The sequence below is a fragment of the Pseudophryne corroboree genome, chromosome 5 (assembly GCF_028390025.1).
Source record: "Pseudophryne corroboree isolate aPseCor3 chromosome 5, aPseCor3.hap2, whole genome shotgun sequence".
Classification (NCBI taxonomy): domain Eukaryota; kingdom Metazoa; phylum Chordata; class Amphibia; order Anura; family Myobatrachidae; genus Pseudophryne; species Pseudophryne corroboree.
The window spans coordinates 842,610,824-842,682,912 of NC_086448.1; the positions used below are offsets into that span (position 1 = coordinate 842,610,824).

Below are 72,089 nucleotides of genomic sequence, written 5' to 3' on the forward strand. Positions count from 1 at the left end.
ACAAATTATACCTCGCACTACTTGCACACATTATACCTCGCACTACTCGCACACATTTTACCTCGCACTACCCGCACGCATTATACCTCGCACTACTCGCACGCATCATACTCGCACTACTTGCACACATTATACCTCGCACTACTCGCACACATTATACCTCGCACTACTCAGGACCGGTCCCTAGAGTTTCAGAACATAACACAAATCATTCTGCACCTTCTAATACATCAGATAACACCGTACCCAAAACAGCCGAATGCTGGTGCTACAACCTCTCCGGGAGAACAGCTGGAACTGTGATACATCTGATTTGTCTACATCACCGTGTGACTCTGCGGACGTGAGGAAACCAGTGCCGGGATATGGACGCGGTTGCAATTCTACTTATAGCATTATAACCGGTGTGGCCAAAATGGTGGCTGCGGCACTGAAGGGGTTAACGCTTGTGCTGTGGCGCCATTTTGTAAACAGACACGCTAGGCACCAATTGCAAAAAAAAAAAATTCCAGACGCTGTGTATTGAATCTCTTTGTGCCGCAGCCCGGACATCCACCGACGGCTGTATCACGGTAGTGGTTAAAGCCCGGGGCACTGAGGGAAGTCTGCGAGGCACCTGTACATGCGAGGCACCAGTATAGAACATGTTCTTGTACTGTATGCGCTGCAGCCCTGGAGTAGTCACAGGCTCGGGGACCAGGAGCGCCGGCTCCCAGTACAGGGAGGGTGGCCAGGTCTAGTGCATGCCGTAGTGCCACCACCACTGATGTTCCCTTGAGATCGGGGCTGCCATCGATGGGGGAAAACAACACCACATGCCATTGGACAAGATCCGTTTAATTTGGCAGCTGTTGGGTTCCCGGCGGTCAGGATATCGACACCGGAATCCGGATAGCCGGCAGTGCCACCAGCTGGAATACCGGCGCTCCCACTGTGGCCAACACAGCAAGCCACCGAGCTCGCAAGGGGACTCTTTGTGCTCGCCCTAGTGTCGGAATACTGGTGGCTGAAGTGCTGCTGTTGGTATATTGACAGCCGGGATCCCAGCCACCGATAAATCATTCTGAATCCCATTGGACATAGACCATCGCTACTTGTAAAACTATTAGTGGTCAGTGTCCATCCCTGGAATATTGTGCGGGATACAGTATTTGTCACTCCCTAATCACAGGCCCCATACTGATGGTCACAATTATCCATGAACTCCACAATAATACCAATAATAACAGAATAAAAACGGAAATGAAACAGTTTGGTTTGTGTAAGTGGGGTGTAAGGAACGCGTGTGCACAGCGCTGCAACCAGGAATATGTTGTAATAAATATAGCAGATGTTATATAAGCACTGATTCAGAGTTGTATACCGATGTGAGTTATATCGGCTGACTGCGCATTTGCTGCGATCGCACCGCACATGTGTCAAGGTGTCGCTGCGATCCCGCTTGCAATGAGGATTTCATGGCAAAGTGATTGACAGGAAGTGGCCTGCGTTACTGCTAACAGGGAGTGGCAGGCCCGCCATCAAGTGCAGCCGCCGGATGGGAGGTACCATCACACTGCCTGATCACTGTGGCCCTTGGTGATCAGGACACAAAGGGGCGAACTGTGGGTGCAGAGGGGTCGGGAGATCCCTCAGAGAGTGGCAGCTGCTGGAAGATTCTCTTCCGGCAGCCGCTCAGTGGGTGTTTCTGACTGGTGGCATCAGAGGTGACCATGTGGGGAATGCCCGGCCTGGTGTGGTCACATCCAGACAGCTGGGTAATAGGGACACATAGGAATTACACAGATTCTGCAGCTGGATGACTCCAGGTCTCCATTGCGGATTATGGGGGTCATTCCGAGTTGTTCGCTCGTTATTTTTTTTTCCGCAACGGAGCGATTAGCCGCTAATGCGCATGCGCAATGTCCGCAGTGCGACTGCGCCAAGTAAATTTGCTATGCAGTTAGGAATTTTACTCACGGCATTACGAGGTTTTATCTTCGTTCTGGTGATTGGAGTGTGATTGACAGGAAGTGGGTGTTTCTGGGCGGAAACAGGCCGTTTTATGGGTGTGTGCGAAAAAACGCTACCGTTTCTGGGAAAAACGCGGGAGTGGCTGGAGAAACGGAGGAGTGTCTGGGCGAACGCTGGGTGTGTTTGTGACGTCAAACCAGGAACGACAAGCACTGAACTGATCGCAGATGCCGAGTAAGTCTGGAGCTACTCAGAAACTGCTAAGAAATGTCTATTCGCAATTCTGCTAATCTTTCGTTCGCAAGTCTGCAAAGCTAAGATTCACTCCCAGTAGGCGGCAGCTTAGCGTGTGCAATGCTGCTAAAAGCAGCTTGCGAGCGAACAACTCGGAATGACCCCCTATAATCAGTCACAGAACTCCCTAGTAGGAGGTACAACGGGGGCTCACGGACAAGGGGTGATGTGAGGGGTGATGGGAAGGAGGGGTGAGAGGTGATGGGAGGGGGGATGGGAGGGGTGATGTGAGGGGGGATGGGAGGGATGATAGGAGGGGTGATGTGAGGGGGGATGGGAGGGGGTGTGAGGGGGATGGGGGATGACAGGCAGGGCTGGCAACAAAAATCTTGGGGCCCGGTATAGTGATATCTCTGGCGTCCCCTCGGACTATCTATCTATCTATCTATCTATCTATCTATCTATCTATCTATCTATCTATCTATCTATCTATCTATCTTAAAGCGCAACAGGATATATATATATATATATATATATATATATATATATAAATATATATATACTAAACAGTCTGTCTCTCCCCAATGACTCCATGCTGCATCCCCAGCTCCCCCACCCTATCCCAAAGCCCTGTATCCCCTCACCACTGCACTCTTACCCTGGGGAGAGACTGACCTGCGCTGCACTCTCCCAAAAACCACACAGCAGGTACCATGCGGCCCTTTCACCCAACCAGAAAAGGCCGGCGCAGGGCACGGGAATCCTGGCCAGCAGAGCTGCCGCCATGTCCCATAACCGCCTGCAGCAGAGCTGGACTCAGAAGAGCGAGTGCTCACTCATGCCGCTCAGTCACTGTGTGTGAGAGGCTCCGGTCACTCTGAGGCTGCGCCCACACCGCCTACAGCCCGCTGCCAGATTTGGACAAGACAGCTCACACATCCCTGCTAGGCAATAAGTGGCATATCCCTGGGGCCCCTCTGATCCCTGGGGCCCCTCTGATCCCTGGGGCCTGGGAAAGGTCTCCCCTTTGACCCCCCTGTTGCTGGCCCTAGTGACAGGGTGTGTGAGGTGTGATGTGAGGGGGAGGTGAGGGGGGAAGTGAGGGGGGGTGAGGGGGGATGTGAGGGGGGGGTGAGGGGGGAGGTGAGGGGGTATGTGAGGGGTGATGGGAGGGGGGATGTGAGGGGGGGTGAGGGGTGATGGGAGGTGGGGGGTGAGGGGTGATGGGAGGGGGGGGGGTGAGGGGGGATGTAAGGGGGAGGTGAGGGGGTATGTGAGGGGGAGGTGAGGGGGAGGATGAATGTGAGGGGGAATGTGAGGGGGAGGATGAATGTGAGGGGGGATGTGAGGGGGGGTGAGGGGTGATGGGAGGGGGGGGGGGGTGAGGGGGGATGTAAGGGGGAGGTGAGGGGGTATGTGAGGGGGAGGTGAGGGGGAGGATGAATGTGAGGGGGAATGTGAGGGGGATGGGAGGTGGATGTGAGGGGGGAGGTGAGGGGGAGGATGAATGTGAGGGGGGGGTGAGGGGGTATGTGAGGGGGTATGTGAGGGGGAGGATGAATGTGAGGGGGAATGTGAGGGGGGATGTGGGGGGGGGGGGTGAGGGGGGATGTGAGGGAGGGGGGATGTGAGGCATATGTTTGAAATAAAATATTTTAAATTACTTTTAAACATATTTTAACTTAATTCAATTTTGAAACAACAACATCTGAGGCCCATGTGGTGAAAAGAAATTGTCATTTACGTGGTTACTAAACGTCTCTTAGTGACTACAGGCGGCATGTCCCCTGGTTACACTCAGCCGCAGTCCCGGTTACCGGGACATTACAGCTGCTGCAGAACACTGTATATGGACAACCCCCTCCCCCCACAGTGCTGCACTCCACAGCCGGGCAGGGAAGGGTTACTCTCAGGACTGCACCAGTGCTCCCAGCAGTGGGGGGAGGAGAGGGAGAACTCTCCCAGTGTGATGGCTGCTAGTGACTGCGTCACCCCTCCTCTGTCTGTGATGGCGTGACCTGCCTGGGGGAGGAGCCTGAGGAGCTGAGAATAATGGCTGCTGCTGCTGCTGGGACCCGAGAGGTAAAGTCACTCAGTGCTGACAGTGTAGAAACATAACTGACCGGTGATAATGTAACAATATAGTGTAATAATGTATCAGAGTACTGACTGGTGATAATGTAACAATATACTGTAATAATGTATCAGAGTACTGACTGGTGATAATGTAACACTATACTGTAATAATGTATCAGAGTACTGACTGGTGATAATGTAACAATATACTGTAATAATGTATCAGAGTACTGACTGGTGATAATGTAACACTATACTGTAATAATGTATCAGAGTACTGACTGGTGATAATGTAACACTATACTGTTATAATGTATCAGAGTACTGACTGGTGATAATGTAACAATATACTGTAATAATGTATCAGAGTACTGACTGGTGATAATGTAACACTATACTGTAATAATGTATCAGAGTACTGACTGGTGATAATGTAACAATATACTGTAATAATGTATCTGAGTGCTGACTGGTGATAATGTAACAATATACTGTAATAATGTATCAGAGTACTGACTGGTGATAATGTAACAATATACTGTAATAATGTATCAGAGTACTGACTGGTGATAATGTAACACTATACTGTAATAATGTATCAGAGTGCTGACTGGTGATAATGTAACACTATACTGTAATAATGTATCAGAGTACTGACTGGTGATAATGTAACACTATACTGTAATAATGTATCAGAGTACTGACTGGTGATAATGTAACACTATACTGTTATAATGTATCAGAGTACTGACTGGTGATAATGTAACAATATACTGTAATAATGTATCAGAGTACTGACTGGTGATAATGTAACACTATACTGTAATAATGTATCAGAGTACTGACTGGTGATAATGTAACACTATACTGTAATAATGTATCAGAGTACTGACTGGTGATAATGTAACACTATACTGTAATAATGTATCAGAGTACTGACTGGTGATAATGTAACACTATACTGTTATAATGTATCAGAGTACTGACTGGTGATAATGTAACAATATACTGTAATAATGTATCAGAGTACTGACTGGTGATAATGTAACACTATACTGTTATAATGTATCAGAGTACTGACTGGTGATAATGTAACAATATACTGTAATAATGTATCAGAGTGCTGACTGGTGATAATGTAACAATATACTGTAATAATGTATCAGAGTACTGACTGGTGATAATGTAACAATATACTGTAATAATGTATCAGAGTACTGACTGGTGATAATGTAACAATATACTGTAATAATGTATCAGAGTACTGACTGGTGATAATGTAATAATATACTGTAATAATGTATCAGAGTACTGACTGGTGATAATGTAACAATATACTGTAATAATGTATCAGAGTACTGACTGGTGATAATGTAACAATATACTGTAATAATGTATCAGAGTACTGACTGGTGATAATGTAACAATATACTGTAATAATGTATCAGAGTACTGACTGGTGATAATGTAACAATATACTGTAATAATGTATCAGAGTGCTGACTGGTGATAATGTAACAATATACTGTAATAATGTATCAGAGTACTGACTGGTGATAATGTAACACTATACTGTAATAATGTATCAGAGTACTGACTGGTGATAATGTAACAATATACTGTAATAATGTATCAGAGTACTGACTGGTGATAATGTAACACTATACTGTAATAATGTATCAGAGTACTGACTGGTGATAATGTAATAATATACTGTAATAATGTATCAGAGTACTGACTGGTGATAATGTAACAATATAGTATAATAATGTATCAGAGTACTGACTGGTGATAATGTAATAATATACTGTAATAATGTATCAGAGTACTGACTGGTGATAATGTAACAATATACTGTAATAATGTATCAGAGTACTGACTGGTGATAATGTAATAATATACTGTAATAATGTATCAGAGTACTGACTGGTGATAATGTAACAATATACTGTAATAATGTATCAGAGTACTGACTGGTGATAATGTAACAATATACTGTAATAATGTATCAGAGTGCTGACTGGTGATAATGTAACAATATACTGTAATAATGTATCAGAGTACTGACTGGTGATAATGTAACAATATAGTGTAATAATGTATCAGAGTACTGACTGGTGATAATGTAACACTATACTGTAATAATGTATCAGAGTACTGACTGGTGATAATGTAACACTATACTCTAATAATGTATCAGAGTACTGACTGGTGATAATGTAACAATATAGTGTAATAATGTATCAGAGTACTGACTGGTGATAATGTAACAATATAGTGTAATAATGTATCAGAGTAATGACTGGTGATAATGTAACACTATACTGTAATAATGTATCAGAGTACTGACTGGTGATAATGTAACAATATAGTATAATAATGTATCAGAGTGCTGACTGGTGATAATGTAACACTATACTCTAATAATGTATCAGAGTACTGACTGGTGATAATGTAACAATATAGTGTAATAATGTATCAGAGTACTGACTGGTGATAATGTAACACTATACTGTAATAATGTATCAGAGTACTGACTGGTGATAATGTAACAATATAGTATAATAATGTATCAGAGTGCTGACTGGTGATAATGTAACACTATACTCTAATAATGTATCAGAGTACTGACTGGTGATAATGTAACAATATAGTATAATAATGTATCAGAGTAATGACTGGTGATAATGTAACACTATACTGTAATAATGTATCAGAGTACTGACTGGTGATAATGTAACAATATAGTATAATAATGTATCAGAGTACTGACTGGTGATAATGTAACAATATACTGTAATAATGTATCAGAGTACTGACTGGTGATAATGTAACAATATACTGTAATAATGTATCAGAGTACTGACTGGTGATAATGTAACAATATACTGTAATAATGTATCAGAGTGCTGACTGGTGATAATGTAACAATATACTGTAATAATGTATCAGAGTACTGACTGGTGATAATGTAACAATATAGTATAATAATGTATCAGAGTAATGACTGGTGATAATGTAACACTATACTGTAATAATGTATCAGAGTACTGACTGGTGATAATGTAACAATATACTGTAATAATGTATCAGTGTACTGACTGGTGATAATGTAACAATATAGTATAATAATGTATCAGAGTATTGACTGGTGATAATGTAACAATATACTGTAATAATGTATCAGAGCACTGACTGGTGATAATGTAACAATATACTGTAATAATGTATCAGAGTGCTGACTGGTGATAATGTAACAATATACTGTAATAATGTATCAGAGTACTGACTGGTGATAATGTAACAATATAGTGTAATAATGTATCAGAGTACTGACTGGTGATAATGTAACACTATACTGTAATAATGTATCAGAGTACTGACTGGTGATAATGTAACAATATAGTATAATAATGTATCAGAGTGCTGACTGGTGATAATGTAACACTATACTCTAATAATGTATCAGAGTACTGACTGGTGATAATATAACACTATACTGTAATAATGTATCAGAGTACTGACTGGTGATAATGTAACACTATAGTGTAATAATGTATCAGAGTAATGACTGGTGATAATGTAACACTATACTGTAATAATGTATCAGAGTACTGACTGGTGATAATGTAACAATATAATGTAATAATGTATCAGAGTACTGACTGGTGATAATGTAACACTATACTGTAATAATGTATCAGAGTAATGACTGGTGATAATGTAACAATATAATGTAATAATGTATCAGAGTACTGACTGGTGATAATGTAACACTATACTGTAATAATGTATCAGAGTACTGACTGGTGATAACGTAACAATATAGTATAATAATGTATCAGAGTGCTGACTGGTGATAATGTAACAATATACTGTAATAATGTATCAGAGTACTGACTGGTGATAATGTAACAATATAGTATAATAATGTATCAGAGTGCTGACTGGTGATAATGTAACACTATACTGTAATAATGTATCAGAGTACTGACTGGTGATAATGTAACACTATAGTATAATAATGTATCAGAGTGCTGACTGGTGATAATGTAACACTATACTCTAATAATGTATCAGAGTACTGACTGGTGATAATGTAAAAATATAGTATAATAATGTATCAGAGTACTGACTGGTGATAATGTAACACTATACTGTAATAATGTATCAGAGTACTGACTGGTGATAATGTAACACTATACTGTAATAATGTATCAGAGTACTGACTGGTGATAATGTAACACTATAGTGTAATAATGTATCAGAGTAATGACTGGTGATAATGTAACACTATACTGTAATAATGTATCTGAGTGCTGACTGGTGATAATGTAACACTATACTGTAATAATGTATCAGAGTGCTGACTGGTGATAATGTAACACTATACTGTAATAATGTATCAGAGTACTGACTGGTGATAATGTAACACTATACTGTAATAATGTATCAGAGTACTGACTGGTGATAATGTAACACTATAGTGTATTAATGTATCAGAGTAATGACTGGTGATAATGTAACACTATACTGTAATAATGTATCAGAGTACCGACTGGTGATAATGTAACACTATACTGTAATAATGTATCAGAGTACTGACTGGTGATAATGTAACAATATAGTATAATAATGTATCAGAGTGCTGACTGGTGATAATGTAACAATATAGTATAATAATGTATCAGAGTGCTGACTGGTGATAATGTAACAATATAGTATAATAATGTATCAGAGTGCTGACTGGTGATAATGTAACAATATACTGTAATAATGTATCGGAGTACTGACTGGTGATAATGTAACAATATACTGTAATAATGTATCAGAGTACTGACTGGTGATAATGTAACAATATACTGTAATAATGTATCAGAGTAATGACTGGTGATAATGTAACAATATACTGTAATAATGTATCAGAGTACTGACTGGTGATAATGTAACAATATACTGTAATAATGTATCAGAGTACTGACTGGTGATAATGTAACAATATACTGTAATAATGTATCAGAGTACTGACTGGTGATAATGTAACAATATACTGTTATAATGTATCAGAGTACTGACTGGTGATAATGTAATAATATAGTATAATAATGTATCAGAGTGACTGGTGATAATGTAACAATATACTGTAATAATGTATCAGTGTACTAACTGGTGATAATGTAACAATATAGTATAATAATGTATCAGAGTACTGACTGGTGATAATGTAACAATATAGTATAATAATGTATCAGAGTACTGACCGGTGATAATGTAACACTATACTGCACGCCGTCTCTCCTGTCTTCTGATTACTTCCTCCCACTCCTATCTCCAAGATTTTTCACGTGCTGCTCCATTTCTCTGGAATTCTTTACCTCTCCCCCTCAGACTCTCCACCTCTCTACAAAACTTCAAACGGGCTCTTAAGACCCATTTCTTTACCAAACCTAGCCAAATCTCAACATAACCCTCTGTTCCACGCTCTCTATGTACCCCATCTGTGTCATCCCTGTCTGTCTACCCCTCCCCTTAGAATGTAAGCTCTCACGAGTAGGGCCCTCTTCCCTCATGTGCTTATACTTTTCTTACTTTAATAATCCTCAACTGCCCAGATCCCACAGTTTTTTGACCACCTGGAACTTATCTCTATGTTTACTGGTGTAGTTATGCTTAGTTGCCCTGTACTTGTCCTATATTGTATTCAACTGTAAGTCACTGTTTTCCTATTTTTTATGTGCATTTGTACTCTGTAATCGGGCGCTGCGGAACCCTTGTGGCGCCATATAAATAAAGGATAATAATAATAATAATAATAATAATACTGTAATAATGTATCAGAGTAATGACTGGTGATAATGTAACAGTATACTGTTATAATGTATCAGAGTACTGACTGGTGATAGTGTAATAATATAGTATAATAATGTATCAGAGTACTGACCGGTGATAATGTAACAATATAGTGTAATAATGTATCAGAGTACTGACTGGTGATCATGTAACAATATACTATAATAATGTATCAGAGTACTGACTGGTGATAATGTAACACTATACTGTAATAATGTATCAGCGTACTGACTGGTGATAATGTAACAATATAGTATAATAATGTATCAGTGTACTGACTGGTGATAATGTAACAATATAGTATAATAATGTATCAGAGTACTGACCGGTGATAATGTAACACTATACTGTTATAATGTATCAGTGTACTGACTGGTGATAATGTAACAATATAGTATAATAATGTATCAGAGTGCTGACTGGTGATAATGTAACACTATACTGTAATAATGTATCAGAGTACTGACTGGTGATAATGTAACACTATACTGTTATAATGTATCAGTGTACTGACTGGTGATAATGTAACACTATACTGTTATAATGTATCAGTGTACTGACTGGCGATAATGTAACACTATACTGTTATAATGTATCCGAGTACTGACTGGTGATAATGTAATATTATAGTATAATAATGTATCAGAGTGACTGGTGATAATGTAACAATATACTGTAATAATGTATCAGTGTACTGACTGGTGATAATGTGACAATATAGTATAATAATGTATCAGAGTACTGACTGGTGATAATGTAACAATATAGTATAATAATGTATCAGAGTACTGACCGGTGATAATGTAACACTATACTGTAATAATGTATCAGAGTAATGACTGGTGATAATGTAACAGTATACTGTAATAATGTATCAGAGTACTGACTGGTGATAGTGTAATAATATAGTATAATAATGTATCAGAGTACTGACCGGTGATAATGTAACAATATAGTGTAATAATGTATCAGAGTACTGACTGGTGATAATGTAACACTATACTGTAATAATGTATCAGAGTACTGACTGGTGATAATGTAACAATATACTGTAATAATGTATCAGAGTACTGACTGGTGATAATGTAACACTATACTGTAATAATGTATCAGCGTACTGACTGGTGATAATGTAACAATATAGTATAATAATGTATCAGTGTACTGACTGGTGATAATGTAACACTATACTGTTATAATGTATCAGAGTACTGACTGGTGATAATGTAACACTATACTGTTATAATGTATCAGAGTACTGACTGGTGATAATGTAACACTATACTGTAATAATGTATCAGAGTACTGACTGGTGATAATGTAACAATATAGTGTAATAATGTATCAGAGTACTGACTGGTGATAATGTAACACTATACTGTAATAATGTATCAGAGTACTGACTGGTGATAATGTAACAATATACTGTAATAATGTATCAGAGTACTGACTGGTGATAATGTAACACTATACTGTAATAATGTATCAGCGTACTGACTGGTGATAATGTAACAATATAGTATAATAATGTATCAGTGTACTGACTGGTGATAATGTAACACTATACTGTTATAATGTATCAGAGTACTGACTGGTGATAATGTAACACTATACTGTTATAATGTATCAGAGTACTGACTGGTGATAATGTAACACTATACTGTTATAATGTATCAGTGTACTGACTGGTGATAATGTAACAATATACTGTAATAATGTATCAGAGCACTGACTGGTGATAATGTAACAATATACTGTAATAATGTATCAGAGTACTGACTGGTGATAATGTAACACTATACTGTAATAATGTATCAGTGTACTGACTGGTGATAATGTAACAATATAGTATAATAATGTATCAGAGTACTGACTGGTGATAATGGAACACTATACTGTAATAATGTATCAGAGTACTGCCTGGTGATAATGTAACAATATACTGTAATAATATATCAGTGTACTGACTGGTGATAATGTAACACTATACTGTTATAATGTATCAGAGTGCTGACTGGTGATAATGTAACAATATAGTATAATAATGTATCAGAGTGCTGACTGGTGATAATGTAACAATATAGTATAATAATGTATCAGAGTGCTGACTGGTGATAATGTAACAATATAGTATAATAATGTATCAGAGTGCTGACTGGTGATAATGTAACAATATACTGTAATAATGTATCAGAGTACTGACTGGTGATAATGTAACACTATACTGTAATAATGTATCAGAGTACTGACTGGTGATAATGTAACACTATACTGTAATAATGTATCAGAGTACTGACTGGTGATAATGTAACACTATAGTGTATTAATGTATCAGAGTAATGACTGGTGATAATGTAACACTATACTGTAATAATGTATCTGAGTGCTGACTGGTGATAATGTAACACTATACTGTAATAATGTATCAGAGTGCTGACTGGTGATAATGTAACACTATACTGTAATAATGTATCAGAGTACTGACTGGTGATAATGTAACACTATACTGTAATAATGTATCAGAGTACTGACTGGTGATAATGTAACACTATAGTGTATTAATGTATCAGAGTAATGACTGGTGATAATGTAACACTATACTGTAATAATGTATCAGAGTACCGACTGGTGATAATGTAACACTATACTGTAATAATGTATCAGAGTACTGACTGGTGATAATGTAACAATATAGTATAATAATGTATCAGAGTGCTGACTGGTGATAATGTAACAATATAGTATAATAATGTATCAGAGTGCTGACTGGTGATAATGTAACAATATAGTATAATAATGTATCAGAGTGCTGACTGGTGATAATGTAACAATATACTGTAATAATGTATCAGAGTACTGACTGGTGATAATGTAACAATATACTGTAATAATGTATCAGAGTACTGACTGGTGATAATGTAACAATATACTGTAATAATGTATCAGAGTAATGACTGGTGATAATGTAACAATATACTGTAATAATGTATCAGAGTACTGACTGGTGATAATGTAACAATATACTGTAATAATGTATCAGAGTAATGACTGGTGATAATGTAACAATATACTGTAATAATGTATCAGAGTACTGACTGGTGATAATGTAACAATATACTGTAATAATGTATCAGAGTACTGACTGGTGATAATGTAACAATATACTGTAATAATGTATCAGAGTACTGACTGGTGATAATGTAACAATATACTGTTATAATGTATCAGAGTACTGACTGGTGATAATGTAATAATATAGTATAATAATGTATCAGAGTGACTGGTGATAATGTAACAATATACTGTAATAATGTATCAGTGTACTAACTGGTGATAATGTAACAATATAGTATAATAATGTATCAGAGTACTGACTGGTGATAATGTAACAATATAGTATAATAATGTATCAGAGTACTGACCGGTGATAATGTAACACTATACTGCACGCCGTCTCTCCTGTCTTCTGATTACTTCCTCCCACTCCTATCTCCAAGATTTTTCACGTGCTGCTCCATTTCTCTGGAATTCTTTACCTCTCCCCCTCAGACTCTCCACCTCTCTACAAAACTTCAAACGGGCTCTTAAGACCCATTTCTTTACCAAACCTAGCCAAATCTCAACATAACCCTCTGTTCCACGCTCTCTATGTACCCCATCTGTGTCATCCCTGTCTGTCTACCCCTCCCCTTAGAATGTAAGCTCTCACGAGTAGGGCCCTCTTCCCTCATGTGCTTATACTTTTCTTACTTTAATAATCCTCAACTGCCCAGATCCCACAGTTTTTTGACCACCTGGAACTTATCTCTATGTTTACTGGTGTAGTTATGCTTAGTTGCCCTGTACTTGTCCTATATTGTATTCAACTGTAAGTCACTGTTTTCCTATTTTTTATGTGCATTTGTACTCTGTAATCGGGCGCTGCGGAACCCTTGTGGCGCCATATAAATAAAGGATAATAATAATAATAATAATAATAATACTGTATCAGAGTAATGACTGGTGATAATGATAATAATGATAATGATAATGATAATGATAATGTAACGTAACAGTATACTGTTATAATGTATCAGAGTACTGACTGGTGATAGTGTAATAATATAGTATAATAATGTATCAGAGTACTGACCGGTGATAATGTAACAATATAGTGTAATAATGTATCAGAGTACTGACTGGTGATCATGTAACAATATACTATAATAATGTATCAGAGTACTGACTGGTGATAATGTAACACTATACTGTAATAATGTATCAGCGTACTGACTGGTGATAATGTAACAATATAGTATAATAATGTATCAGTGTACTGACTGGTGATAATGTAACAATATAGTATAATAATGTATCAGAGTACTGACTGGTGATAATGTAACAATATAGTATAATAATGTATCAGAGTACTGACCGGTGATAATGTAACACTATACTGTTATAATGTATCAGTGTACTGACTGGTGATAATGTAACAATATAGTATAATAATGTATCAGAGTGCTGACTGGTGATAATGTAACACTATACTGTAATAATGTATCAGAGTACTGACTGGTGATAATGTAACACTATACTGTAATAATGTATCAGTGTACTGACTGGTGATAATGTAACACTATACTGTTATAATGTATCAGTGTACTGACTGGCGATAATGTAACACTATACTGTTATAATGTATCAGAGTACTGACTGGTGATAATGTAATATTATTGTATAATAATGTATCAGAGTGACTGGTGATAATGTAACAATATACTGTAATAATGTATCAGTGTACTGACTGGTGATAATGTGACAATATAGTATAATAATGTATCAGAGTACTGACTGGTGATAATGTAACAATATAGTATAATAATGTATCAGAGTACTGACCGGTGATAATGTAACACTATACTGTAATAATGTATCAGAGTAATGACTGGTGATAATGTAACAGTATACTGTAATAATGTATCAGAGTACTGACTGGTGATAGTGTAATAATATAGTATAATAATGTATCAGAGTACTGACCGGTGATAATGTAACAATATAGTGTAATAATGTATCAGAGTACTGACTGGTGATAATGTAACACTATACTGTAATAATGTATCAGAGTACTGACTGGTGATAATGTAACAATATACTGTAATAATGTATCAGAGTACTGACTGGTGATAATGTAACACTATACTGTAATAATGTATCAGCGTACTGACTGGTGATAATGTAACAATATAGTATAATAATGTATCAGTGTACTGACTGGTGATAATGTAACACTATACTGTTATAATGTATCAGAGTACTGACTGGTGATAATGTAACACTATACTGTTATAATGTATCAGAGTACTGACTGGTGATAATGTAACACTATACTGTAATAATGTATCAGAGTACTGACTGGTGATAATGTAACAATATAGTGTAATAATGTATCAGAGTACTGACTGGTGATAATGTAACACTATACTGTAATAATGTATCAGAGTACTGACTGGTGATAATGTAACAATATACTGTAATAATGTATCAGAGTACTGACTGGTGATAATGTAACACTATACTGTAATAATGTATCAGCGTACTGACTGGTGATAATGTAACAATATAGTATAATAATGTATCAGTGTACTGACTGGTGATAATGTAACACTATACTGTTATAATGTATCAGAGTACTGACTGGTGATAATGTAACACTATACTGTTATAATGTATCAGAGTACTGACTGGTGATAATGTAACACTATACTGTTATAATGTATCAGTGTACTGACTGGTGATAATGTAACAATATACTGTAATAATGTATCAGAGCACTGACTGGTGATAATGTAACAATATACTGTAATAATGTATCAGAGTACTGACTGGTGATAATGTAACACTATACTGTAATAATGTATCAGTGTACTGACTGGTGATAATGTAACAATATAGTATAATAATGTATCAGAGTACTGACTGGTGATAATGGAACACTATACTGTAATAATGTATCAGAGTACTGCCTGGTGATAATGTAACAATATACTGTAATAATATATCAGTGTACTGACTGGTGATAATGTAACACTATACTGTTATAATGTATCAGAGTGCTGACTGGTGATAATGTAACACTATACTGTTATAATGTATCAGTGTACTGACTGGTGATAATGTAACAATATACTGTAATAATGTATCAGAGCACCGACTGGTGATAATGTAACAATATACTGTAATAATGTATCAGAGTACTGACTGGTGATAATGTAACACTATACTGTAATAATGTATCAGTGTACTGACTGGTGATAATGTAACAATATAGTGTAATAATGTATCAGAGTACTGACTGGTGATAATGTAACAATATACTGTAATAATGTATCAGAGCACCGACTGGTGATAATGTAACAATATACTGTAATAATGTATCAGAGTACTGACTGGTGATAATGTAACACTATACTGTAATAATGTATCAGTGTACTGACTGGTGATAATGTAACAATATAGTGTAATAATGTATCAGAGTACTGACTGGTGATAATGTAACACTATACTGTAATAATGTATCAGAGTACTGACTGGTGATAATGTAACAATATAGTATAATAATGTATCAGAGTAATGACCGGTGGTAATGTAACAATGTACTGTAATAATGTATCAGAGTATTGACTGGTGATAATGTAACACTATACTGTTATAATGTATCAGAGTACTGACTGGTGATAATGCAACACTATACTGTTATAATGTATCAGAGTACTGTCTGGTGTTAATGTAATAATATACTGTTATAATGTATCAGAGTGCTGACTGGTGATAATGTAACACTATACTGTTATAATGTATCAGAGTACTGACTGGTGATTATGTAACAATATAGTATAATAATGTATCAGAGTACTGTCTGGTGATAATGTAATAATATACTGTTATAATGTATCAGAGTACTGTCTGGTGTTAATGTAATAATATACTGTTATAATGTATCAGAGTACTGACTGGTGATAATGTAACACTATACTGTAATAATGTATCAGAGTACTGACTGGTGATAATGTAACAATATAGTATAATAATGTATCAGAGTGCTGACTGGTGATAATGTAACACTATACTCTAATAATGTATCAGAGTACTGACTGGTGATAATATAACACTATACTGTAATAATGTATCAGAGTACTGACTGGTGATAATGTAACACTATAGTGTAATAATGTATCAGAGTAATGACTGGTGATAATGTAACACTATACCGTAATAATGTATCAGAGTACTGACTGGTGATAATGTAACAATATAATGTAATAATGTATCAGAGTACTGACTGGTGATAATGTAAACTATACTGTAATAATGTATCAGAGTAATGACTGGTGATAATGTAACAATATAATGTAATAATGTATCAGAGTACTGACTGGTGATAATGTAACACTATACTGTAATAATGTATCAGAGTACTGACTGGTGATAACGTAACAATATAGTATAATAATGTATCAGAGTGCTGACTGGTGATAATGTAACAATATACTGTAATAATGTATCAGAGTACTGACTGGTGATAATGTAACAATATAGTATAATAATGTATCAGAGTGCTGACTGGTGATAATGTAACACTATACTGTAATAATGTATCAGAGTACTGACTGGTGATAATGTAACACTATAGTATAATAATGTATCAGAGTGCTGACTGGTGATAATGTAACACTATACTCTAATAATGTATCAGAGTACTGACTGGTGATAATGTAAAAATATAGTATAATAATGTATCAGAGTACTGACTGGTGATAATGTAACACTATACTGTAATAATGTATCAGAGTACTGACTGGTGATAATGTAACACTATACTGTAATAATGTATCAGAGTACTGACTGGTGATAATGTAACACTATAGTGTAATAATGTATCAGAGTAATGACTGGTGATAATGTAACACTATACTGTAATAATGTATCTGAGTGCTGACTGGTGATAATGTAACACTATACTGTAATAATGTATCAGAGTGCTGACTGGTGATAATGTAACACTATACTGTAATAATGTATCAGAGTACTGACTGGTGATAATGTAACACTATACTGTAATAATGTATCAGAGTACTGACTGGTGATAATGTAACACTATAGTGTATTAATGTATCAGAGTAATGACTGGTGATAATGTAACACTATACTGTAATAATGTATCAGAGTACCGACTGGTGATAATGTAACACTATACTGTAATAATGTATCAGAGTACTGACTGGTGATAATGTAACAATATAGTATAATAATGTATCAGAGTGCTGACTGGTGATAATGTAACAATATAGTATAATAATGTATCAGAGTGCTGACTGGTGATAATGTAACAATATAGTATAATAATGTATCAGAGTGCTGACTGGTGATAATGTAACAATATACTGTAATAATGTATCAGAGTACTGACTGGTGATAATGTAACACTATAGTGTAATAATGTATCAGAGTAATGACTGGTGATAATGTAACACTATACTGTAATAATGTATCTGAGTGCTGACTGGTGATAATGTAACACTATACTGTAATAATGTATCAGAGTGCTGACTGGTGATAATGTAACACTATACTGTAATAATGTATCAGAGTACTGACTGGTGATAATGTAACACTATACTGTAATAATGTATCAGAGTACTGACTGGTGATAATGTAACACTATAGTGTATTAATGTATCAGAGTAATGACTGGTGATAATGTAACACTATACTGTAATAATGTATCAGAGTACCGACTGGTGATAATGTAACACTATACTGTAATAATGTATCAGAGTACTGACTGGTGATAATGTAACAATATAGTATAATAATGTATCAGAGTGCTGACTGGTGATAATGTAACAATATAGTATAATAATGTATCAGAGTGCTGACTGGTGATAATGTAACAATATAGTATAATAATGTATCAGAGTGCTGACTGGTGATAATGTAACAATATACTGTAATAATGTATCAGAGTACTGACTGGTGATAATGTAACAATATACTGTAATAATGTATCAGAGTACTGACTGGTGATAATGTAACAATATACTGTAATAATGTATCAGAGTAATGACTGGTGATAATGTAACAATATACTGTAATAATGTATCAGAGTACTGACTGGTGATAATGTAACAATATACTGTAATAATGTATCAGAGTACTGACTGGTGATAATGTAACAATATACTGTAATAATGTATCAGAGTACTGACTGGTGATAATGTAACAATATACTGTTATAATGTATCAGAGTACTGACTGGTGATAATGTAATAATATAGTATAATAATGTATCAGAGTGACTGGTGATAATGTAACAATATACTGTAATAATGTATCAGTGTACTAACTGGTGATAATGTAACAATATAGTATAATAATGTATCAGAGTACTGACTGGTGATAATGTAACAATATAGTATAATAATGTATCAGAGTACTGACCGGTGATAATGTAACACTATACTGCACGCCGTCTCTCCTGTCTTCTGATTACTTCCTCCCACTCCTATCTCCAAGATTTTTCACGTGCTGCTCCATTTCTCTGGAATTCTTTACCTCTCCCCCTCAGACTCTCCACCTCTCTACAAAACTTCAAACGGGCTCTTTAGACCCATTTCTTTACCAAACCTAGCCAAATCTCAACATAACCCTCTGTTCCACGCTCTCTATGTACCCCATCTGTGTCATCCCTGTCTGTCTACCCCTCCCCTTAGAATGTAAGCTCTCACGAGTAGGGCCCTCTTCCCTCATGTGCTTATACTTTTCTTACTTTAATAATCCTCAACTGCCCAGATCCCACAGTTTTTTGACCACCTGGAACTTATCTCTATGTTTACTGGTGTAGTTATGCTTAGTTGCCCTGTACTTGTCCTATATTGTATTCAACTGTAAGTCACTGTTTTCCTATTTTTTATGTGCATTTGTACTCTGTAATCGGGCGCTGCGGAACCCTTGTGGCGCCATATAAATAAAGGATAATAATAATAATAATAATAATAATAATAATAATACTGTAATAATGTATCAGAGTAATGACTGGTGATAATGTAACAGTATACTGTTATAATGTATCAGAGTACTGACTGGTGATAGTGTAATAATATAGTATAATAATGTATCAGAGTACTGACCGGTGATAATGTAACAATATAGTGTAATAATGTATCAGAGTACTGACTGGTGATCATGTAACAATATACTATAATAATGTATCAGAGTACTGACTGGTGATAATGTAACACTATACTGTAATAATGTATCAGCGTACTGACTGGTGATAATGTAACAATATAGTATAATAATGTATCAGTGTACTGACTGGTGATAATGTAACAATATAGTATAATAATGTATCAGAGTACTGACTGGTGATAATGTAACAATATAGTATAATAATGTATCAGAGTACTGACCGGTGATAATGTAACACTATACTGTTATAATGTATCAGTGTACTGACTGGTGATAATGTAACAATATAGTATAATAATGTATCAGAGTGCTGACTGGTGATAATGTAACACTATACTGTAATAATGTATCAGAGTACTGACTGGTGATAATGTAACACTATACTGTTATAATGTATCAGTGTACTGACTGGTGATAATGTAACACTATACTGTTATAATGTATCAGTGTACTGACTGGCGATAATGTAACACTATACTGTTATAATGTATCAGAGTACTGACTGGTGATAATGTAATATTATAGTATAATAATGTATCAGAGTGACTGGTGATAATGTAACAATATACTGTAATAATGTATCAGTGTACTGACTGGTGATAATGTGACAATATAGTATAATAATGTATCAGAGTACTGACTGGTGATAATGTAACAATATAGTATAATAATGTATCAGAGTACTGACCGGTGATAATGTAACACTATACTGTAATAATGTATCAGAGTAATGACTGGTGATAATGTAACAGTATACTGTAATAATGTATCAGAGTACTGACTGGTGATAGTGTAATAATATAGTATAATAATGTATCAGAGTACTGACCGGTGATAATGTAACAATATAGTGTAATAATGTATCAGAGTACTGACTGGTGATAATGTAACACTATACTGTAATAATGTATCAGAGTACTGACTGGTGATAATGTAACAATATACTGTAATAATGTATCAGAGTACTGACTGGTGATAATGTAACACTATACTGTAATAATGTATCAGCGTACTGACTGGTGATAATGTAACAATATAGTATAATAATGTATCAGTGTACTGACTGGTGATAATGTAACACTATACTGTTATAATGTATCAGAGTACTGACTGGTGATAATGTAACACTATACTGTTATAATGTATCAGAGTACTGACTGGTGATAATGTAACACTATACTGTAATAATGTATCAGAGTACTGACTGGTGATAATGTAACAATATAGTGTAATAATGTATCAGAGTACTGACTGGTGATAATGTAACACTATACTGTAATAATGTATCAGAGTACTGACTGGTGATAATGTAACAATATACTGTAATAATGTATCAGAGTACTGACTGGTGATAATGTAACACTATACTGTAATAATGTATCAGCGTACTGACTGGTGATAATGTAACAATATAGTATAATAATGTATCAGTGTACTGACTGGTGATAATGTAACACTATACTGTTATAATGTATCAGAGTACTGACTGGTGATAATGTAACACTATACTGTTATAATGTATCAGAGTACTGACTGGTGATAATGTAACACTATACTGTTATAATGTATCAGTGTACTGACTGGTGATAATGTAACAATATACTGTAATAATGTATCAGAGCACTGACTGGTGATAATGTAACAATATACTGTAATAATGTATCAGAGTACTGACTGGTGATAATGTAACACTATACTGTAATAATGTATCAGTGTACTGACTGGTGATAATGTAACAATATAGTATAATAATGTATCAGAGTACTGACTGGTGATAATGGAACACTATACTGTAATAATGTATCAGAGTACTGCCTGGTGATAATGTAACAATATACTGTAATAATATATCAGTGTACTGACTGGTGATAATGTAACACTATACTGTTATAATGTATCAGAGTGCTGACTGGTGATAATGTAACACTATACTGTTATAATGTATCAGTGTACTGACTGGTGATAATGTAACAATATACTGTAATAATGTATCAGAGCACCGACTGGTGATAATGTAACAATATACTGTAATAATGTATCAGAGTACTGACTGGTGATAATGTAACACTATACTGTAATAATGTATCAGTGTACTGACTGGTGATAATGTAACAATATAGTGTAATAATGTATCAGAGTACTGACTGGTGATAATGTAACAATATACTGTAATAATGTATCAGAGCACCGACTGGTGATAATGTAACAATATACTGTAATAATGTATCAGAGTACTGACTGGTGATAATGTAACACTATACTGTAATAATGTATCAGTGTACTGACTGGTGATAATGTAACAATATAGTGTAATAATGTATCAGAGTACTGACTGGTGATAATGTAACACTATACTGTAATAATGTATCAGAGTACTGACTGGTGATAATGTAACAATATAGTATAATAATGTATCAGAGTAATGACCGGTGGTAATGTAACAATGTACTGTAATAATGTATCAGAGTACTGACTGGTGATAATGTAACACTATACTGTTATAATGTATCAGAGTATTGACTGGTGATAATGTAACACTATGCTGTTATAATGTATCAGAGTACTGACTGGTGATAATGCAACACTATACTGTTATAATGTATCAGAGTACTGTCTGGTGTTAATGTAATAATATACTGTTATAATGTATCAGAGTGCTGACTGGTGATAATGTAACACTATACTGTTATAATGTATCAGAGTACTGACTGGTGATTATGTAACAATATAGTATAATAATGTATCAGAGTACTGTCTGGTGATAATGTAATAATATACTGTTATAATGTATCAGAGTACTGTCTGGTGATAATGTAATAATATACTGTTATACTGTATCAGAGTACTGACTGGTGATAATGTAACACTATACTGTAATAATGTATCAGAGTACTGACTGGTGATAATGTAACACTATACTGTAATAATGTATCAGAGTACTGACTGGTGATAATGTAACACTATACTGTTATAATGTATCAGAGCACTGACTGGTGATTATGTAACAATATAGTATAATAATGTATCAGAGTACTGTCTGGTGCTAATGTAATAATATACTGTTATAATGTATCAGAGTACTGTCTGGTGATAATGTTACACTATACTGTAATAATGTATCAGAGTACTGACTGGTGATAATGTAACACTATACTGTAATAATGTATCAGAGTAATGACTGGTGATAATGTAACATTATACTGTAATAATGTATCAGAGCACTGACTGGTGATAATGTAACAATATAGTGTAATAATGTATCAGAGTACTGACTGGTGATAATGTAACACTATACTGTAATAATGTATCAGAGTACTGACTGGTGATAATGTAACTCTATACTGTAATAATGTATCCGAGTAATGACTGGTGATAATGTAACATTATACTGTAATAATGTATCAGAGCACTGACTGGTGCTAATGTAACAATATAGTATAATAATGTATCAGAGTACTGACTGGTGATAATGTAACAATATAGTGTAATAATGTATCAGAGTACTGAATGGTGATAATGTACCAATATACTGTAATAATGTATCAGTGTACTGACCAGTGATAATGTAACAATATAGTATAATAATGTATCAGAGTACTGACTGGTGATAATGTAACACTATACTGTTATAATGTATCAGAGTATTGACTGGTGATAATGTAACACTATGCTGTTATACTGTATCAGAGTACTGACTGGTGATAATGTAACACTATACTGTAATAATGTATCAGAGTACTGACTGGTGATAATGTAACACTATACTGTAATAATGTATCAGAGTACTGACTGGTGATAATGTAACACTATACTGTAATAATGTATCAGAGTAATGACTGGTGATAATGTAACATTATACTGTAATAATGTATCAGTGTACTGACCAGTGATAATGTAACAATATAGTATAATAATGTATCAGAGTACTGACTGGTGATAATGTAACACTATACTGTTATAATGTATCAGAGTACTGACTGGTGATTATGTAACAATATAGTATAATAATGTATCAGAGTACTGTCTGGTGATAATGTAATAATATACTGTTATAATGTATCAGAGTACTGTCTGGTGATAATGTAATAATATACTGTTATAATGTATCAGAGTACTGACTGGTGATAATGTAACACAATACTGCTATAATGTATTAGAGTACTGACTGGTGATTATGTAACAATATAGTATAATAATGTATCAGAGTACTGTCTGGTGATAATGTAATAATATACTGTTATAATGTATCAGAGTACTGTCTGGTGATAATGTAATAATATACTGTTATAATGTATCAGAGTACTGACTGGTGATAATGTAACACTATACTGTTATAATGTATCAGAGTACTGACTGGTGATAATGTAACACTATACTGTTATACTGTTTCAGAGTACTGACTGGTGATAATGTAACACTATACTGTTATAATGTATCAGAGTACTGACTGGTGATAATGTAACACTATACTGTTATAATGTATCAGAGTAATGACTGGTGCTAATGTAACACTATACTGTTATAATGTTTCAGAGTACTGACTGGAGATAATGTAACAATATACTGTTATAATGTATCAGAATACTGACTGGTGATAATGTAACACTATACTGTTATAATGTTTCAGAGTACTGACTGGAGATAATGTAACAATATACTATTATAATGTATCAGAATACTGACTGGTGAAAATGTAACAATACAATACACAGTAACATAGTAGCAGTACAGAAGTGATAATTTGTAACAATACAAAAATAAAATTAGTAACAGCACAGAAGTGATAATTAGTAACAATACACAGTAACATAGTAACTGTACAAAAGTGATAATTAGTAACAGTACAGAAGTGATAAGTAACAGTGCAGGAGGTATACTTAGTAACAAAACATAGTAACAGTACAGAAGTGATAATTAGTAACAATGCACATTCACATAGTAACAGTACAGAAATGATAAGTAACAATACACAGTAACAGTACAGAAATGATAAATATTAGCAATACACAGTAACATACAGGTCGATTCAATTCGGCAACTTATGAATAGCTCCCGACGCTATTCAATTCAGCTCCAGTTAAGTCGGCGATGGCCCGTTCTCGCCGACTTAACAGGTAGTTTTGTCGGGAGAATGGGCATTCTCCGACTTAACTATCCGCGGCGATGCTGATTCCCGACAGAATCAGCCTAGTGCCGGCCGCGCGGCAGCACTTTTGTCGGTTTTCTTCTCTCACCCCCCGGGATGAGAGAAGAATTCCCGACAATTGCGGGTAACTAGCAGCTGAATTGAATAGCGTCGGGAGCTAATTCCCAGCGCTATTCATAAGTTGCTGAATTGAATTGACCCCATAGTATCAGTACAGAAATGATAATAAGTAACAATACACAGTAACACAGTAACAGTACAGAAGTTATAATTATTAACAATACACAGTCGCATAGTAACAGTACAGAAGTAATAATAAGTAACAATACACAGTAACATAGTAACAGTACAGAAATGATAATAAGTAACAATACACAGTAACATGGTAACAGTACAGAAGTGATAATTAGTAACAATACACAGTCACATAGTAACAGTACAGAAATAATAATAAGTAACAGTACAGAAATGATAATTAGTAACAATACGCAGTCACATAGTAACAGTACAGAAGTGATAATTAATAACAATACACAGTCACATAGTAACAGTACAGAAATGATAATAAGTAACAATACACAGTAACATATTAACAGTACAGAAATGATAATAAGTAACAATACGCAGTCACATAGTAACAGTACAGAAATAATAATAAGTAACAGTACAGAAATGATAATAAGTAACAATACACAGTCACATAGTAACAGTACAGAAATAATAATAAGTAACAGTACAGAAATGATAATAAGTAACAATACACAGTCACATAGTAACAGTACAGAAATAATAATAAGTAACAGTACAGAAGTGATAATTAATAACAATACACAGTCACATAGTAACAGTACAGAAATGATAATAAGTAACAATACACAATAACATAGTAACAGTACATAAATGATTATTAGTAACAATACACAGTAACATAGTAACAGTACAGAAATGATAATAAGTAACAATACACAGTCACATAGTAACAGTACAGAAATAATAATAAGTAACAGTACAGAAATGATAATAAGTAACAATACACAGTCACATAGTAACAGTACAGAAGTGATAATTAATAACAATACACAGTAACATATTAACAGTACAGAAATGATAATAAGTAACAATACACAATAACATAGTAACAGTACATAAATGATTATTAGTAACAATACACAGTAACATAGTAACAGTACAGAAATGATAATAAGTAACAATACACAGTCACATAGTAACAGTACAGAAGTGATAATTAATAACAATACACAGTCACATAGTAACAGTACAGAAATGATAATAAGTAACAATACACAGTAACATATTAACAGTACAGAAATGATAATAAGTAACAATACACAGTCACATAGTAACAGTACAGAAATAATAATAAGTAACAGTACAGAAATGATAATAAGTAACAATACGCAGTCACATAGTAACAGTACAGAAGTGATAATTAATAACAATACACAGTCACATAGTAACAGTACAGAAATGATAATAAGTAACAATACACAGTAACATATTAACAGTACAGAAATGATAATAAGTAACAATACGCAGTCACATAGTAACAGTACAGAAGTGATAATTAATAACAATACACAGTCACATAGTAACAGTACAGAAATGATAATAAGTAACAATACACAGTAACATATTAACAGTACAGAAATGATAATAAGTAACAATACACAATAACATAGTAACAGTACATAAATGATTATTAGTAACAATACACAGTAACATAGTAACAGTACAGAAGTGATAATTAATAACAATACACAGTCACATAGTAACAGTACAGAAATGATAATAAGTAACAATACACAGTAACATATTAACAGTACAGAAATGATAATAAGTAACAATACACAGTCACATAGTAACAGTACAGAAATAATAATAAGTAACAGTACAGAAATGATAATAAGTAACAATACGCAGTCACATAGTAACAGTACAGAAGTGATAATTAGTAACAATACACAGTCACATAGTAACAGTACAGAAATAATAATAAGTAACAGTACAGAAATGATAATTAGTAACAATACGCAGTCACATAGTAACAGTACAGAAGTGATAATAACAATACACAGTCACATAGTAACAGTACAGAAATGATAATAAGTAACAATACACAGTAACATATTAACAGTACAGAAATGATAATAAGTAACAATACACAGTCACATAGTAACAGTACAGAAATAATAATAAGTAACAGTACAGAAATGATAATAAGTAACAATACGCAGTCACATAGTAACAGTACAGAAGTGATAATTAATAACAATACACAGTCACATAGTAACAGTACAGAAATGATAATAAGTAACAATACACAGTAACATATTAACAGTACAGAAATGATAATAAGTAACAATACACAATAACATAGTAACAGTACATAAATGATTATTAGTAACAATACACAGTAACATAGTAACAGTACAGAAATGATTTAGTGTTCATTCTAGCACCCTGCACCTTTAAAAATCCATGCAGTTCTTCTTTCCTGCCTGGGGTGTCGCTCTCTGCTCTGGTGCTTCTCAGAACACTCTGGTCTGTATCTCAGCACTGAAATACAGACCAGAGTGTGCTGAGAAGCACCAGAGCAGAGAGTGACACCCCAGGCAGGAAAGAGGGACTGCACATGTTTTGAAAGGTGCAGGGTGCTAGAATGAACACTATGATTATTATTAACAATACACAGTAACATAGTAACAGTACAGAAATTATTATTAGTAACAATACACAGTAACATAGTAACAGTACAGAAGTGATAATAAGTAACAATACATAGTAACATAGTAACAGTACTGAAATGATTATTAGTAACAATACACAGTCACATAGTAAAAGTACAGAAGTGATTATTAGTAACAATACATAGTAACAGTACAGAAGAGATTATTAGTAACAATACATAGTAACAGTACATAAGTGGTTATTAGTAACAATACACAGTAACATAGTAACAGTACAGAAGTGATTATTAGTAACAATACATAGTCACATAGTAACAGTACAGAAATTATAATACGTAACAATACACAGTAACATAGTAACAGTACAGAAATGATAATAAGTAACAATATGCAGTAACATAGTAACAGTACAGAAATGATTATTAGTAACAATACACAGTAACATAGTAACAGTACAGAAATGATTATTAGTAACAATACACAGTAACATAGTAACAGTACAGAAGTGATAATAAGTAACAATACATAGTAACAGTACAGAAATTATTATTAGTAACAATACACAGTCACATAGTAACAGTACAGAAGTGATTATTAGTAACAATACACAGTCACATAGTAACAGTACAGAAGTGATTATTAATAACAATACACAGTAACATAGTAACAGTACAGAAGTGATAATAAGTAACAATACATATTACTTGCCCCCGCTGTACTGAGGAAGAGAAAACAGAACATACTTACCAAGCCCCTTTCCCGCATCCAGACCGCTGCAGTCCTCCTCCTGGCGTCCTCTCCTCAGCACTATGAGAGAGACGTCATGACTGACATCTCTCCCAAAGCACACGCCGCACAGTGACAGCACTGGAGGCAGGAGCTCAGTACTGAGCTCCTGCCTCCGGCTGCCGCTGTGCAGGGAGATGGGCGCCCGCTGGTAACACAATCTCAGCGGGCGCCCGTCATCTCCCTGTGCGGCGCCGGGGATGGACGGACGGATGGAGGGATGGGGGACGGAGGGACTGGGGACGGAGGCCACAAACGACAGGGGGGGGCACGGGCCCGAGTGCCCCCCCTGGATCCGCCACTGCACAGTAACATAGTAAAAGTACAGAAGTGATAATTTGTAACAATACACTGTAACATAATAACAGTACAGAAATGATAATTAGTAACAAAACACAGTAACAGTACAGAAGTGATAATTACTAACAATACATAGTAACATAGTAAAAGTATAGAAATGATAATTAGTAACAATACACAGTAACATAATAACATAAATGTAATTAGTAACAATACACAGTAACATAGTAACAGTACAGAAGTGATAATTAGTAACAATACACAGTACATTAGTAACAGTACAGAAATTATAATTAGTAACAGTACAGAAGTGATAATAGGTAACAATACATAGTAACAGTACAGAAGTGATAATGTAGTAACAATACATAGTAACTTAGTAACAATACAGAAATGATAATGTAGTAACAATACACAGCAACATAGTAATAGTACAGAAGTTATCATTAGTAACAATACACAGTAACATAATAACAGTACATAAATTATAATTAGTAACTGTGGCCGGAGAGCCCCCAGCCACGAGGCAAATGGCCGCCCTGGCACTGAAGGGGTTAATCCTTAGTGCCCGGCGCCATTCGCCAAGACAAAGGGGCTCTTGGCGCCAAATTTGAATTGCATTGCGGGCGCTAGGCGCCGTGTTTTATAAATGTATAAAATGTATTTTTATGTATTTTTAAATGTGCCGTGGTCCCGGACCCCTCCGGAGACCACGGCAGGGAGGACAGCCCCCGGCGCGCTCAGCAGAGTGTGCGCGCCGGGGGAGAGGAGGCAGCCTCTGACCGCCGGAGTCCGGGAGCTCCGCTCCCGGCAGCGGTCAGTGTAGCCCCGGGCGCCCTGGAGTGTGCGCGCCGGGGAGAAGGGTGAGCGCTGCGGCTGGGAGCTCGGCTCCCGCTGCAGTGCTCTATGTGAGAGCCGCCGCTGGGGGCCGGGAGCTCTGCTCCCAGCGCCTCAGCACAGCACGGGTGGCCAGCCGCAGCAGCCGGGACGGACGTCCCGGGCTGCTAGGCGGCGAGGGGGGTGCGCTGCAGCCCGGCTCCCCGCCGGACGCTGCAGCGAGGCCAACAGACAGGCGCCGCTCATGGGGGACCGGGCTAGCCGGCTCCCTAGCGGCGTGGGCACATTAGGCGGGCCAGCAGGATGGTGAGCGCTGGGGTCCGGGAGCTACGCTCCCGGCGCCTCAGCGCTGAAACAAGCCAGGGTCACGGCGGCCGGGACAAGTGTCCCGGTCCGCCGGGCTTATGGTACAGGGGGGTGCGCCGCTGCGTGCGGCGAGGCCACTGATTAGTGCCACCCCGGGGGGACAGGGAGAACCAGCTCCCTGGAACCCCAGAGGCAGAAAAGCAGGCTGGAGGATGGGGGAAGCCAGCCCCATACCTCCAGCACACAGAGAGCCCTCGCAGCCAGGCTGCAGGGCTAGGGAAGGCACTGCAGTGCCTGAGTATGTAGAGCCTGTGCAGGGCACAGGCTCAGTGTATATTTAACAAAGGGAAATGTACAGTGTGATTCAAAAATGTAATGTATTTAAAGATAAAATGCACTTACTTGATTGTGTGTCCCAGGAGGGGGGAATCCATAGCTGTGCAGGCTGATGGATTCTCCCAGACCTTTTCCCTAAAAACGGAATGCATTCCCATCCAGCCTCACAGTTCCAATAGGGACAGGGAGAAAGAGAAGCAGCTCAGCTATAGAACAAGCTGAGGGGTTTCTTGGAGCTCCATGGAGATCAGCCGTAGTGAACCAGAGACCTGGACCGGGGAGCCAGGCTGCCCAGCTCTGGAGCCCAAATCCAGGCTGCAGGCAGTGAGAGGGGTCCCGGGCAGGTTTCTGGAAGTCAGTTTAGGAGGGAAAAACTTCCCCCCAGCCAGACTGAACGGCACCGTGGGAGTAGCCTGCTCTCCCAGATGGGAGAGACAAAGGAGACCGGCCACTCCCCACTGTCCATTGGGGACAATGTTAGGTGTGCATGAGTCCAGAGCATGCACAGCTCATGGGTAAACATTGATTGGTTGTACACCACAGGGCGGGCTTACCCCCTGTGGTAGAGGGTCTTGGAGAGGGATAAAAGGAGGGCAGTTGGCCCATAGGATTGTGTATTGTAACATCTTCTTCTGCTGAAACATCTTAATTGTATGCTGTTGCCCCTAGCAATAGGGAGGAGCCTTTTTCAAGGTTTTTGAGCAATAAAACACCTTTGCCTCAAGAAGACTGCTTCATCTTGTGACCAACAGGGTTAGGCCAAACCTAGCCCCGTTCTCCGGCTGTCCAGGGAAGCACCTGACGTCTCCAAGCTCCGCCTTCCGCCAGCTACCGGTAGAGGCCTAGCAAGTGGCTAGTGGGGATTCGTCGACACCACGCAGGTGTGGTAAAGCAGTGCGTCGGCACATACAGAGCAGAACCGTGGTTCCAAACGCCACGGCAGGTTAGGAGTTTGGTGGTGGCAGCGAGAACCCGCCCACAGCGCAGTGGGTGGAGTCAGTAACAGGCGGTTACTGACGGTAAGCGGGAATCCCCTATGTGGTCAGGCCTCGTGCGGCTTGACCTTACATTCTGTGCGCAGTCAACGGGACGCGGAAGCTGCGAGTGCTTTCGTACGGTATCGTCCTGTCACAGAAATTGGTGGCATAGAGGTGGGATAATCCCAGGCGGCTTTTCATCACCCGATTGGAGAAGCCGAGTTACTCAGGAGAGGAGTAACTGCAGCGCAGGAGAACGCACAAGATGGCGGAATTCAGCGGAATGTCCAAGGATGATCTGGAGATCGTATGCCAGGAGAAGGGTGTGGATATCCCTTTCAACGCGTCCAAGAGCGTCATGCAGGCGGCGCTCAGGAGCTGGGAGGAGTCTCAGGTGGAGGTGGAAAACACTGACGGCGTCAGCATCACAGAGGACGGCCCAGCAGTGGACCTTCATGAGGAACCGGTGAGAACCACAAGCCCCTCCCTCTCTCACAACAGCCATGTCTCCCAACAATCCCTAGCAGGGCCAGGATCCCAACGTCCCAGGGGGGGCGGCCCGGATACCCTAGCAGATCGGCTAGCGGAATTGGGGGAAAGGGCAACAGAGCAAGAACGCTTGATCATCATCCAGATGTGGCGTGATGAGCGGGCACCACAGGCCGTGGTACCCCGGGAGCCGTTGTCAGCTGTTGTACACAGATCAGGACGAGTTCAGTTTGCCAAGTTTGCAGACAGTGATGGGGACATTGATGGACATTTGCAAGTCTTTGAGAGGACTTGTAAACTACATGATCTACCCAAGTCGGAGTGGGTGAGACACCTTGTGCCCACTCTGCATGGAGAGGCCTTGGAGGCCTATCGAGGAGTGGCGACGGAGGACTGTGGGAACTACGACGAAGTCGAGAAGGCCCTCCTCCAGCGATTCTTCATCACTCCTGAGTCTTACAGGAAGAAATTCAGAGACTTGCCCAAGAATCCTAGCAGCACCCATGAGCAGTTCGCCACCCAGCTGAGGCAGTACGTGGTGAAGTGGGTGAAGGATTCGGAAGCCACTACGTGGGACGCACTGATCGACCTGATCTGCAGGGAGCAGTTCTACCGCAGGTGCGCCCCAGAAGTGAAGGAGTGGGTGCTAGATCGGGAGCCACCCAGCTTAAAGATGGCTGCCCAGTTAGCAGACAAATATGTGGCAATTCGGCCGCAGGGGCAGAAGCGCCCAACCAGCAGCCAACCCCAAAAGACTGTACCACCAGGGGCACACCCCTCTTCAGCTCATCGCCCCCCAAAGCAAGCATCTTCCAACCCGGGTGCTTTTGGCCAGCAACCGCCCCGCAGTGCCCCTGCCAGTAATCAGAGGCCATCGGAGCCACGCCTGGACAAAAAGTGCTATGGCTGTGGGAAGATCGGACATCTGAGGATGAACTGTCCTGCATCCCAAGCACCCCAGACTCGTGCCCCAAATCCGAGTGCTGGAGCCCGGATTGCTTGCTTAACCCGGGAAGATGAGCTTCCAGAGACTGTACCCCCTCCAGTCAGTCCGATGGAGTGTGGCAAGAAACGGGTGGACTCCACGGAAAGAGTCACCTGTATGGCTAAGAAGCCCCCACCAAATATGTGGCGGCACCTGCAGCCGGTCCAAGTGGGATCCCTGCAGGGCGAAGGCTTAAGAGACTCTGGGGCCTCCATAACCGTTGTAAGCCCCCACCTGGTCGACCCTGCTGCCGTACTGCAGGGTTGCACTGCAAAAGTTACAGTGGCCGATGGGCTAGAGCGAGAAGTGCCCATGGCCAGAGTCTACCTCGACTGGGGAGCTGGACAAGAGCTAAGAGATGTTGCCGTAATGGATGGCCTCCCAACTGATGTCGTCTTGGGGAATGATCTCGGTGGAGGGATCGTTACTGCCTTCGCGAACGCCATCACCCGGAGCCAAGCGGCCAGACTACAGTCTTCATCGTCTCTGCCAGCACCGCCCAGCCCAGAGGAAAGGACCCTAGCGGCTGAACAACCGCCAACCACAGCGTCAGCCATCCCAGAGGAAAAGACCACAGCGGCCAGATCGGCACATCTGCCCCTTGCCTCTGGTGGGCCTACGTCCCCTAGCAACGCAGAGGATGTCGGTTCCAGTTTGTTGAATCCTGTGCGGGTGCCCAGCGATGCTCCTGTCCCTAGTGGTCTGCCAACTCCGGCGGTGAGTATGAGTGACTACCCCGACCCTACCATGACTGACCCCAACTTGACTGACCCCAATATTCCCCCTGTAGAGTGTCCAAACCTAGGAGAAAGTGAGGGCCGCAGGCAGGAGTTTAGGGAAGCTCAGCTCTCTGACCCATCCCTGGAAGGTATGAGGCGCCAAGCTGGCCGCGGCCTTGCTGGGATGGGGGCAGGGAGTGTGACCTGGTGGAAACAGTTACTATACCGGGTAGCCAAGGTAGAAGGGGATAGGCCAGTGCGGGAGAAAGTTCAACTGGTGGTTCCCAGGAGCTTTCGGGAGCAACTGATGTCAGTTGCCCATGAAATTCCTTTGGCGGGACACCTGGGGAGGGACCGAACACTGAGGCGCCTGACGCAGAACTTTTTTTGGCCCGGAGTGTCGGATGACGTCCGGACCTACTGTAAGTCCTGTGATGTGTGCCAACGGCTTGGACGCCCCAGTGCTCGGGCTCCCCTGAGGTCTTTGCCAATAGTCGGGGAACCTTTCCAACGAGTGGCCGTGGACATAGTCGGTCCCCTACCTGTGCCCAGTAGATCGGGGAAGAGATACATCCTCACCGTGGTGGATTATGCTACCCGGTATCCAGAGGCTGTGGCTCTGTCCGCCATCACTGCGGAAAAGGTAGCGGACGCTCTGCTAGGCATATTTAGTAGAGTAGGGTTCCCCAGTGAGATCCTAACCGATCAAGGGACGCAGTTCATGAGTGATCTGGTCCAGTGTCTCTGGGCGAAGTGCGGGGTGCGCCAACTCCGCACTGCCCCCTATCATCCCCAGACTAACGGACTTTGCGAGAGATTCAATGGCACTCTGAAGCAGATGCTACGGGCATTTGTGACTTCGGAGGGAGGAGACTGGGAGCGATACCTGCCGCACCTCCTGTTTGCATATCGGGAGGTGCCCCAGGAGTCAACCGGATTCTCGCCCTTCGAGTTACTATATGGCCGCAGAGTCCGTGGACCTCTTGACCTGTTCCGGGAGGCTTGGGAGGGGGAGCTGATCCACCAGGATGAGTCCGTGGTGGAGTATGTGTTGAAGCTCAGAGATCGGTTAGAGAATCTCATGGGACTAGCGCAAGCGAATCTTGCGGAAGCACAGACCAAGCAGAAGACTTGGTATGACCAGGGCGCGCGTGCTCGGGTCTTTGGAGTAGGGCAGAAGGTGCTGGTTCTGGTGCCCACACGTCAGAACAAGCTCCAGGCTGCCTGGGCGGGACCATACACGGTTGCAAAACGCCTAAGCGACATCACCTACGTGGTGTCATTTGACGGCGATGGTAGGAGGCAGCGTACCTACCATATAAACATGTTGAAGGCATACCACGAGCGTGTGGAGTCGGTAGCCGCTGTGTGCTGCCTGCCGATGGAGGAACCAGGAAAAGATCCCATTCCTGACCTCCTCGCGGATGCCAAGGGTGAGGGTGGTGTAGAGGAAGTTAGCTGGAGCAGTGAGCTTGGTAACCACAAGAGGGAGCAGCTGGAGTCAGTGCTGCAGTCCTTTGAGGCCCAGTTCAGCAGGAAGCCCGGCCTGACTTCCCTACGTGCCCATCATGTAGACACTGGTGAGCATAGGCCGATTCGGCAACCCGCGTATCGGGTCTCACCAGAGGCGCAGGCGAGTATCTACCAAGAGGTGCAGGAGATGTTAGCGCTAGGCGTAATCACGCGCTCCAACAGTCCCTGGGCCGCCTCTGTTGTACTGGTTCCCAAGAAGGACCGGACAACCAGGTTCTGCGTAGACTACCGCCGGTTGAACGAAGTAACCAAATCAGACGCCTATCCCCTACCCCGCATTGACGCACTGTTAGACGAGCTGGCTGGGGCGAAGTACATCTCTACGTTCGACCTGAGCAAGGGGTATTGGCAGATACCAATGACTCCCGAGGCTCAGGAACGGTCCGCCTTCATCACCTCCTTTGGCTTGTTTGAGTTCAAAACGATGCCATTTGGGATGAAGAATGCGCCAGCCACCTTCCAGAGTGTGGTCGATGACCTGCTGAAGGGGTTCCGAGAGTTCGCCCAGGCCTACTTGGATGACATTGCTGTCTTCAGCCGAACCTGGGAAGAGCACCTGGGCCATGTGGGGTTGGTGTTAGAGAGGATTCGGTGGGCAGGTCTGACCATCAGGGCAGACAAGTGCCAAATGGGGATGACAGAGGTACAGTACCTGGGGCACCGTGTGGGGGGAGGTAAGGTGAAGCCTGAACCAGCGAAGGTGGAGGCGATCCGAGACTGGCCCCGGCCCACAACCCAGAGACAGGTCCTGGCTTTCTTAGGGATCGCAGGATACTACAGACGTTTTGTCCCTGACTTTAGTTCTGTGGCCAAACCCCTGACTGATCTGACTAAGAAGAAACTCCCCAAGATAGTTGACTGGACGACCGCATGTGAGTTGGCATTCCAGTCGTTGAAAACTGCTCTAGTACAAGCCCCAGTACTGATGGCGCCGGACTATAGTAAAAACTTTGTTGTACAAACTGATGCGTCACAGTACGGACTCGGGGCAGTACTGAGCCAGGAGGGGCCGGATGGGCAGGAGCACCCTGTGGCCTATTTGAGCAGAAAGCTGCTACCGCGGGAGGTGGGGTATGCCACAATTGAAAAGGAGTGTTTGGCTATTGTTTGGGCTGTGAAGAAGCTTCAGCCCTATTTGTATGGCCGCCATTTTACGGTGGTAACGGACCACAATCCATTACGGTGGCTCCAACACACCACGGGGGAAAACGGCAGACTGTTGCGGTGGAGCCTTGCTCTTCAGGTTTATGACTTCCATATAATCCACAAGCAAGGCAAGGCTCATAGCAATGCAGATGGACTGTCACGTCAGGAGGAGCCTGAACCCCCAAAGAACTCCCGATAAACTCATTAAGGACTGCGGGACCAGGACCCAAATCGTTGGGACATGGGTCCCTGGTTGACCCGCTTGAATGGGGGGGGAGGAGTGTGGCCGGAGAGCCCCCAGCCACGAGGCAAATGGCCGCCCTGGCACTGAAGGGGTTAATCCTTAGTGCCCGGCGCCATTCGCCAAGACAAAGGGGCTCTTGGCGCCAAATTTGAATTGCATTGCGGGCGCTAGGCGCCGTGTTTTATAAATGTATAAAATGTATTTTTATGTATTTTTAAATGTGCCGTGGTCCCGGACCCCTCCGGAGACCACGGCAGGGAGGACAGCCCCCGGCGCGCTCAGCAGAGTGTGCGCGCCGGGGGAGAGGAGGCAGCCTCTGACCGCCGGAGTCCGGGAGCTCCGCTCCCGGCAGCGGTCAGTGTAGCCCCGGGCGCCCTGGAGTGTGCGCGCCGGGGAGAAGGGTGAGCGCTGCGGCTGGGAGCTCGGCTCCCGCTGCAGTGCTCTATGTGAGAGCCGCCGCTGGGGGCCGGGAGCTCTGCTCCCAGCGCCTCAGCACAGCACGGGTGGCCAGCCGCAGCAGCCGGGACGGACGTCCCGGGCTGCTAGGCGGCGAGGGGGGTGCGCTGCAGCCCGGCTCCCCGCCGGACGCTGCAGCGAGGCCAACAGACAGGCGCCGCTCATGGGGGACCGGGCTAGCCGGCTCCCTAGCGGCGTGGGCACATTAGGCGGGCCAGCAGGATGGTGAGCGCTGGGGTCCGGGAGCTACGCTCCCGGCGCCTCAGCGCTGAAACAAGCCAGGGTCACGGCGGCCGGGACAAGTGTCCCGGTCCGCCGGGCTTATGGTACAGGGGGGTGCGCCGCTGCGTGCGGCGAGGCCACTGATTAGTGCCACCCTGGGGGGACAGGGAGAGCCAGCTCCCTGGAACCCCAGAGGCAGAAAAGCAGGCTGGAGGATGGGGGAAGCCAGCCCCATACCTCCAGCACACAGAGAGCCCTCGCAGCCAGGCTGCAGGGCTAGGGAAGGCACTGCAGTGCCTGAGTATGTAGAGCCTGTGCAGGGCACAGGCTCAGTGTATATTTAACAAAGGGAAATGTACAGTGTGATTCAAAAATGTAATGTATTTAAAGATAAAATGCACTTACTTGATTGTGTGTCCCAGGAGGGGGGAATCCATAGCTGTGCAGGCTGATGGATTCTCCCAGACCTTTTCCCTAAAAACGGAATGCATTCCCATCCAGCCTCACAGTTCCAATAGGGACAGGGAGAAAGAGAAGCAGCTCAGCTATAGAACAAGCTGAGGGGTTTCTTGGAGCTCCATGGAGATCAGCCGTAGTGAACCAGAGACCTGGACCGGGGAGCCAGGCTGCCCAGCTCTGGAGCCCAAATCCAGGCTGCAGGCAGTGAGAGGGGTCCCGGGCAGGTTTCTGGAAGTCAGTTTAGGAGGGAAAAACTTCCCCCCAGCCAGACTGAACGGCACCGTGGGAGTAGCCTGCTCTCCCAGATGGGAGAGACAAAGGAGACCGGCCACTCCCCACTGTCCATTGGGGACAATGTTAGGTGTGCATGAGTCCAGAGCATGCACAGCTCATGGGTAAACATTGATTGGTTGTACACCACAGGGCGGGCTTACCCCCTGTGGTAGAGGGTCTTGGAGAGGGATAAAAGGAGGGCAGTTGGCCCATAGGATTGTGTATTGTAACATCTTCTTCTGCTGAAACATCTTAATTGTATGCTGTTGCCCCTAGCAATAGGGAGGAGCCTTTTTCAAGGTTTTTGAGCAATAAAACACCTTTGCCTCAAGAAGACTGCTTCATCTTGTGACCAACAGGGTTAGGCCAAACCTAGCCCCGTTCTCCGGCTGTCCAGGGAAGCACCTGACGTCTCCAAGCTCCGCCTTCCGCCAGCTACCGGTAGAGGCCTAGCAAGTGGCTAGTGGGGATTCGTCGACACCACGCAGGTGTGGTAAAGCAGTGCGTCGGCACATACAGAGCAGAACCGTGGTTCCAAACGCCACGGCAGGTTAGGAGTTTGGTGGTGGCAGCGAGAACCCGCCCACAGCGCAGTGGGTGGAGTCAGTAACAGGCGGTTACTGACGGTAAGCGGGAATCCCCTATGTGGTCAGGCCTCGTGCGGCTTGACCTTACATTCTGTGCGCAGTCAACGGGACGCGGAAGCTGCGAGTGCTTTCGTACGGTATCGTCCTGTCACAGAAATTGGTGGCATAGAGGTGGGATAATCCCAGGCGGCTTTTCATCACCCGATTGGAGAAGCCGAGTTACTCAGGAGAGGAGTAACTGCAGCGCAGGAGAACGCACAAGATGGCGGAATTCAGCGGAATGTCCAAGGATGATCTGGAGATCGTATGCCAGGAGAAGGGTGTGGATATCCCTTTCAACGCGTCCAAGAGCGTCATGCAGGCGGCGCTCAGGAGCTGGGAGGAGTCTCAGGTGGAGGTGGAAAACACTGACGGCGTCAGCATCACAGAGGACGGCCCAGCAGTGGACCTTCATGAGGAACCGGTGAGAACCACAAGCCCCTCCCTCTCTCACAACAGCCATGTCTCCCAACAATCCCTAGCAGGGCCAGGATCCCAACGTCCCAGGGGGGGCGGCCCGGATACCCTAGCAGATCGGCTAGCGGAATTGGGGGAAAGGGCAACAGAGCAAGAACGCTTGATCATCATCCAGATGTGGCGTGATGAGCGGGCACCACAGGCCGTGGTACCCCGGGAGCCGTTGTCAGCTGTTGTACACAGATCAGGACGAGTTCAGTTTGCCAAGTTTGCAGACAGTGATGGGGACATTGATGGACATTTGCAAGTCTTTGAGAGGACTTGTAAACTACATGATCTACCCAAGTCGGAGTGGGTGAGACACCTTGTGCCCACTCTGCATGGAGAGGCCTTGGAGGCCTATCGAGGAGTGGCGACGGAGGACTGTGGGAACTACGACGAAGTCGAGAAGGCCCTCCTCCAGCGATTCTTCATCACTCCTGAGTCTTACAGGAAGAAATTCAGAGACTTGCCCAAGAATCCTAGCAGCACCCATGAGCAGTTCGCCACCCAGCTGAGGCAGTACGTGGTGAAGTGGGTGAAGGATTCGGAAGCCACTACGTGGGACGCACTGATCGACCTGATCTGCAGGGAGCAGTTCTACCGCAGGTGCGCCCCAGAAGTGAAGGAGTGGGTGCTAGATCGGGAGCCACCCAGCTTAAAGATGGCTGCCCAGTTAGCAGACAAATATGTGGCAATTCGGCCGCAGGGGCAGAAGCGCCCAACCAGCAGCCAACCCCAAAAGACTGTACCACCAGGGGCACACCCCTCTTCAGCTCATCGCCCCCCAAAGCAAGCATCTTCCAACCCGGGTGCTTTTGGCCAGCAACCGCCCCGCAGTGCCCCTGCCAGTAATCAGAGGCCATCGGAGCCACGCCTGGACAAAAAGTGCTATGGCTGTGGGAAGATCGGACATCTGAGGATGAACTGTCCTGCATCCCAAGCACCCCAGACTCGTGCCCCAAATCCGAGTGCTGGAGCCCGGATTGCTTGCTTAACCCGGGAAGATGAGCTTCCAGAGACTGTACCCCCTCCAGTCAGTCCGATGGAGTGTGGCAAGAAACGGGTGGACTCCACGGAAAGAGTCACCTGTATGGCTAAGAAGCCCCCACCAAATATGTGGCGGCACCTGCAGCCGGTCCAAGTGGGATCCCTGCAGGGCGAAGGCTTAAGAGACTCTGGGGCCTCCATAACCGTTGTAAGCCCCCACCTGGTCGACCCTGCTGCCGTACTGCAGGGTTGCACTGCAAAAGTTACAGTGGCCGATGGGCTAGAGCGAGAAGTGCCCATGGCCAGAGTCTACCTCGACTGGGGAGCTGGACAAGAGCTAAGAGATGTTGCCGTAATGGATGGCCTCCCAACTGATGTCGTCTTGGGGAATGATCTCGGTGGAGGGATCGTTACTGCCTTCGCGAACGCCATCACCCGGAGCCAAGCGGCCAGACTACAGTCTTCATCGTCTCTGCCAGCACCGCCCAGCCCAGAGGAAAGGACCCTAGCGGCTGAACAACCGCCAACCACAGCGTCAGCCATCCCAGAGGAAAAGACCACAGCGGCCAGATCGGCACATCTGCCCCTTGCCTCTGGTGGGCCTACGTCCCCTAGCAACGCAGAGGATGTCGGTTCCAGTTTGTTGAATCCTGTGCGGGTGCCCAGCGATGCTCCTGTCCCTAGTGGTCTGCCAACTCCGGCGGTGAGTATGAGTGACTACCCCGACCCTACCATGACTGACCCCAACTTGACTGACCCCAATATTCCCCCTGTAGAGTGTCCAAACCTAGGAGAAAGTGAGGGCCGCAGGCAGGAGTTTAGGGAAGCTCAGCTCTCTGACCCATCCCTGGAAGGTATGAGGCGCCAAGCTGGCCGCGGCCTTGCTGGGATGGGGGCAGGGAGTGTGACCTGGTGGAAACAGTTACTATACCGGGTAGCCAAGGTAGAAGGGGATAGGCCAGTGCGGGAGAAAGTTCAACTGGTGGTTCCCAGGAGCTTTCGGGAGCAACTGATGTCAGTTGCCCATGAAATTCCTTTGGCGGGACACCTGGGGAGGGACCGAACACTGAGGCGCCTGACGCAGAACTTTTTTTGGCCCGGAGTGTCGGATGACGTCCGGACCTACTGTAAGTCCTGTGATGTGTGCCAACGGCTTGGACGCCCCAGTGCTCGGGCTCCCCTGAGGTCTTTGCCAATAGTCGGGGAACCTTTCCAACGAGTGGCCGTGGACATAGTCGGTCCCCTACCTGTGCCCAGTAGATCGGGGAAGAGATACATCCTCACCGTGGTGGATTATGCTACCCGGTATCCAGAGGCTGTGGCTCTGTCCGCCATCACTGCGGAAAAGGTAGCGGACGCTCTGCTAGGCATATTTAGTAGAGTAGGGTTCCCCAGTGAGATCCTAACCGATCAAGGGACGCAGTTCATGAGTGATCTGGTCCAGTGTCTCTGGGCGAAGTGCGGGGTGCGCCAACTCCGCACTGCCCCCTATCATCCCCAGACTAACGGACTTTGCGAGAGATTCAATGGCACTCTGAAGCAGATGCTACGGGCATTTGTGACTTCGGAGGGAGGAGACTGGGAGCGATACCTGCCGCACCTCCTGTTTGCATATCGGGAGGTGCCCCAGGAGTCAACCGGATTCTCGCCCTTCGAGTTACTATATGGCCGCAGAGTCCGTGGACCTCTTGACCTGTTCCGGGAGGCTTGGGAGGGGGAGCTGATCCACCAGGATGAGTCCGTGGTGGAGTATGTGTTGAAGCTCAGAGATCGGTTAGAGAATCTCATGGGACTAGCGCAAGCGAATCTTGCGGAAGCACAGACCAAGCAGAAGACTTGGTATGACCAGGGCGCGCGTGCTCGGGTCTTTGGAGTAGGGCAGAAGGTGCTGGTTCTGGTGCCCACACGTCAGAACAAGCTCCAGGCTGCCTGGGCGGGACCGTACACGGTTGCAAAACGCCTAAGCGACATCACCTACGTGGTGTCATTTGACGGCGATGGTAGGAGGCAGCGTACCTACCATATAAACATGTTGAAGGCATACCACGAGCGTGTGGAGTCGGTAGCCGCTGTGTGCTGCCTGCCGATGGAGGAACCAGGAAAAGATCCCATTCCTGACCTCCTCGCGGATGCCAAGGGTGAGGGTGGTGTAGAGGAAGTTAGCTGGAGCAGTGAGCTTGGTAACCACAAGAGGGAGCAGCTGGAGTCAGTGCTGCAGTCCTTTGAGGCCCAGTTCAGCAGGAAGCCCGGCCTGACTTCCCTACGTGCCCATCATGTAGACACTGGTGAGCATAGGCCGATTCGGCAACCCGCGTATCGGGTCTCACCAGAGGCGCAGGCGAGTATCTACCAAGAGGTGCAGGAGATGTTAGCGCTAGGCGTAATCACGCGCTCCAACAGTCCCTGGGCCGCCTCTGTTGTACTGGTTCCCAAGAAGGACCGGACAACCAGGTTCTGCGTAGACTACCGCCGGTTGAACGAAGTAACCAAATCAGACGCCTATCCCCTACCCCGCATTGACGCACTGTTAGACGAGCTGGCTGGGGCGAAGTACATCTCTACGTTCGACCTGAGCAAGGGGTATTGGCAGATACCAATGACTCCCGAGGCTCAGGAACGGTCCGCCTTCATCACCTCCTTTGGCTTGTTTGAGTTCAAAACGATGCCATTTGGGATGAAGAATGCGCCAGCCACCTTCCAGAGTGTGGTCGATGACCTGCTGAAGGGGTTCCGAGAGTTCGCCCAGGCCTACTTGGATGACATTGCTGTCTTCAGCCGAACCTGGGAAGAGCACCTGGGCCATGTGGGGTTGGTGTTAGAGAGGATTCGGTGGGCAGGTCTGACCATCAGGGCAGACAAGTGCCAAATGGGGATGACAGAGGTACAGTACCTGGGGCACCGTGTGGGGGGAGGTAAGGTGAAGCCTGAACCAGCGAAGGTGGAGGCGATCCGAGACTGGCCCCGGCCCACAACCCAGAGACAGGTCCTGGCTTTCTTAGGGATCGCAGGATACTACAGACGTTTTGTCCCTGACTTTAGTTCTGTGGCCAAACCCCTGACTGATCTGACTAAGAAGAAACTCCCCAAGATAGTTGACTGGACGACCGCATGTGAGTTGGCATTCCAGTCGTTGAAAACTGCTCTAGTACAAGCCCCAGTACTGATGGCGCCGGACTATAGTAAAAACTTTGTTGTACAAACTGATGCGTCACAGTACGGACTCGGGGCAGTACTGAGCCAGGAGGGGCCGGATGGGCAGGAGCACCCTGTGGCCTATTTGAGCAGAAAGCTGCTACCGCGGGAGGTGGGGTATGCCACAATTGAAAAGGAGTGTTTGGCTATTGTTTGGGCTGTGAAGAAGCTTCAGCCCTATTTGTATGGCCGCCATTTTACGGTGGTAACGGACCACAATCCATTACGGTGGCTCCAACACACCACGGGGGAAAACGGCAGACTGTTGCGGTGGAGCCTTGCTCTTCAGGTTTATGACTTCCATATAATCCACAAGCAAGGCAAGGCTCATAGCAATGCAGATGGACTGTCACGTCAGGAGGAGCCTGAACCCCCAAAGAACTCCCGATAAACTCATTAAGGACTGCGGGACCAGGACCCAAATCGTTGGGACATGGGTCCCTGGTTGACCCGCTTGAATGGGGGGGGAGGAGTGTGGCCGGAGAGCCCCCAGCCACGAGGCAAATGGCCGCCCTGGCACTGAAGGGGTTAATCCTTAGTGCCCGGCGCCATTCGCCAAGACAAAGGGGCTCTTGGCGCCAAATTTGAATTGCATTGCGGGCGCTAGGCGCCGTGTTTTATAAATGTATAAAATGTATTTTTATGTATTTTTAAATGTGCCGTGGTCCCGGACCCCTCCGGAGACCACGGCAGGGAGGACAGCCCCCGGCGCGCTCAGCAGAGTGTGCGCGCCGGGGGAGAGGAGGCAGCCTCTGACCGCCGGAGTCCGGGAGCTCCGCTCCCGGCAGCGGTCAGTGTAGCCCCGGGCGCCCTGGAGTGTGCGCGCCGGGGAGAAGGGTGAGCGCTGCGGCTGGGAGCTCGGCTCCCGCTGCAGTGCTCTATGTGAGAGCCACCGCTGGGGGCCGGGAGCTCTGCTCCCAGCGCCTCAGCACAGCACGGGTGGCCAGCCGCAGCAGCCGGGACGGACGTCCCGGGCTGCTAGGCGGCGAGGGGGGTGCGCTGCAGCCCGGCTCCCCGCCGGACGCTGCAGCGAGGCCAACAGACAGGCGCCGCTCATGGGGGACCGGGCTAGCCGGCTCCCTAGCGGCGTGGGCACATTAGGCGGGCCAGCAGGATGGTGAGCGCTGGGGTCCGGGAGCTACGCTCCCGGCGCCTCAGCGCTGAAACAAGCCAGGGTCACGGCGGCCGGGACAAGTGTCCCGGTCCGCCGGGCTTATGGTACAGGGGGGTGCGCCGCTGCGTGCGGCGAGGCCACTGATTAGTGCCACCCTGGGGGGACAGGGAGAGCCAGCTCCCTGGAACCCCAGAGGCAGAAAAGCAGGCTGGAGGATGGGGGAAGCCAGCCCCATACCTCCAGCACACAGGTAGCCCTCGCAGCCAGGCTGCAGGGCTAGGGAAGGCACTGCAGTGCCTGAGTATGTAGAGCCTGTGCAGGGCACAGGCTCAGTGTATATTTAACAAAGGGAAATGTACAGTGTGATTCAAAAATGTAATGTATTTAAAGATAAAATGCACTTACTTGATTGTGTGTCCCAGGAGGGGGGAATCCATAGCTGTGCAGGCTGATGGATTCTCCCAGACCTTTTCCCTAAAAACGGAATGCATTCCCATCCAGCCTCACAGTTCCAATAGGGACAGGGAGAAAGAGAAGCAGCTCAGCTATAGAACAAGCTGAGGGGTTTCTTGGAGCTCCATGGAGATCAGCCGTAGTGAACCAGAGACCTGGACCGGGGAGCCAGGCTGCCCAGCTCTGGAGCCCAAATCCAGGCTGCAGGCAGTGAGAGGGGTCCCGGGCAGGTTTCTGGAAGTCAGTTTAGGAGGGAAAAACTTCCCCCCAGCCAGACTGAACGGCACCGTGGGAGTAGCCTGCTCTCCCAGATGGGAGAGACAAAGGAGACCGGCCACTCCCCACTGTCCATTGGGGACAATGTTAGGTGTGCATGAGTCCAGAGCATGCACAGCTCATGGGTAAACATTGATTGGTTGTACACCACAGGGCGGGCTTACCCCCTGTGGTAGAGGGTCTTGGAGAGGGATAAAAGGAGGGCAGTTGGCCCATAGGATTGTGTATTGTAACATCTTCTTCTGCTGAAACATCTTAATTGTATGCTGTTGCCCCTAGCAATAGGGAGGAGCCTTTTTCAAGGTTTTTGAGCAATAAAACACCTTTGCCTCAAGAAGACTGCTTCATCTTGTGACCAACAGGGTTAGGCCAAACCTAGCCCCGTTCTCCGGCTGTCCAGGGAAGCACCTGACGTCTCCAAGCTCCGCCTTCCGCCAGCTACCGGTAGAGGCCTAGCAAGTGGCTAGTGGGGATTCGTCGACACCACGCAGGTGTGGTAAAGCAGTGCGTCGGCACATACAGAGCAGAACCGTGGTTCCAAACGCCACGGCAGGTTAGGAGTTTGGTGGTGGCAGCGAGAACCCGCCCACAGCGCAGTGGGTGGAGTCAGTAACAGGCGGTTACTGACGGTAAGCGGGAATCCCCTATGTGGTCAGGCCTCGTGCGGCTTGACCTTACATTCTGTGCGCAGTCAACGGGACGCGGAAGCTGCGAGTGCTTTCGTACGGTATCGTCCTGTCACAGTAACAATACACCGTAACATAATAACAGTACATAAATTATAATTAGTAACAATACACAGTAACGTTAACAGTACAGAAGTGATAGTAACAATACATAGTAAAATAGTAACAGTACAGAAGTGATAATGTAGTAACAATACATAGTAACTTAGTAACAGTACAGAAATGATAATAAGTAACAATACTTCGTAACATAGTAACAGTATAGAAGTGATAATAAGAAACAATATTTAGTAACATAGTAACAGTACAGAAGTGATAATTAGTAACAATACTTAGTAACATAGTAACAGTATAGAAGTGATAATTAGTAACAATACTTAGTAACATAGTAACAGTACAGAAGTGATTATTAATAACAATACACAGTAACATAGTAACAGTACAGAAGTGATAATAAGTAACAATACATATTACTTGCCCCCGCTGCACTGAGGAAGAGAAAACAGAACATACTTACCAAGCCCCCTTCCCGCTTCCAGACCGCTGCAGTCCTCCTCCTGGCGTCCTCTCCTCAGCACTATGAGAGAGACGTCATGACTGACATCTCTCCCAAAGCACACGCCGCACAGTGACAGCACTGGAGGCAGGAGCTCAGTACTGAGCTCCTGCCTCCGGCTGCCGCTGTGCAGGGAGATGGGCGCCCGCTGGTAACACAATCTCAGCGGGCGCCCGTCATCTCCCTGTGCGGCGCCGGGGATGGACGGATGGACGGAGGGATGGGGGACGGAGGGACTGGGGACGGAGGCCACAAACGACAGGGGGGGCACGGGCCCGAGTGCCCCCCCTGGATCCGCCACTGCACAGTAACATAGTAAAAGTACAGAAGTGATAATTTGTAACAATACACTGTAACATAATAACAGTACAGAAATGATAATTAGCAACAAAACACAGTAACAGTACAGAAGTGATAATTACTAACAATACATAGTAACATAGTAAAAGTATAGAAATGATAATTAGTAACAATACACAGTAACATAATAACATAAATGTAATTAGTAACAATACACAGTAACATAGTAACAGTACAGAAGTGATAATTAGTAACAATACACAGTAACATAGTAACAGTACAGAAATTATAATTAGTAACAGTACAGAAGTGATAATAGGTAACAATACATAGTAACAGTACAGAAGTGATAATGTAGTAACAATACATAGTAACTTAGTAACAATACAGAAATGATAATGTAGTAACAATACACAGCAACATAGTAATAGTACAGAAGTTATAATTAGTAACAATACACAGTTACATAATAACAGAACATAAATTATAATTAGTAACAATACACCGTAACATAATAACAGTACATAAATTATAATTAGTAACAATACACAGTAACGTTAACAGTACAGAAGTGATAGTAACAATACATAGTAACAGTACAGAAGTGATAATGTAGTAACAATACATAGTAACTTAGTAACAGTACAGAAATGATAATAAGTAACAATACTTCGTAACATAGTAACAGTATAGAAGTGATAATAAGAAACAATACTTAGTAACATAGTAACAGTATAGAAGTGATAATTAGTAACAATACTTAGTAACATAGTAACAGTATAGAAGTGATCATTAGTAACAATACACAGTAACATAGTAACAGTATAGAAGTGATAATTAGTAACAATACACAGTAACATAGTAACAGTATAGAAGTGATCATTAGTAACAATACTTAGTAACATAGTAACAGTATAGAAGTGATCATTAGTAACAATACTTAGTAACATAGTAACAGTATAGAAGTGATCATTAGTAACAATACTTAGTAACATAGTAACAGTATAGAAGTGATCATTAGTAACAATACTTAGTAACATAGTAACAGTATAGAAGTGATCATTAGTAACAATACTTAGTAACATAGTAACAGTATAGAATTGATCATTAGTAACAATACACAGTAACATAGTAACAGTATAGAAGTGATCATTAGTAACAATACACAGTAACATAGTAAACGTACAGAAGCGATAATGTGGTAACAATACACAGTAACATAGTAAACGTACAGAAGCGATAATGTAGTTACAATACACAGTAACATAGTAACCGTACAGAAGCGATAATGTAGCAACAATACACAGTAACATAATAACAGTACATAAATTATAATTAGTAACAATACACCAGTGATTTTCAACCTTTTTCAGTTCGCGGCACACCAAAAAGATTTAAAAATTGCCAAGGCACACCATCGGTACCCCACGGAAAAATAAAACACACACAGGGAAATAAAACAAACATTTTTGTCCCCAAGGGGAAAAACACAGACACATTGTCCCCAACAGTTATTAAAATAATGCGCAGTACTTGAACACACTGCCACAGTAATTCCACACATTGACCCTCATAGTAATGCCATCACACTGTCCCCATAGTAATTGCACACATTGCCCCCCCATAGTAATGCCACCACACACACTGACCCCCACAGCAATGCCACCAGACACACTGACCCCCATAGTAATGCCACCACACACACCGACAACCATAGTAATGCCACCAGAGACACTGACCCCCATAGTAATGCCACCAGACACACTGACCCCCACAGTAATGCCACCACACACACTGACCCCCACAGTAATGCCACCACACACACTGACCCCCACAGCAATGCCACCAGACACACTGACCCACATAGTAACGCCACCAGAGACACTGACCCCCACAGTAATGCCACCAGAGACACTGACCCCCATAGTAATGCCACCAGACACACTGACCCCCACAGTAATGCCACCACACACACTGACCCCCACAGTAATGCCACCACACACACTGACCCCCACAGTAATGCCACCACACACACTGACCCCCATAGTAATGCCACCAGACACACTGACCCCCACTGTAATGCCACCAGAGACACTGACCCCCATAGTAATGCCACCAGACACACTGACCCCCACAGTAATGCCACCAGACACACTGACCCCCATAGTAACGCCACCACACACACCGACAACCATAGTAATGCCACCAGACACACTGACCCCCATAGTAATGCCACCAGAGACACTGACCCCCACAGTAATGCCACCACACACACTGACCCCCACAGTAATGCCACCACACACACTGACCCCCACAGTAATGCCACCACACACACTGACCCCCATAGTAATGCCACCAGACACACTGACCCCCATTGTAATGCCACCAGACACACTGACCCCCATAGTAACGCCACCACACACATAGTAATGGCACTGCACACACTGTCCCCCATAGTAATGGCACTGCACACACATCATAAAGCACTGGCCAAACCTTTTTTGTTTTCCCCCTTAGCGGCAGGAGCATTGAGGAGCAGAACAGAGCAGCACGGGCCACGAAGGTACACTAGACGCTACCCGGCCTGGATGGTGACGTGTATGTGACCTATGAGTCACGCCACGTCGTAGGGGTCACGGGCGGGCCCGCAGGAGAGCTGCCGTCTTCACTATACAGTGACCACAGAAGAACTGCCTGCGCTGCCCGATAGTGATGCTGTAAATCAGTATCACTATCGGGCAGCGCAGGCAGCTCTAACACGGTCATTGTATAGTAAAGACAGCAGCAGACGGGGACTGGCAGCAGGGATCTCTGGCGGTGGCGGCACACTTGACAGCCGCTGGCGGCACACCAGTGTGCCGCGGCACAGCGGTTGAAAAACACTGCAATACACAGTAACATAATAACAGTACATAAATTATAATTAGTAACAATACACAGTAACGTTAACAGTACAGAAGTGATAGTAACAATACATAGTAACATAGTCACAGTACAGAAGTGATAATGTAGCAACAATACATAGTAACTTAGTAACAGTACAGAAATGATAATAAGTAACAATACTTCGTAACATAGTAATAGTATAGAAGTGATAATTAGTAACAATACTTAGTAACATAGTAACAGTATAGAAGTGATAATTAGTAACAATACTTAGTAACATAGTAACAGTATAGAAGTGATAATTAGTAACAATACACAGTAACATAGTAACAGTATAGAAGTGATCATTAGTAACAATACTTAGTAACATAGTAACAGTATAGAAGTGATCATTAGTAACAATACTTAGTAACATAGTAACAGTATAGAAGTGATCATTAGTAACAATACTTAGTAACATAGTAACAGTATAGAAGTGATCATTAGTAACATAGTAACAGTATAGAAGTGATCATTAGTAACAATACTTAGTAACATAGTAACAGTATAGAAGTGATCATTAGTAACAATACTTAGTAACATAGTAACAGTATAGAAGTGATCATTAGTAACAATACTTAGTAACATAGTAACCGTATAGAAGTGATAATTAGTAACAATACTTAGTAACATAGTAACAGTATAGAAGTGATAATTAGTAACAATAAACAGTAACATAGTAACAGTATAGAAGTGATAATTAGTAACAATACTTAGTAACATAGTAACAGTATAGAAGTGATCATTAGTAACAATACTTAGTAACATAGTAACAGTATAGAAGTGATCATTAGTAACAATACTTAGTAACACAGTACAGTATATAAGTGATCATTAGTAACAATACTTAGTAACATAGTAACAGTATAGAAGTGATCATTAGTAACAATACTTAGTAACATAGTAACAGTATAGAAGTGATCATTAGTAACAATACATAGTAACAGTATAGAAGCGATAATGTAGTAACAATACACAGTAACATAGTAACCGTACAGAAGCGATAATGTAGTAACAATACACAGTAACATAGTAACCGTACAGAAGCGATAATGTAGTAACAATACACAGTAACATAGTAACAGTATAGAAGTGATCATTAGTAACAATACACAGTAACATAGTAACAGTATAGAAGTGATCATTAGTAACAATACATAGTAACCGTACAGAAGCGATAATGTAGTAACAATACACAGTAACATAGTAACCGTACAGAAGTGATAATGTAGTAACAATACACAGTAACATAGTAACAGTATAGAAGTGATCATTAGTAACAATACATAGTAACAGTAAAGAAGCGATAATGTAGTAACAATACACAGTAACATAGTAACAGTACAGAAGTGATAATGTAGTAACAATACACAGTAACATAGTAACCGTACAGAAGTGATAATGTAGTAACAATACACAGTAACATAGTAACAGTATAGAAGTGATAATTAGTAACAATACATAGTAACAGTACAGAAGCGATAATGTAGTAACAATACACAGTAACATAGTAACAGTACAGAAGTGATAATGTAGTAACAATACACAGTAACATAGTAACCGTACAGAAGTGATAATGTAGTAACAATACACAGTAACATAGTAACAGTATAGAAGTGATCATTAGTAACAATACATAGTAACAGTACAGAAGCGATAATGTAGTAACAATACACAGTAACATAGTAACCGTACAGAAGCGATAATGTAGTAACAATACACAGTAACATAGTAACCGTACAGAAGTGATAATGTAGTAACAACACACAGTAACATAGTTACCGTACAGAAGTGATAATGTAGTAACAATACACAGTAACATAGTTACCGTACAGAAGTGATAATGTAGTAACAATACACAGTAACATAGTTACCGTACAGAAGTGATAATGTAGTAACAATACACAGTAACATAGTTACCGTACAGAAGTGATAATGTAGTAACAATACACAGTAACATAGTAACCGTACAGAAGCGATAATGTAGTAACAATACACAGTAACATAGTTACCGTACAGAAGTGATAATGTAGTAACAATACACAGTAACATAGTTACCGTACAGAAGATCTCTTATACCCTGTAACCATATAAGTACCCTGTCTTGAGTCTCACCAGTTGCAAATAGGAGACACAGAGAAGTGGTACCCAACAGACGGCCCTGTGCTTGGAAGGGGTGGTCTTCTAGTTGCCGAATGTCGGGATCCCGGCGCACAGTATACCGACACACATTCTCCCTCGTGGGGGTCCACGACCCCCCTGGAGGGAGAATAAATAGCGTGGCGTGCTTAGCGCCACCGTGCCCACAGCGTGACGAGTGCAGCGAGCCCGCAAGGAGCTCATTTGCGCTCGCCACGCTGTTGGTATGCCGGCGGTCGGGCTCCCGGCGCCGGTATGCTGGTCACCGGGAGCCCGGCCGCCGGCATACCATACTACACCCCTTGGAAGAACAGAGCTATAAGTACTGGCTCTGTGACTACCATCCCCAGAGCCCCTGCATTGAACATAAAGAAAACTTCAGGCCCCCTGGTCCAGCCTTCATAACGCCAGATACAAAAGAACCAGGACTGCAACGATTGCTGACCTTATTGCACTCTCACATCTCGCCTGTATTACAGGGACTTGTCTATTCATGAAGCAGTGATAAGAGCGGAGAAGTGAGCCAGTGGAGAAGTTACCCATGGCAACCAATCAGCTGCTACATATCATTTTATATAATGCACTTTAGAAATGTTACCTCAACACTTATTGGTTGCCATGGACAACTTCTCTACTGGCTCACTTCTCCACACTTTTCACTGCTTCATGAATAGACCCCTTGGCTAGATGAAATTGTAGCTCCCTCCTTGGAAGCTGCAGTTGCAACAAACTACTCTGTCACAACCCAAGACTGAACGGCAGGAGAGGCGGGGTGGCCATCTGCTTTTAAAAAGCACTTAAACTTAGGGTTTACTCAATGGATCTTACTCATTTCATTACATTGCTGCCCGGAGTTCCACAGAATTCGGTGTCAGAGTACTTCTCATTCACCGCCACCCTGGAAATGGAAAGAGATTTCTACAAGAGTTTGCAGATATTGTTGCAGGACTAGTTCTGGAGCATCAAAGATGGCTCATCCTCAGATGATACACAACTGTCCTTTGCTCCGGGTGCTGAGAACCCAATAATAACCCTAAAGGGTTGTCTAGCTGAGCTCCAGGTGGTATATTTACTAAACTGCGGGTTTATAGAAGTGAGGTTGCCCATAGCAACCAATCAGATTTTACTTATCATTTATGTAGCACTTTCTGGAAGAAAATAGCTAGCGTCAGATTGGTTGCTATGGGCAACATCTCCAGAACACTCTATAAATAAAGTGATGATGATGATGATTATTATTATTAGTATAATACACTAACAGTACTGCAATAATGATGACTGTACAGCATAACACAAATATACAGTAGTAAAAAGAAGATAATTGCTATAAACTACTGATTTATTATAATGGCAAATGTTCTATTGACGTGAGGCAATGAAACAGCTGCTCTTGGGGTGACTGACATACGCTCTGTAGCGCCCTCTAGAGGTATGGGAAGGCTGGTGCGACTGGATCCTCTATATGGGGAGATCCAGTATTCACAAACTACACATGCAGAGGCAGAACTCTGGGAGGCAACGGAGTCATCTGCTGCCGGGCTCCTGCTCTGAAGGGGGGCACCTCTCCTCCCATTCTGTGATACCATTAAATTAAGTTGATAGCTGCTACTCTCTTATCAGTAGCCAATTGCCTCACTGGTCCCTGTACCTTACAAATCACACCCTTTTTTATTATACTTTAGATACACATTTTACAAGTGTCACACCCAGGATTAGAACCCACAACCTATTACACTGGAAGCAGACACCTTACTGATGAAGCTGTTTGCTCCTGTTTAGGAAATATGAGAAATATAACTATATGAAGATACTTCTCTGACAATTACACGTAACTTCGTGGGATCCGGTCTGAAGATCGACAGTATCTAGGTCGACAATGTTTAGGTCGACCACTATAGGTCAACAGTCACTAGGTCGACATGGATGGAAGGTCGACAGGGTTTCTAGGTCGACATGTGCTAGGTCGACAGGTCTAAAGGTCGACATGAGTTTTTCACATTTTTTTTTCTTTTTTTGCATTTTTTCATACTTAACGATCCACGTGGACTACGATTGGAACGGTAATCTGTGGCGAGCGAAGCGGCAGCGGAGCGAAGGCACCATGCCCGAAGCTCGCGAGCCATGCGAGGGGACGCGGTGCACTTATTTGGGATCCCGGTCACTCTACGAAGAAAACGACACCAGAAAAAAAAAAACCTCATGTCGACCTTTAGACCTGTCGACCTAGCACATGTCGACCTAGAAACCATGTCGACCTTCCATCCATGTCGACCTAGTGACTGTCGACCTATAGTGGTCGACCTAAACATTGTCGACCTAGATACTGTTGATTTGATGAACCACACCCAACTTCGTATAGTAAGAATTCTCATGCTTCCTATACAGGAGCAAATAGCTCCATTAGTAAAGTGTCTGCTGTCAGTGTAACAGGTCATGGGTTCTAATCCTGGGTATGACTGGTAAGAAATGTGTGATTTAAAACAAAAGACAATGAAATGTATATATACAATAGATACATTTGTTTTTTCAGAACACTACACACACACACACACACACACACACACACACACTTATCTAAATATAGGGGGGGCGCCAATATTTATCTCGCCTCCGGGCTACTGGGACGAACTTACGCCACTGTACACATGGACACACAGAAGTTACAAACACTCCTTGTATACCTATTATTCTGAGAACTGTGTAGAGGAAGGTGGTAATTCACATGGTCATGTCATTCACACCTCTGTTCCTCTGCTTACAGGTGTATTTAGCACAAAGAGAAAAGTGACATTCACCTCCAAGATCTATTTATCTGAGGACTCATCAGAAGACTGGAGAGCAACGGGATTCTCAGAAGTCAGATTAACGCTGCAATACTTCACTATGTAGCGACTTGGAGGCTCCGCTTAAGAGCAGAAGCCTAAAGGTTGTTGAAGGATGGAAGATCCATCTCCGGACCCGGAACATGGGATGGAAACCATGAATACAGCACAAGACAGGAGAGAACACCCCGATGGAAGTGAGTCCGCCCAGCTCCCCATTCCTCCATCGATGGATCATGATGACGTGGATTTTATGGGGATCCAGTATCCAGTCTGTGTGGGGAATGACCGTGCAGCTAACAAATCACAAAGTGAAATGGTCCCAGAGATAGAAATCAAACTAGAGTCCAGCGATGATGAGGACAAAGCCGATCAGAATTCCTCATGTTCCTTTCACCATCATAAAAAGAGAAGTAGACCCAATGCAAGTTCTAAAGTCTTAGCAGGTGATCCTGGGAAAGGCCTTGGTGAGGATGACCGGCATCTCAAAGGATTGAATGATACACACAGTCCTAGCCCCTCATCTATTCGGCCAACCAGAAAGAGGAAGTCCACCTCTGAGGTCTGGGAGTTCTTTTGCCGTGATCCCAACAACATCTGCAGGGCTATATGTAGCCTCTGCCGAATGAGCGTCAGCCGGGGGAAACTAGGGGGGAACTTTGGAACTACAGCTTTGAAGCGCCACCTGGAGAGCAAGCACCCGCTGGAATGGGCACAGCGTAGGTCCATGAGATTGAAGAAAGCAGATGTAGAGGAGGATGAGGAGGAAACCTGTGAGGATGAGGAGGAAAAAGATGAGGGCTACCAAAACTCATTCAATGTACCCAGTGCACAGTATGGTGCCCAAAAAGTCATCCAAGCCTCAGATAACTCGCTGGTGTCTCCTCATTCTCACAGTTTACCCATGACATATGAGATCATTGATTCCAGTGATGAGGATGAAGACAAGGAAAAGGGTGAAAACACGGTGGAACTTGGAGAAGGACTGGATACTAAGAGAAAGAAGGTTGAGGATGTCGGTAGAATAAATAATCCAGATTATAGCATCAATATTAGACACACCACTAATGCTTTGTTTGGATTACCTCCAACTCAGGCCTCCAACTCGCTAATGCTCAATTTCCCCAACTACTGTGCAATGCCTCCTGGAGCCCGCAGGAGGAGATCTACCTCCGCTGTGTGGCAGTTCTTCTGCATTGACGGCACAAATATCTGCAGAGCCATCTGCACCTTGTGTCAAACAAGCGTTAGTCGTGGGAAACAAGGTGGGCATTTTGGGACCTCAGCGCTCATGCGTCATCTTGAGGGAAAGCATCCATTAGAGTGGGGGAGAGGGAAGCTTAATAAGCCAAAGAGTGCCAGTATTGTAGAGGCAGAGGAAGAGGAGGAGGAGGAAGAGTCGGATGAACAGATTATATATCCCCAGGGACAGGTGGCTTTTGGCCAGTATGGGGCATCTGGCTTCTCTGTCTATCCTGATATGTCAGATTGTATAAACCCAACGTTTCACACTGTCTCCATGGAATACGATAATGAAAGTGAAGATGCCTTGAGGCAGAATAGTAATGTCTCCACCGAGATCGCTCTACCATCTTTTAAGGAGAGTCATTTGGATCCATTAAGCATTAGCCTCAAAGCAAATGGGAAATACCCCCCAAATCACCCCAAAGCTCAGTCTTGGAACAGTAGCATAACTGAGCTCATGTGTGAAATGGCATTACCCTACTCGTTCGTTAGCGCCAAAGCTTTTCAGAAGTTTATGGCAAGAGCCGACCCCCAGTTCTCTGTTCCTACTAAATCTTTTTTCTCTGGGAAGGCTGTCCCTCAGCTCTACGAAGCGGTCTGTGAGAAGATAGTGGGTGAGCTGAAGAGGTCGGAGTGCCCTCGTGTCCACATCACCGCTCACGTATGGAGCAGTGACCTTACCATGGATTATTTGGCGTTAACAGCCCACTGGGCACTTTTGAACTCCGAAGCCGATAAGCCTACTGAGAGAAAGTACGCCGTCCTTTGCATTAAACGTTTTTCAAAAGAATATACAGAGAGTAACATCCAACAGGAACTCATTCGGCAAGTTAATTTATGGCTTTCTCCGAATGCCCTAAGCCCTGGATTCTTCATCTCCAGTGGAGATTTCAATCTTTTACATGCCATTAGAGGAGCCAATTATACCCACATACCTTGCTTCACCCATTCTCTAAATTTGCTGGTAAAGGATTTTCTACAGAACAACCGATACATTGTAGGTATCCTCACAGTGGCCAGAAAAGTATGCAGTCACTTTGTTCGCTCTGCCAGGGCAAGGAGGATCCTTAGTGAGCTTCAATACCAAAAATGTTTGCCAAAACACTCTCTGAAAACAGAGACCGTACCTCACTGGACATCCACATTCTACATGTTGCAAAGACTCCTGGAGCAGCAGAGGGCTGTCCAAGAGTACTTAGTAATGCACAAAGTGGAAATGATGGACGTCCTTCTTACCTCAAGTCAGTGGAACCTCATGGCTTCCTTGGTGGCTCTGTTGCAGCCATTTGAAATGGCCACTCGAGAGGTCAATGCCAATAACTCTTCGCTCAGTCAAGTGTTGCCAGAACTTCGGTATCTCCATATGTTCTTGAAGCAAATCAGAGGGCATTTTGAAAGTAAAGGAGACGCCAATGGGGTTGTTCTTGCTGACAGCTTTGCACTCAAGCTTTCCACAGATTACGGCATTAATGAAATGTTCCAGAAAGAAGAGTATGTCTTGTCCACCTTGCTGGATCCACGCTTCAAAGGAAGAATTGAGGTAATCTTGCCACCTGAGTCGGACATTGACCAGTGGAAGCAGGTCTTGGTGAAGAAAGTGAAAGAGGTCATGTCTTCAGCCTCCACCATGTACTCAACTGCCCAAGCGAGCCGCCAGCCTGCCCCATTCAGAGACAACGCAGAGTCTGAAATTCTGCATGGCAAACATTTTGACTTGGAAACAGGCGGCATGGGCATGGTCCCAAACTGGAGGAGGAACGTGGCTGCCCCTCCATTAATCCACAAGGAGAAATCATTAATTGAACACTTGGAAAGTGTCGGGCTTTTGGCCTCCAAGTCAACAGGGGCGTCCTTGTCGACAGAGAGTCATTCCGCCTGCGTGATGGTGGAAAAATACCTGCAAGACAACAAAACCATTGGAGCCAAAGATGACCCTTTGATCTACTGGCACAAACGAACATGGGTGTGGCCAGCGCTCACTAAATTGGCCGTCATGTACCTGACCTGCCCACCGTCAAGTATTTTTGCAGAGCGTGTTTTTAAATCTCCCCACACCTTTGCGGACAAGCAACGTTTGTCAGACATCATGGAAGGAATGGAGCATATTGTTTTCCTAAAGTTCAACCTGAAGAACTTTCCTGACTATAATCCCCCACCGCTGATCTTCTCCTCAGACAATGAGACAGAACAGAGTGACAGCGAAGAGGGGTTTTAATGTCATCACAATAGAAAGCCATGTTTCTCCTGCAACGTGAGTCCAGGCTTGGTGTCCAGTTCTTGCAGACTTGAGCCCTCACCACACTTTCAGGTCTTTATCAAACTTTGAGTCTGATGGTGACATCCCAGATCTTATCTCCGCAGTGCCCCGGGATAATGTGCTGCTCTCATTATGTTTCAATACATCAGATGGCTAGACGTTTCACTGAATGAGGAAGTGGTGATGTCATTACTCACCAGTTATAAGTGATGACATCACTACTTTGTGGTTTTATGTAATCTACAGTAGATTATCGCCCTTTTACATTGTTCATATATTTTAATCACATAAATACAAAACAATTACATTGTCCTATGTCTCCTCTGTCCATTTGTACATCTGATCATGAAACTCTCATTTGTTCAACAACTGTGGCTGCACCATGTAGATGTAGGGTATCTGAGAGTCACAGGGGTAGATTTAATAAAGGATCTAAAAATGATTCTAGCTACTGTATCATCATTTCTCTATCACATTCTAGAAAATGCTATTCAGAATCTGGTTGGTTGCTATGGGCAAGCTTACAGACAAAGCATACCTCCCAACTTTGTCCGCCTTCAAAGAGGGACACACGCGCGCTCCCGAAAAAGGGGTGTGTCCTATGGGAAAGGGGCATGGCTTCGTGGGAGGGCCCGCGATCGCGAGCCACGCCCCGATTTCGTCACTGAGGGGGCATGCCCAGCGCTCCGTGAGCCGCTGGCATGCCCCCTTCTCCCTCTTTCTGTACTGAATAGACGCTGTGCGCATATTCACCGCTGCTCTGCTAAGCAGAGCAGTGAGTGCAGGAGCCTCCCAACTGCCCCCCCCCCCCCCCCACCGCGGGACACTGCGGCCCGCGGGTGGGACAGCGGGACAGTCCCCAAAAAACGTGACTGTCCCGCGAAAGTCGGGACAGTTGGGAGGTATGGACAAAGGGAAGTGCTACTGTGCACCTGTTCATACATACAGAATAGGGACAGATAACGAGAATCACATCCAGCATATAGAACAACGGAAGTGGTACTGTGCAACTGTCCATAAATACTGTAAATAATGAGAGATACTGAGAATTACATACAACACACAAAACAAGGGAAGTGCTGCTGTGCACCTGCTCACACATACAGAATACCTCCCAACTGTCTCGATTTTCGTGGGACAGTCCCGTTGTTTGGGGACTGTCCCGATGTCCCACCCGTGGAGTGGCGCACGCAGGGGGGGTTTCTGAGTACCTGGAAACCCCCCCTGATGAGACAGGTTTTTTGTTATTTTTGAGACTGAGACAGCAGTGTCTCCGTCTCAATAAAAGGCGCGACCGCGACCGTTTACTGTAGCTGCTGGCTGCTGCAGCAGTATAGAGCAGAGAACTACGGAGAGGGGGAAGCTGCTGGCGGTACATGCTTAGCCACAGCAGCTCCCTCTGTCCTCACACACACTGCCTCCACCTGCTCCTGCCTCTGTCCTCACACACACTGCCTCCACCTGCTCCTGCCTCTGTCCCAGCCCCAGCCTCTGTCCTCACACACACTGCCTCCACCTGCTCCTGCCTCTGTACCAGCCCCTGCCTCTGTCCTCACACACTGCCTCCACCTGCTCCTGCCTCTGTCCTCACACACACTGCCTCCACCTGCTCCTGCCTCTGTCCCAGCTCCTGCCTCTGTCCTCACACACACTGCCTCCACCTGCTCCTGCCTCTGTCCCAGCTCCTGCCTCTGTCCTCACACACACTGCCTCCACCTGCTCCTGCCTCTGTCCTCACACACACTGCCTCCACCTGCTCCTGCCTCTGTCCCAGCCCCAGCTCCTGCCTCTGTCCTCACACACACTGCCTCCACCTGCTCCTGCCTCTGTCCCAGCCCCAGCTCCTGCCTCTGTCCTCACACACTGCCTCCACCTGCTCCTGCCTCTGTCCCAGCTCCAGCTCCTGCCTCTGTCCTCACACACACTGCCTCCACCTGCTCCTGCCTCTGTCCTCACACACACTGCCTCCACCTGCTCCTGCCTCTGTCCCAGCTCCTGCCTCTGTCCTCACACACACTGCCTCCACCTGCTCCTGCCTCTGTCCCAGCCCCAGCTCCTGCCTCTGTCCTCACACACACTGCCTCCACCTGCTCCTGCCTCTGTCCCAGCTCCTGCCTCTGTCCTCACACACACTGCCTCCACCTGCTCCTGCCTCTGTCCTCACACACACTGCCTCCACCTGCTCCTGCCTCTGTCCCAGCTCCTGCCTCTGTCCTCACACACACTGCCTCCACCTGCTCCTGCCTCTGTCCCAGCCCCAGCTCCTGCCTCTGTCCTCACACACACTGCCTCCACCTGCTCCTGCCTCTGTCCTCATACACACTGCCTCCACCTGCTCCTGCCTCTGTCCTCACACACACTGCCTCCACCTGCTCCTGTCTCTGTCCCAGCCCCAGCTCCAGCCTCTGTCCTCACACACACTGCCTCCACCTGCTCCTGCCTCTGTCCCAGCCCCAGCTCCTGCCTCTGTCCTCACACACACTGCCTCCACCTGCTCCTGCCTCTGTCCCAGCCCCAGCTCCTGCCTCTGTCCTCACACACACTGCCTCCACCTGCTCCTGCCTCTGTCCTCACACACACTGCCTCCACCTGCTCCTGCCTCTGTCCTCACACACACTGCCTCCACCTGCTCCTGTCTCTGTCCCAGCCCCAGCTCCAGCCTCTGTCCTCACACACACTGCCTCCACCTGCTCCTGCCTCTGTCCCAGCCCCAGCTCCTGCCTCTGTCCTCACACACACTGCCTCCACCTGCTCCTGCCTCTGTCCTCATACACACTGCCTCCACCTGCTCCTGCCTCTGTCCCAGCTCCTGCCTCTGTCTTCACACACACTGCCTCCACCTGCTCCTGCCTCTGTCCCAGCTCCTGCCTCTGTCCTCACACACACTGCATCCACCTGCTCCTGTCTCTGTCCCAGCCCCAGCTCCTGCCTCTGTCCTCACACACACTGCCTCCACCTGCTCCTGCCTCTGTCCTCATACACACTGCCTCCACCTGCTCCGGCCTCTGTCCTCACACACACTGCCTCCACCTGCTCCTGCCTCTGTCCTCATACACACTGCCTCCACCTGCTCCGGCCTCTGTCCTCACACACACTGCCTCCACCTGCTCCTGCCTCTGTCCTCATACACACTGCCTCCACCTGCTCCGGCCTCTGTCCCAGCTCCTGCCTCTGTCCTCACACACACACTGCCTCCACCTGCTCCTGCCTCTGTCCTCATACACACTGCCTCCACCTGCTCCTGCCTCTGTCCCAGCCCCAGCTCCTGCCTCTGTCCTCACACACACTGCCTCCACCTGCTCCTGCCTCTGTCCTCACACACACTGCCTCCACCTGCTCCTGCCTCTGTCCCAGCCCCAGCTCCTGCCTCTGTCCTCACACACACTGCCTCCACCTGCTCCTGCCTCTGTCCCAGCCCCAGCTCCTGCCTCTGTCCTCACACACACTGCCTCCACCTGCTCCTGCCTCTGTCCTCACACACACTGCCTCCACCTGCTCCTGCCTCTGTCCTCACACACTGCCTCCACCTGCTCCTGCCTCTGTCCTCACACACACTGCCTCCACCTGCTCCTGCCTCTGTCCTCACACACTGCCTCCACCTGCTCCTGCCTCTGTCCCAGCCCCAGTTCCTGCCTCTGTCCTCACACACACTGCCTCCACCTGCTCCTGCCTCTGTCCCAGCTCCTGCCTCTGTCCTCACACACACTGCCTCCACCTGCTCCTGCCTCTGTCCCAGCTCCTGCCTCTGTCCTCACACACACTGCCTCCACCTGCTCCTGCCTCTGTCCTCACACACACTGCCTCCACCTGCTCCTGCCTCTGTCCCAGCCCCAGCTCCTGCCTCTGTCCTCACACACACTGCCTCCACCTGCTCCTGCCTCTGTCCTCACACACACTGCCTCCACCTGCTCCTGCCTCTGTCCCAGCCCCAGCTCCTGCCTCTGTCCTCACACACACTGCCTCCACCTGCTCCTGCCTCTGTCCTCACACACACTGCCTCCACCTGCTCCTGCCTCTGTCCCAGCCCCAGCTCCTGCCTCTGTCCTCACACACACTGCCTCCACCTGCTCCTGCCTCTGTCCCAGCCCCAGCTCCTGCCTCTGTCCTCACACACACTGCCTCCACCTGCTCCTGCCTCTGTCCTCACACACACTGCCTCCACCTGCTCCTGCCTCTGTCCCCGCTCCTGCCTCTGTCCTCACACACACTGCCTCCACCTGCTCCTGCCTCTGTCCTCACACACACTGCCTCCACCTGCTCCTGCCTCTGTCCCAGCCCCAGCTCCTGCCTCTGTCCTCACACACTGCCTCCACCTGCTCCTGCCTCTGTCCCAGCTCCTGCCTCTGTCCTCACACACACTGCCTCCACCTGCTCCTGCCTCTGTCCCAGCCCCAGCTCCTGCCTCTGTCCTCACACACACTGCCTCCACCTGCTCCTGTCTCTGTCCCAGCCCCAGCTCCAGCCTCTGTCCTCACACACACTGCCTCCACCTGCTCCTGCCTCTGTCCCAGCCCCAGCTCCTGCCTCTGTCCTCACACACACTGCCTCCACCTGCTCCTACCTCTGTCCTCACACACACTGCCTCCACCTGCTCCTGCCTCTGTCCTCACACACACTGCCTCCACCTGCTCCTGCCTCTGTCCCAGCCCCAGCTCCTGCCTCTGTCCTCACACACACTGCCTCCACCTGCTCCTGCCTCTGTCCCAGCTCCTGCCTCTGTCCTCACACACACTGCCTCCACCTGCTCCTGCCTCTGTCCCAGCTCCAGCTCCTGCCTCTGTCCTCACACACACTGCCTCCACCTGCTCCTGCCTCTGTCCCAGCCCCAGCTCCTGCCTCTGTCCTCACACACACTGCCTCCACCTGCTCCTGCCTCTGTCCTCACACACACTGCCTCCACCTGCTCCTGCCTCTGTCCCAGCTCCTGCCTCTGTCCTCACACACACTGCCTCCACCTGCTCCTGCCTCTGTCCCAGCCCCAGCTCCTGCCTCTGTCCTCACACACACTGCCTCCACCAGCTCCTGCCTCTGTCCCAGCCCCAGCTCCTGCCTCTGTCCTCACACACACTGCCTCCACCTGCTCCTGCCTCTGTCCTCACACACACTGCCTCCACCTGCTCCTGCCTCTGTCCTCACACACACTGCCTCCACCTGCTCCTGCCTCTGTCCCAGCCCCAGCTCCTGCCTCTGTCCTCACACACTGCCTCCACCTGCTCCTGCCTCTGTCCCAGCTCCTGCCTCTGTCCTCACACACACTGCCTCCACCTGCTCCTGCCTCTGTCCCAGCCCCAGCTCCTGCCTCTCTCCTCACACACACTGCCTCCACCTGCTCCTGCCTCTGTCCCAGCCCCAGCTCCTGCCTCTGTCCTCACACACACTGCCTCCACCTGCTCCTGCCTCTGTCCCAGCCCCAGCTCCTGCCTCTGTCCTCACACACACTGCCTCCACCTGCTCCTGCCTCTGTCCCAGCCCCAGCTCCTGCCTCTGTCCTCACACACACTGCCTCCACCTGCTCCTGCCTCTGTCCCAGCTCCAGCTCCTGCCTCTGTCCTCACACACACTGCCTCCACCTGCTCCTGCCTCTGTCCCAGCCCCAGCTCCTGCCTCTGTCCTCACACACACTGCCTCCACCTGCTCCTGCCTCTATCCCAGCCCCAGCTCCTGCCTCTGTCCTCACACACACTGCCTCCACCTGCTCCTGCCTCTGTCCCAGCCCCAGCTCCTGCCTCTGTCCTCACACACACTGCCTCCACCTGCTCCTGCCTCTGTCCTCATACACACTGCCTCCACCTGCTCCGGCCTCTGTCCCAGCTCCTGCCTCTGTCCTCACACACACACTGCCTCCACCTGCTCCTGCCTCTGTCCTCATACACACTGCCTCCACCTGCTCCTGCCTCTGTCCCAGCCCCAGCTCCTGCCTCTGTCCTCACACACACTGCCTCCACCTGCTCCTGCCTCTGTCCTCACACACACTGCCTCCACCTGCTCCTGCCTCTGTCCCAGCCCCAGCTCCTGCCTCTGTCCTCACACACACTGCCTCCACCTGCTCCTGCCTCTGTCCCAGCCCCAGCTCCTGCCTCTGTCCTCACACACACTGCCTCCACCTGCTTCTGCCTCTGTCCCAGCTCCTGCCTCTGTCCTCATACACACTGCCTCCACCTGCTCCTGCCTCTGTCCTCACACACACTGCCTCCATCTGCTCCTGCCTCTTTCCTCACACACACTGCCTCCACCTGCTCCTGCCTCTGTCCTCACACACACTGCCTCCACCTGCTCCTGCCTCTGTCCCAGCTCCTGCCTCTGTCCTCACACACACTGCCTCCACCTGCTCCTGCCTCTGTCCCAGCCCCAGCTCCTGCCTCTGTCCTCACACACACTGCCTCCACCTGCTCCTGCCTCTGTCCTCACACACTGCCTCCACCTGCTCCTGCCTCTGTCCCAGCTCCTGCCTCTGTCCTCACACACACTGCCTCCACCTGCTCCTGCCTCTGTCCTCACACACACTGCCTCCACATGCTCCTGCCTCTGTCCCAGCCCCAGTTCCTGCCTCTGTCCTCACACACACTGCCTCCACCTGCTCCTGCCTCTGTCCTCACACACACTGCCTCCACCTGCTCCTGCCTCTGTCCTCATACACACTGCCTCCACCTGCTCCGGCCTCTGTCCCAGCTCCTGCCTCTGTCCTCACACACACACTGCCTCCACCTGCTCCTGCCTCTGTCCTCATACACACTGCCTCCACCTGCTCCTGCCTCTGTCCCAGCCCCAGCTCCTGCCTCTGTCCTCACACACACTGCCTCCACCTGCTCCTGCCTCTGTCCCAGCCCCAGCTCCTGCCTCTGTCCTCACACACACTGCCTCCACCTGCTCCTGCCTCTGTCCCAGCCCCAGCTCCTGCCTCTGTCCTCACACACACTGCCTCCACCTGCTCCTGCCTCTGTCCCAGCTCCAGCTCCTGCCTCTGTCCTCACACACACTGCCTCCACCTGCTCCTGCCTCTGTCCTCACACACACTGCCTCCACCTGCTCCTGCCTCTGTCGCAGCCCCAGCTCCTGCCTCTGTCCTCACACACACTGCCTCCACCTGCTTCTGCCTCTGTCCCAGCTCCTGCCTCTGTCCTCATACACACTGCCTCCACCTGCTCCTGCCTCTTTCCTCACACACACTGCCTCCACCTGCTCCTGCCTCTGTCCTCACACACACTGCCTCCACCTGCTCCTGCCTCTGTCCCAGCTCCTGCCTCTGTCCTCACACACACTGCCTCCACCTGCTCCTGCCTCTGTCCTCACACTGCCTCCACCTGCTCCTGCCTCTGTCCCAGCTCCTGCCTCTGTCCTCACACACACTGCCTCCACCTGCTCCTGCCTCTGTCCTCACACACACTGCCTCCACCTGCTCCTGCCTCTGTCCCAGCCCCAGCTCCTGCCTCTGTCCTCACACACACTGCCTCCACCTACTCCTGCCTCTGTCCCAACCCCAGCCTCTGTCCTCACACACACTGCCTCCACCTGCTCCTGCCTCTGTCGCAGCTCCAGTTCCTGCCTCTGTCCTCACACACACTGCCTCCACCTGCTCCTGCCTCTGTCCCAGCCCCAGCTCCTGCCTCTGTCCTCATACACACTGCCTCCACCTGCTCCTGCCTCTGTCCCAGCCCCAGCTCCTGCCTCTGTCCTCACACACACTGCCTCCACCTGCTCCTGCCTCTGTCCCAGCCCCAGCTCCTGCCTCTGTCCTCACACACACTGCCTCCACCTGCTCCTGCCTCTGTCCCAGCCCCAGCTCCTGCCTCTGTCCTCACACACACTGCCTCCACCTGCTCCTGCCTCTGTCCCAGCCCCAGCTCCTGCCTCTGTCCTCACACACACTGCCTCCACCTGCTCCTGCCTCTGTCCTCACACACACTGCCTCCACCTGCTCCTGCCTCTGTCCCAGCCCCAGCTCCTGCCTCTGTCCTCACACACACTGCCTCCATCTGCTCCTGCCTCTGCCTCTGTCCCAGCTCCTGCCTCTGTCCTCACACACACTGCCTCCACCTGCTCCTGCCTCTGTCCTCACACACACTGCCTCCACCTGCTCCTGCCTCTGTCCCAGCCCCAGCTCCTGCCTCTGTCCTCACACACACTGCCTCCACCTGCTCCTGTCTCTGTCCTCACACACACTGCCTCCACCTGCTCCTGCCTCTGTCCCAGCCCCAGCTCCTGCCTCTGTCCTCACACACACTGCCTCCACCTGCTCCTGCCTCTGTCCCAGCTCCTGCCTCTGTCCTCACACACACTGCCTCCACCTGCTCCTGCCTCTGTCCTCACACACACTGCCTCCACCTGCTCCTGCCTCTGTCCCAGCTCCTGCCTCTGTCCTCACACACACTGCCTTCACCTGCTCCTGCCTCTGTCCTCACACACACTGCCTCCACCTGCTCCTGCCTCTGTCCCAGCCCCAGCTCCTGCCTCTGTCCTCACACACACTGCCTCCACCTGCTCCTGCCTCTGTCCTCACACACACTGCCTCCACCTGCTCCTGCCTCTGTCCCAGCCCCAGCCTCTGTCCTCACACACACTGCCTCCACCTGCTCCTGCCTCTGTCCCAGCCCCTGCCTCTGTCCTCACACACACCGCCTCCACCTGCTCCTGCCTCTGTCCTCACACACACTGCCTCCACCTGCTCCTGCCTCTGTCCCAGCTCCTGCCTCTGTCTTCACACACACTGCCTCCACCTGCTCCTGCCTCTGTCACAGCCCCAGCTCCTGCCTCTGTCCTTACACACACTGCCTCCACCTGCTACTGCCTCTGTCCCAGCCCCAGCTCCTGCCTCTGTCCTCACACACACTGCCTCCACCTGCTCCTGCCTCTGTCCTCATACACCCTGCCTCCACCTGCTCCTGCCTCTGTCCTCACTGACAATGCTAAATTCCTTTGTCGTATAAACAACCCTTTATGAAGTCTAAGAACACTGTACGCTGCTTACTTAAGAAGTACCGTAAGGGTACGCTATTTGCGTAACGATCGCTCAGCCGTAGGCGAGACGCTCAAGCGTCACGTTCGCTCACGGCCCAGTGATCACAGGACAACACGTTATTGGTTAAGACTAGAGTAATGATTCGCTATGGCGTAGCGGCCGCTCGAGACCACGAGGAGGTCACCAGCGGCGCAGACGCTCACAACGCTATACCTTTATGTCTAAACCTTATACCAATGAAATGCACAGAATACCTTAATGTGAGTACAGGGTGTAAGTGCAACCTTGTGTAACCTGACTAACTACAAAGCTGCTTGAGCGTCACCGACGCTCAAGTGAACACTTAACACTATAGAAAATACACAGATACTGGTTTAGGGTCCAAAGCCTATTAACTGTATTATATCTAATATACTTGTAAAAGGGGATAACAGTACAAATGATACACTACAATATAACAGAGACTTCCTAACCAAAATACAATACTATCTAATACAATACAATACTAGTCTAGGGGAGATGTGAGAGAAAAAAAAAGAAAGGAGAGAGAGAGAGAGAGAGAAATGGAGAGAGATGAGAGAAATTGGCTCACAGTAAGACAATGATTACGGAGAGAAACTTACGCACAAAGGGTATGATCGCATGCGCCTCGATATCCAGCTCCCGGTTATCAGCAGAAAACCGTTGATGAGAGAGTGAAGTTGGATATGGTCGGCCTGCCTATTTATGCCCCTCACACAATGCAATCTCATAGTCCCTACAATCCCATTGTCCATTGGACGTCGGAACTCGGCCCTGTATCATAACAAAAGGTCATAGGTTGATTCATACAGGTGGGCTGTGACGATTTCAAACAGCTCAGGTGGGTGGGAAACTAGGTTTCCCGCCGCATACCTGAGTATGAGTAAATAATAGAAATGGACATAAACTTCTTATGTCCATAACTATTCGCACGAGCGATTAATACGCTCCAAACCAACACCGGAATATTGCTAATTAAATACTCTTCCGATGGGTACCAAACACTGCTGCATGACTCTTGTTAGACCCTTCCCACAATACAAAGAGAGATTCCTCAGCTCAGGGACATTCTATATTAACTAAACTTTCAGAAACTATCAAAGGGACCATGATCTACAAACTACATTAATTGTGAAAATATGTAACGATTGGGTCGCACGCTACGACTACATACTCTTTACCGTAAATACGCATACCGATGCGAGCGGGTGCACGCATCAGCGGGTATGCACTATCACGGGAAAGCGCACGCATGCGCAGCACGGACCAGCATGAGGTGCAAATATGGCAGCGTGTATAGGGATATTTTTCTGACGTTGACAGTCCACCCTTTGGCAGTCAGTAATAACTGCCACCTTCTAAAATATTTCAAAAGGAGAAAAATATATGTCAGTGGTTAATTCATTTCCATGGTTGGGTGAGGGAGGAGAGAGGAGTAGGTGTGAAGAGGGTATGACCTAGTGAGAAAGCAGAAGCATGTGTGTATGAGTCCATGTTTGGAGGGTCATGTATCATCGTGCCGTACGTGTGGTAAATCAAGCTTCGAGGTATTGCGAAGTATACATTTGAATTCCTTCTTATCCTGTGGTACAGGTCTGTGGATGGGCTGTCAAACTTTACCGAGCTCTTTTCGGATTTTGAACAAAATGGGGAGCACATTTTAGTTGATGATACATGAATGGGGGAGGTATGTGGTTGCTGATATCTGTGCCTGTATTCCCTATCGTCTATGTGTGTCATTACCTGAGGGTTGTAGGGATGAAGATAAAGAACACTTATGGAAAATGCAATGATATTCTATGTCAGGGAAATGTACATCTGTCGTTGAAGTTGTGTTCGGTATCTGTTGAGAGTCGTCTTCTTTGCGCTGTATTGCTCCTTGGGCATGAGCAAATAGCTTTGTCAGTGCCATCAGATTTACAAAAAATGTTGGGCTAGCGTGAGTTTAAAAATACTAGGGAAACTGGGGATCCATGGCAAAGTTCATCAAGTGTCCATATCATAGGTTGTCAAAACTTCATCTTTGGTGCTTGTCTGTTGTCTGTATAGCGTCTCGTCAACTTCCTCGTCCAAGGGGGTCTTTGTATCTTGGAGAAAAGCAGAAAAACAGGTGAAAGAAACGGACCGTATAATCGCATTTTCATCACATCCTGGTTTCTATTATTGGGTCATAAATCAAATCCAGGTTAATTACAGTTTCCTCACTCCTCAAACTCATCACTCTTGTACTTTGTTTGCACTTCATTAAAGCCTGCCCGCATCTAAATATCAATCCAATAAATATAACAACACCTAAGATACATAGTAGAAACTTTCCAACATCCATTATGACTCCTTGAGCCCAGTCTCCTAAACCGGAGAACCAATTTCGCGGGTTTAACCATGACACCCAACCAGTCAGCTCATTACCTACAGCAGCAAGGGTGAGATTGTGTTTTCGACGAAATTCCCACTTCAATTGGAGAATATCGTCCATCTTTTGGTCTATGACCTCTACCGGATCCTCGGTGCTGTTTGTGATATACGTGCAACACTTTATGCCGTACTGTGTTGCCAATGTAACACAATATCCGCCTGTTACTGCTGTAAGATAATTAAGAACCATCCTATGCTGAACTAGTTCTGTTTTATAAGCTTGAAGTTCTCTTCCAGTGTATCTAAACGTGTCATCATACATTTCAGTGATATTATCTAACAAATTGGCGAGTGCGGAAATGTATCTATAATTCATCACTCCTCGAGCGGTGCGAGTGAAATCTAACGCTACCAGAACCTGAATCCCGGTGGATTCATGGATAAGATCAGAGGCCGGATGCTCTAACCTTTCTGACAGTTGTCTTTTAACTCGGTGCTCGTAATGAGTGTGAGTATACGGAGCTTGGGCACCACGGTGTATGTCCTTCATTTTGTCATGTGTAACAGTCATCACTTCAGGCAATACTTTTCCAATATAACACAATCCTTCAGAGTTTGGGGCAAGCCACTTGTACGCCTTTCTCCCGCATATGAAATATGCATCATCGGGGAGAACATATGGGACGGTGAAGGACATTACCATGTTACAAACCTTCCAGGTGAAATCTCCTGACCCTAATTCTTCCATCTGCTTAATGCACGTATCAGTTTGTACGATATGTGCACAGTATCCTGGTGATACCTCTCCAACTCTAGTAATCCTATTTCCTAAGGTATATCGATACCGGAAAGATTTTCCTCTACTGGCTATGTGGCGTACAAGCTCTGTATCTGTAGGCATTCTATCTGCTCTGTGTGAAAAGGTCATGGTTAAATTGCTCCACGACACTTCCCAATTTCCCGGTTTTCTGGGATTGGAGATGTTGAAACATAAGAGGGACCTATCCACATGGTATTGGTGGAGCTTCAAACTAGGAGGGCTGGAGATATTAAACCTCCGGTCCACCGGTCTCCCACCACTTAGCTCAAGTACCTCCCCTAACGTTAAAGGAAATGGTACTAGCCCTGATTTGCTATGACCCTGAGGTACTTGAGAGCATACCCAACAATCTGTTTGGTTTAATACGTTACCCACTAAGGAGTGATAGTCACTCAATGGATGCCGGTCTATATGGATATTAAAACTGGATTGGCATTTCTTTATGCATCCATCTTCAACCAGATTATCACAGAGCCTACAGATACAGTTTTCTTCAGCTAACAATCCGTCACAATTTCTTCTATGATCAATGCTATCGGATCGTTTTCTGATACTCGCCTTTGCTTGTTGGTTTGGTTGATCTTGGAAAACTACGCCTCCATCATCATAATCGGAACCCATTCCAGAACCTCTCTCGACCTCTATGGTACTCTCGCCGGAACAGACTGCTCTGGTCAACATCATGGTCAACATCATAATCCGGATCACAGTCTCTTGGGGCAAGTCCATCTTTGAGGAGGAAATAGAGAAGAATGAGAAGAGGGAAAAAGAAATTTCAAGGAAGAGGGGATGGGAAGTGGAGAAAAACAATAAAAGGGAGAGGGGAGTCGACAACTGCTTTCGGTCTTCAAGGCTCAGGTGCCGCCTCAGTCCTCCTGGAACAGACACTCCAGTGATACAACCTCTACCGTCTGTTCCTTATCACGGGACTTCTCTGGATCAGCAACCTTTTTGCAGTGGGATGAATGGACCCAAGTCTCTCTCTCAGCAACCTTCAATGCTGTGGTGCTAGTCAATAAGACCTGGTATGGTCCTTCCCATCTATCAATAAGACAACCTGAGCGTAGAAAATTTCGTATCATTACATAATCCCCAGGTTCAATGTCATGACAATTACTATCTGGTAAATCAGGAATCACCAACTTCAGATTATCATTTTGATTCCTCACCTGCTTACTCATGTTAATCAAGTACTTTACAGTTACTTCATTGTTACATTTCAAATCATCCTGAGGGTTAATCATGACATGCGGTTGTCGACCAAACAAGATTTCAAAAGGAGACAGATTAAGAGGGGACCTGGGAGTGGTTCTGATGCTATACAAAACAATGGGTAAAGCTTCTGGCCACGTCAGTCCTGTCTCTGCCATTACTTTACTCAATTTATTTTTAATAGTGCTGTTCACTCTTTCGACCTTCGCACTCGCCTGTGGACGGTACGGAGTGTGCAGCTTGCTATCAATACCCATTAATTTACACATTCCTTGAAAGACATCACCTGTAAAATGGGTACCCCTATCACTTTCAATGATTCTAGGGATACCATATCTACATACAAATTCCTGCACAATTTTCTTAGCTGTAAACATAGCGGTATTTGTAGCTGTTGGAAAAGCTTCGACCCAATTCGAG

The 72,089-nt window shown here is 45.3% G+C and overlaps 1 protein-coding gene across 1 annotated transcript; it reads left to right on the top strand.

Moving 5' to 3' along the window:
* The first annotated feature begins 4,174 nt into the window (after positions 1–4,174).
* Positions 4,175–58,747, top strand: LOC134928667 (zinc finger BED domain-containing protein 6-like). Its single transcript, XM_063924640.1, has 2 exons — positions 4,175–4,269; positions 54,743–58,747. Exon 2 carries the CDS (start codon positions 54,919–54,921, stop codon positions 58,261–58,263), a length of 3,345 nt encoding a protein of 1,114 aa, XP_063780710.1. The 5' UTR covers positions 4,175–4,269; positions 54,743–54,918; the 3' UTR covers positions 58,264–58,747.
* The last annotated feature ends 13,342 nt before the right edge of the window (positions 58,748–72,089 follow it).

Excerpts from the sequence above, each read along its gene's own strand:
- LOC134928667 (XM_063924640.1), top strand. The coding sequence starts at position 54,919 with ATGGAAGATCCATCTCCGGACCCGGAACATGGGATGGAAACCATGAAT.